The 70,183-nt window shown below is 51.5% G+C and overlaps 1 protein-coding gene across 4 annotated transcripts; it reads right to left on the bottom strand.

The window, feature by feature from the left end:
* Window positions 1-36,051: 36,051 nt before the first annotated feature.
* Window positions 36,052-65,818, bottom strand: FGD2 (FYVE, RhoGEF and PH domain containing 2). Of its 4 annotated transcripts, XM_030315402.1 has the most exons (17): window positions 65,598-65,818; window positions 62,137-62,368; window positions 60,297-60,377; window positions 58,997-59,145; window positions 57,603-57,759; window positions 57,249-57,387; window positions 56,414-56,472; window positions 56,003-56,149; window positions 55,232-55,324; window positions 48,780-48,859; window positions 48,665-48,695; window positions 47,887-47,979; window positions 47,004-47,135; window positions 43,893-44,039; window positions 42,606-42,752; window positions 38,195-38,277; window positions 36,052-36,293 (listed from the first exon to the last, which is right to left on the bottom strand). In XM_030315402.1, the coding sequence occupies exons 1-17, from the start codon at window positions 65,663-65,665 to the stop codon at window positions 36,203-36,205; spliced, it is 1,929 nt and encodes a 642-aa protein (XP_030171262.1). In that variant the 5' UTR covers window positions 65,666-65,818; the 3' UTR covers window positions 36,052-36,202. The 4 variants fall into 4 exon arrangements, with proteins under 4 accessions (XP_030171262.1, XP_030171261.1, XP_030171263.1 ...); XM_030315401.1 differs by lacking the exons at window positions 36,052-36,293; window positions 38,195-38,277 and adding an exon at window positions 41,814-42,268 and having other exon boundaries at window positions 65,598-65,817; XM_030315403.1 differs by lacking the exons at window positions 36,052-36,293; window positions 38,195-38,277; window positions 60,297-60,377 and adding an exon at window positions 41,814-42,268 and having other exon boundaries at window positions 65,598-65,817.
* Between the last annotated feature and the right edge of the window lie 4,365 nt (window positions 65,819-70,183).

The following is a 70,183-nucleotide window of genomic DNA, read 5'->3' as shown; positions in this document are numbered from 1 at the left end:
AATCCGCTCGTTTGAAATGAGAAAGGAAGAAGGTGCAATGTGCCGTGTTGGAAGCAGAGCGTCCCCACTTCCTTTTTCTTACACTGGGACATGACCAGGTCTGTGGCTGTCCCCGTGTGGTGCCATTATTTGTCCCCTTTGGGGCCTGTTAATCTAAGGCTTTACCAGCCCTGCCGATTCTTTCCTTGAGACAGCAGCAGCCGCTCCTAAGATCCTTTGCAAAGTAAGGCAGAGATAGAACAGCCGGTCAATGAAACGGAAAGCCATCAGCTCAGCCCTTGTCCCTCCCTTTTGTCCTGTGGCCTTGGACCTTGCGTGGCTCCCACCTGGATGGTCCCTGTGATCACAGGAGCCCCAGTTTCCCCTGCCTCTTCTCTCCATCTCCCCACCTCCTCTCCACCCGCCGGCCCTGCCCATCACAGTGAGTGGCTCACTCATGGGCCCACCCACACTAGGGTCCTTGGAAAAACTCTCAGGAAGATGTAATGGGATGGGTGCCAGTTGTGAACCTAGAAGCCAAGGGCTTCTAACCAAACACATAGGCTCCCAAATCCCACCACTTATCCCTCTGAGCACCAGTTTCCTCTTCTCTGAGAACAAGATCTCTTAGAGAACTTTTTTTTTTAAATGTAAACAATTTTTTTTATTATTTATTTATTTATTTTAATTTTAATTTTTTAAATGTTTATTTGTTCTTGAGAGAGAGAGACAGAGAGACAGAGACAGAGCACGAGCAGGGGAGGGGCAGAGAGAGAGAGACACAGAATCCGAAGCAGGCTCCAGGCTCTGAGCTGTCCGCACAGAGCCCAGTGAGGGGCTCAAACTCACGAGCCACGAGATGATGACCTGAGCCAAAGTCGGATGCTTAACCGAGTCACCCAGGCGCCCCAATTTTTTAAAAATTTTAAATGTTTATTTATTTTTGAGAGAGACAGAGAGAGCGCCAGCAGGGGAGGGGCAGAGAGAGGTAGACACAGAATCTGAAGCAGGCTCCAGCCTCTGCGATGTCACCACAGAGCCCAATGCAGGGCTCGAATCCAAGAACTGTGACCTGAGCCGAAGTCGGACACTTAACCGACTGAGCCACCCAGGCGCCCCTCTTAGAGAACTGTTTTAAGCTCTGCATCAGGCTCTGTGGTGACAGCTCAGAGCCTGGGGCCTGCTTCAGATTCTGTGTCTCCCTCTCTCTCTGTGCCACTCCCTCCTACCACCACCCCTCCCCCGCTCATGCTCTGTCTCTCTCAAAAATAAATAAAAACGCTGGGGCGCCTGGGTGGCTCAGTCGGTTAAGCGTCCGACTTCAGCTCAGGTCACAATCTCGCGGTCCGTGAGTTCGAGCCCCGCGTCGGGCTCTGGGCTGATGGCTCAGAGCCTGGAGCCTGCTTCCGATTCTGTGTCTCCCTCTCTCTCTGCCCCTCCCCTGTTCATGCTCTGTCTCTCTCTGTCTCAAAAATAAAATAAAATAAACGTTAAAAAAAAATTAAAAAAATAAATAAATAAAAACGCTAAAAAAAAAAGATTAAAAAAAGAAGTATTTGATCTGTAGTTAGATTTCCACAAAATTTACAGTTGAAAAGGTAGATTCACGTATCCAGGTTGTTCCAAACATTCTTAAAAGTTTTCTGAAAACTGAATTATCAATTTTTTAATTTAAAATCATATTAAGTTAAATTAAAAATGTAGCTCCTGGGTTGCCCCAGCCACTTTTTGCTTTTAATTTTTTTGGTGTTTATTTATTTTTGAGAGAGAGAGAATGTACATGCCCCAGCGGGGTAGGGGCAGAGAGAGAGGGAGACAGAGGATCCGAAGCGGGCTCCATGCTGACAGCACAGAGCCTGATGTGGGGTTCGAACTCAGGGAACTGTGAGATCATGACCTGAGCCGAAGTTGGACGCTCAACCAACCCAGCCACCCAGGTGCCCCCTTTAATCATTTTATCAAGACTTTTGTGCCCATCGACTGCCAGGTGTAATAGAAGGAAGCAGGGAAAGACATTGGTCTGGAAGGAAAAAATTAGGAGGAGGGACCAGATAAGGGGACCCTAGGTCCTTTAGTCCCTCCATGTGCTAGGCTGCCACAACACGGGCCCCTTCGCCCTCTCTTGCATTCAGTGCCCTGACAGTCTTCAGAGCAGGAACTGGTACCTTTGTTCACAAGTGAGGCAGCCAAGACCCTGAGAGCTGAAGCAAGGGGGAGGCAGGAACCCTGGGTTACCACTCAGCCACCGTTCGCCATATTGTGAGATCGAGGTGCTTCCCCCCGACCCCCAGCCTCAATTTCCCCAAATGGGTTACGTAAATGAGAAGGGGGTTGGTTTGGGTTACTGGGCCCATCGGAACATTTTAGAATTATTCAAATAGGGGACATGTGGCCGGCCCTCACTTCTCGAAATTTCCACAATGCTGCTCTGTAAATGAACAGATAGGAGAGAGAAAGAGAACTTATCTTTCAGTTCACATGTAGTTTGTAATATTTGTGTCCACAGGTTAGGACACCCTCTCCCAGTCTCAGGGTGCCTAGGAAACCTAATTAATTATGGAATTATGGAGCGCTGCTTGTGCTAATATAGAATCAGGGCCGAGGGAGTTAGGTGTCTCAGGGGATATTTATAACGAGCTGTGGCAGTCTGGTGAGTCACTGCTCTGCTCTCCAAGAGGACGCACCTGCCTCCCAGGAGGGGAGGCTGTCGCTCACTGGTCAGGCCCCCTTTCCTGGCCGGGCTGGGGACACATGCCATATTTGGGGAATCCGCCCCCCCTTCCCCAGGCTCCCCTGGGACACTGATCAATACAACCCACTCCCCTTCCGCCTTTTAGCAGGATTTCCCAACAGCCTCCCACTTCCCAGACTGAGGCGGTGCTGTCCGTCACCGTCATCGATGATGCTACGGCCTGGCTGCAACCTGGGAACAGCTCACGGCAGAGGGACTCCTTCTGGGAAGGGTTTCTACGGTCAGGCCCAGCTGTGCAGCCAGGCTCTTGAGCTGCTTCCATCCAGGGCTCATTCTTCCGAGATGCAGAAAAGCAAAGGCTGGAGAGGAGAGGGGAACTTCGAGCCTCTTCTCTGTGCCAAGCCCTGGCCGGCGCCCTTGGCATCGCTTAGCTCACTGAAGTTTCACAATAAGCTGTGTGACATTTTACACACTGGACAGCCGGAGAAACTGAGACTTGGGGAAAAGCAGCTAGGAAGGAGCACACAGCTAGAAAGTGCTAGAGCCGGGAGATGGAACCAATAGAAAGGAGAGTAGATTTAATCCCAAATATATTTATAATTACATTAAATGTAAATGGACTAAATGCTCCCAACCAAAGGTACAAATTGTCAGAATGGAGACAGGACAAACTCTCTGGGGTTTACAAGAGATACATCCAAAACATAAAAGATTCAGAAAGTTCGAGGGACCCGGAGGCTGAAGCAGGGGTCTCTGAGGCTGCAGGAGATGATCCTTTTCCCAAACCCGAGCCCTCCAATTTGTCCCTTTCTTTGTCTTGGCTGCAGTGGTCCCATGAGCGTGTGGTTTAACGGGAGACATTCAGGCACTAGCATTAAATGAACAAACCATGTGACCCCGGACTTTCTTAGGTGATCTGAGATTCAGCGTCCTCCCCTGTAAAATGGAACAATAATCCATACCTAATAAGGCTGCTGTAAGAGCTAGAGAGAACTTGTTCATGGCACCTGGCACCAGAACTCTTACTATGCTTATTTTTTGTTTATGTTTTGATAATTTAAATGTACCTATGTAATTGAAAAGACTCTACGGACGGTCCCTGACAGTCTGATAAAATATTAAAATCTTTTCCCTGTGCGTTTTTGCTGGGGCTGGAGCATGGAGGGCTCTTCCTTCGAGGTTGGGAAATTTAAGGGGAGCCAAGAGGTAACTCCAGGATGCCTTCTTCCTGTTTGTTTGCAAGTCTGACTAATCTGTTGCTCTGTCTTTGATTAGGTCACACTCTTGCTCAGACCCTAACCTTGACAGTTTCCTACAGTCTGTGTGTCAGGGTCCCTCCTGTCTCCAAAGCATCTAATCGCTTGCTTTCTGCCCTCTCCTCCTGACTATGGACTCACCCCTGCAGGCAGGCAACTGCTCAGTCCTTCCCTGCACCCTCCTTCAAGACTGGCAACGTGTCCCCACGGTCCCCACCACGGCTGCCTCTCCCCCTTTGTCGTCGCTCTCCCTTTTCTGCAATTCTGAATTCTGAAAGCTCTAAAAACCAGACTTTAAAAAATAAGCCTGATATAAACTGATTTGGCCGCAAATCTGGTCTGCCTGCCGTGAGGTTATTTAAAGGCTTTATTCTGTCTCTTACTGCTCGTACATTTCACCACAGAAACTTCGCTGTGTTTAATTGAGGGTGCTGCCCCAGACCCTGCCGGGATGTTATGTAGTGTCAGCATGTGCATCACGTGACCCTTCTGAAATCTGGAAAGCTCTGAAAACCCACACGTGTTCTGACCCCAGGCTGCAGTAATGACAGCCTGAGGGCCCACCCTCTGCTTTATGTACTCACCACTCATCCTGGTTACAACCTGGAAGCGGGCATGAGCCCCTCCCTTTCACAGATGAGGATACGTAGAGTTGAATAAGACTCAGTCCCTGCTCTCCTCACGCGCACGGGCGAGAGCTCTGTACCTGACTGGGACATCAGGTGGGTGGGTACCATTATTATCCTCATTTGACTGTTAAGGAAATGAGCACAGAGAGGTTAAGTAACTTGCCCGAGGTTACACAGCTTAGAAGTGGCAGAGCCTGGATTCGAACACTGTGAATCTGGCTCCAGAGTTCATGCTGTTAACTAGCACACAGCACACACCTTGGAGAGACGGACCCTCTCGGTGCAACGCAATGAGACCATCATTGCCGGCAGGACGGGCAATACCAGAGCACTGAGGGGAGGACTGGGTACCTTTTTAGCCCATGGTGAATCTTCAGGGTAGCTGGAACTCTTCCCTTTAAAAAAATATTTTTTTAAGGTTTTATTTTTAAGTCATCTCTGTACCCAACGTGAGGCTCGAATTTACAACCTCAAGATCAAGAGTCTTATGCTCCACCAGCTGAGCCAGTTAGGCACCCCTGGAACCCTTCCCTTTAAACACCCAAACCGGGGCACCTGGGTGGCTCAGTCGGTTAAGCATCCTACTCTTGGTTTCGTCTCAGGTCGTGATCTCACAGTTCATGGCATCGAGCCCCAGGTTGGCTCTGCACTGACAACACGGAGCCTGCTTGGGATTCTCTCTCTCCCTCTCTCTCTGCCCCTCCTCCACTTGTGTATGCACACATGGCCGCACAGCCTCTCTCTCTCTCTTTCTCAAAATAAATAAAAAACATTTTTAAAAAATCTTAAAACCCCACCCAAACCATTATCTTCGTTAGGAGCTCTTTCTGCACAGCTTAGAAGTGGCACAGCAACGAATTGTATCTTACTGCTACATAATTTAACCTTGTCTTGATAACTCAAGGCCATGATTATGATTACTGATGTTTGTTACTATTCTGAGACCTCAGTTCTCAAACTATCAGCCAGTTTCTCATAGCTGTTCTTATGCTTGCTTCCAAGAAACGGTGGGCTGGGAATTCAAGTGACCAGCCTTGTTAGAATTACGTATAAAGCAAGGGTACATAGGTGTGCAGTGAGGCGAAAGCTTTTTTTTTTTTTTTTTAAGACAAGCGTGCTTTAGCTTTTGTGCATGGAATTTATGAGATTCAGTTTGGTTACTTATTCACATATCTTTCCTTATTTCCTGGTTCCTAGATGTGTTTTTGAGAGCTGAGGGGCCTGGATAAGCCTCCCGTATATCTGATTTCAAACTGGAATGTGATCAGATTCCCAGGGAAATTTTTTCAAAGCTGCCTAGAGGCCCATTCTGGACCCTGAAGTGGGACGTGGGCTCTGCGTTTTGAAAAACTGCATTGGGAGCCACGTGTATGTACTTATTGAGCACCTCCTGTATCCTCCGCGCACTGGGCACTATGGGCAAGGAAACCCGTGAGCCCAGTCCTCATGCATTACAACATCCAGTTGAGTAGACGGATTGAAACCTATGATGTCAACTAAGGCTAGCTCACTTTCAGAGGGGACTGGTGACAGTGGTACGGCGGTATACGAGGACATCGCCACTTGGTGTGGTGCGAACAGTTTGGATGTGGAGTCGGCAAACTTGGCCCTGAGTATCTGCCCCCTGACCTGTCAGCAGACTCGTATCCTCTGTGAATGTCAGTTTCCTCGTCTGTAAAGTGGGGATAAGCCACTCTCCCTCCCAGGGTTGTCATGACAAGGGACTGCCTGGGAAAGCACCATGCAAACTGTAAAGTGCGGTCCAGGCATGCTCAGTGACACTCCTGCAGGCCACAGGGAACACTGACCCACTCTGGTTGCTCCCCGTCATGAGGCTTCATTGTGAAGCCGTGCAGGGAAGGTAGGAAGCCCGGGAGGCGGTCCCAGCAGACAGAGAACAGCTCTCTGGAACAACTGGGCCCTCGTTCTGGAGTCCTTGGATGCTGACACCGAACCTAATGACGGACTCTCTCCGCTAATGTCTTCTGCTGCCTCCTGGCTTCCGCCACTTGGCTCCAGTCCACTGCCTTCTCCTCGAGTAGCCCTCCCCTTCTGCCCACTCGATGGTTCTCTAGTGTTTAAGCATCCCTGCGAGAGGGAGCTGGCTGGGTAAGCCACTGTCCGATACAGAAGGGCCCCACTGGGCAGGGCGTGAGTGCTGGGCTGCCCCTCCCCCAGGCCCCTGCTGCGTATCCAGCCTGTAAATGGCTGCTTTGTGTCAGGCCAAACCTTGGCTGGGACAGTTGTGGCCAGGGTGTGGGCTCCTATGGCCCGGCAGCGTGAGGTTGTGCCTGTGGGGGCTGTGGCTGCAGCTTGCCCTCAGAGGGAACCGTGCAGACTGTCCATCGGAGAATGTGAGCTATTTTTATAGAAGGAGGACAGCACTGAGGCATTTAAGCTGGCCAGCAGACAGCACCTGCCTGTCATGTCTCACGTGCCACGCAGTGAAGGCCAGCCACAGCCCACGGTGTGCGATCTGGGGAGGCTGCGGTGCCCTCTGTCTCCGTGTTCTTCAGGCTTCCCTGGTGGATGACCCCCTCTTCTCGGTGGCCCCTGCCCCCACACACTGGCCGGTGTGGCTACGCGTGTTCCCCGATCCTGTGAGTGGAACCTGCTTGTGGTACTTCTCCACGAAGTTGTTCACCGCAACACTAGATGTGGCAGAGAAAAGTTAGAACCAGCTCGTATGTTCAGCGGAAAGGGGACTAGTTACCTGCACTGTGTTGGGGTATATTTATATGAGAGTGTGCATGCATGCATTAAGAGTGATGTGATCAAAGAATATTTAATGATGTGGTAAAATGTTTTTTAAAAATGACAATTTTAGGGGTGCCCGGGTGGCTTGGTCAGTTAAGCATCTGACATTGGCTCAGGTCAGCGATCTCACGGTCTGTGAGTTCGAGCCCTGCGTCCAGCTCTGTGCTGACAGCTCGGAGCCTCGAGTCTGCTTTGGATGCTGTGTCTCCCTCTCTCTCTCTGCCCCTCCCTTGCTAGGTAGCTTGCTCGTGCTCTCTCTCTCTCTCTGTCTCAAAAATAAATAAACCTTAAAAAAATTTTTGAAGAATGACAATTTCGGGGCAGCTGGGTGGCTCAGTTGAGCATCTGACTTCAGCTCAGGTCATGATTTCATGGTTCGTGGGTTCAAGACCCACGTTGGGTTCTGCGCTGACAGTGTGGAACCTGCTTCAGATTCTCTGTCTCCATCTCTCTCTGCCCCTCCCCCACTCGTGCTCTCTTTCTCTCAAAAATAAACATTAAAAAAGTTGTTTTTATGCCAATTTGGCATTCTTTATATGTGCGTATGCAAATGTGTTTGTGTGCATTTATCTAGACATATATAATTTACATAGAAGCAGATTTTTATTTTATTTTTTTTCATGTTTATTTATTTTGAGAGAGAGAGAGAGAGAGCATGTGAGCAGGGGAGGGGCAGAGAGAGAGAGAGGGAGAGAGAGAATCCCAAGCAGGCTCCACGTTCAGTGCAGAGACCAACGTGGGGCTCGATCCCACGAAGGTGAGATCATGACCTGAGCCAAAACCAAGAGTCAGACATTCAACTGACTGAGCCACTCATGTGCCCCCAGAAGAATTTTATATAAAAAATGTTGGTAGGGATAGGAGCAAATTTTATTTTGTTTTCTTATTTATGCTCTTTTTCTACATTTTCTTTTTTTTTCAAAAAAATTTTTTTTACATTTTATTTATTTTTGAGAGAGAGAGACAGAGCACAACTGGGGGAGGGGCAGAGAGAGAGGGAGACACAGAATCCGAAGCAGGCTCCAGGCTCCTAGCTGTCAGCACAGAGCCCGACGCGGGGCTCGAACCCACGAACCGTGAGATCATGACCTGAGCCGAAGTCAGTTGCTTAACTGACTGACCAGGCGCCCCTCTTTTTCTACATTTTCTACAACAGATGTGTTATTTTATAATCAGGAAAAAAAACCTAATTATCATTAAACAAAAACAACATGCAAAGGCATTTGGTGGCTCAGTCAGTTGAGTGTCTGACTCTTGCTCTCACTCTGTCGGCTCAGGTCGTGATCCCAAGGGTCGTGGTGGGATGGAACCCCGCATGGGTCTCTGGGATGAGTGTGGGTCCTGCTTAAGATCTCTCTCTCTCTCTCTCTCTCTCTCTTTCTGCCCCTACCCACCCCCCATCCCACTCACATGCAGGCACAGGCTTCCTCTCTCTCTTTCTCTCTCTCTCTCTCTCTCAAAAAACAAAACAACAACCCCCCTCCTCCCCAAACTCCATCCTCAGGAAAAAAGCTTACAACACATTGTCTATTCCACACTTTTAAAAGATTCATAGTTCCCATGAGGGAGTTGTATTTTCAGGGAAAATGAAGTTTTCCGTTAACATGATGACCCTCAAACGGTGGGATTTCCGGTGTCAGTGCTCTAAGAGGTGTTTGGAGGACAGCAAAGCCTCCTGGTTGCCTTGAAGTCAAAGCCCAGGGGGCCCCTCCTCTGGTTTCCTGCACGGGGACGTTGTGAGGGTGGCTGGAGGTAGGAGAGGCGGAAGTGATCCGAGTGGACAGAGCCAGGACGCTTCCTAGACAGAGCGCGTGTTCCCAACATTAGAGTGACACAAACATTTATGTTGTCATTGAAAACGGTGACTGAGTTCTTGCTTCCCTTCCTGGGAAAATCCATCCCTCCCAGGGGGAGAGAAGAGGAGGGAAGGAGCCTTAACAAGCACTACGAAGCCACTGATGACCTCGGGTGTGTGGGGGAGGGGAGAGTTAGGGGAGGGAAGCAGAGGGCATTTGCTTTTTAACTTTTGTCCTTTATAACAGTTCAAAAAGAGAGCATTACAGGTGATTTTTATTGTGCGCATATGTGGTTTTTTGGGTAGTCTTCAATACATTTTTTTATTTTTTAAAGATTTTTAAAAACGTTTATGTATTAGGGGCGCCTGGGTGGCTCAGTCGGTTGAGCGTCCGACTTCGGCTCAGGTCATGATCTCACGGTCTGTGAGTTCGAGCCCCACGTCGGGCTCTGTGCTGACGGCTCGGAGCCTGGAGCCCGCTTCAGGTTCTGTGTCTCCCCCTCTCTCTGATCCTCCCCCGTTCATGCTCTGTCTCTCTCTGTCTCAAAAATAAATAAACATTAAAAAAAAAGTTTATGTATTTATGAGAGAGAGACGGAGCATGAACAGGGGAGGGGCAGAGAGGGGGGAGACACAGAACCTGAAGCAGGCTCCAGGCTCCGAGCTGTCAGCACAGAGCCCGACGTGGGGCTCAAACTCATGAACCATGCGATCGTGACCTGTGCTGAAGTCAGACGCTTAACTGACTGAGCCACCCAGGTGCCCCCCAATATATTTTTTAAAATGTTCATGTATTTTTGAGAGAGAGCGTGTGCACATGTGGGGGAGGGGCAGAGAGAGGGGGACAGAGGATCCTAAGTGAGCCCTGCACTGACAGCACAGAGCCCGATGTGGGACTCGAACTCAAGAACCACAACATCATGACCCGAGCTTAACCAACCGAGCCACCCAGGCACCCCTGGTCCTCAATATTTTTTATCGTGAACACAAGATACTTTTGTCAGGGGAAAGAATGTCATAACGAAAGGACCAAACAGATTGGGTGGCCATCCTGCTACCCCCCCACCCCACAGGCTACCGACTGCCCTCAACGGAGGGTCAGAATCCTCGGGCTCGCAGCTTCGCACACTTGGCAAGGGGGTGAGAAATAGGGCAGAGAACAGGCAGCGTTGGTCTTCTGCTCTGCCCACTGCAGCCCCTCTGGACACATCTCTGACCCCTGGGTGGCAGACCCAGTTGGCTCTTATCGGTGCGATGGCCTTAGCTAGCTCCCCAAGCTTGACCTCTTTCGTGCCTCCCTGTCCTGAGCCAACTGCCCGGCCTCCGTGCTTAGCTGGACTCCGGCCCGACCCCTGTCTGACCAGCGCTTTCCTGGGGCTGGGAATGCCCAGCCTTTCACTCACTGGCACATGGCTGAGCGTTGATATTACAACTACAATCTCAAGAAAGGCGCATCCAGCCTTCACACAGACTACCCAGAGTTTATTTGGCCTCGAAGGTCAAGGCCCAATCTTTCAGTCAACAGGTGAGCGTAGCACGAGATCAACAGACACCCCTGAGTGAGATAGTGTGCCTGGCCCTAACTTTACGAGGCCGCCTGCAAAAGCGTCACAGACTTCGAGGTCCTAAGACACCTGTCGAGCCTCCAGAAATGGCAGTCCCAGCTGTGGGACCTTGAACATGCCCCTCTGAACCGTGCGTCCCTCCTCTGTAAAATGGAGACCGTAAGGATCTCTTTTACCCAGGGATTCCATCAGGAGCAAAGAGGTTAACGTATGTGAAAATGCTTCGTGAGCCGAAAGTGCTTATGTGGTATTTTCCGTAAAAACCCATTTTGGTGCTGTGAGAAGTTTTAAAAAATCAACTAGTTCTCAAATGTTTGTTACCTACTAACTACGTGCCCCCAGGACTTGCCTTAATTCCCCTAACAGGTCAAGAAATAGAAGACACATGTAACTTGTCACCAAGGAACTTCTGCTCAATTTGGGGAAATGGAACAGTCATATTAAAAGTCTGTCTTCTTTCTGGGGCGCCTGGGTGGCTCAGTCAGTTGAGCGTCCTACTCTTGATTTCGGCTCAGGTCATGATCCCAGGGTTGTGGGACTGAGCCCCGCATGGGGCTCAGTGCTCAGTGTGGAGCCTGCTTGGAATTCTCGCCATCCACCTCTCTCTCTCTCCTTCTGTCTCGGGGCACCTGGGTGGCTCAGTGGGTTAAGCATCCGACTTCAGCTCAGGTCACGATCTTGGGGTTCTTGAGTTTGAGCCCCGAACTGGGCTCTCTGATGTCAGTGCAAAGCCCACTTAGGACCCTCTGTCCTCCTCTCTGTGCCCTTCCCCTGATCATGCTTTCTCCCTCTTTCCCTTATACATAAATTAAAAAATATAATAACAGGGGCACCTGGGTGACTCAGTCGGTTAAGCGTCCGACTTTGGCTCAGGTCATGGTCTCGCGGTTCGTGGGTTCGAGCCCTGCGTCGGGCTGGAGCCTGTTTCAGATTCTGTGTCTCCCTCTCTCTCTCTCCCCCTCCCCTGTTCACATTCTGTCTCTGTCCCTCAAAAATAAATAAACATAAAAAAAATTAAAAATATATAGTAATAAAAGTAAAAAGAAACTGTTAAAAAAAAAGACCCCCCCCCCCCACTCAGCGTCTCGAAAGAAAGAAAGAAAGAAAGAAAGAAAGAAAGTCTGTCTTCTTTCTGCCAATGACTGCAGCTAGAATCTGGAGACACTCCTCTGGCAGTGAATGGGAGGTGGCAAGAACCCCAGTTTGGAGGTAGACAAAGCTGAGTACAAACCGGGCTCTTCCCCACAGTAAATTCCAAGAGACTGTGTATAAGTCCACTTCTTTGTCTGAGCTGCAGTTTCCCAGGCCGTGAAAAAGAAATAGTGATGCCTGCTACCTTACGTCGTGGTGAGGATTGAAACCATGCATATAAAGTGCCTAGCTCAGTCGATATTAGAAATCTCCAAAGCGAAGAAAGGGACGAGTTTCCCCGGCTTTTAATTTATTTTTAATTATGGTAAAAAAAAAAAAACACATAAAATTTACTATCTTAACCATTTGTAAGTATACAGGTCAGTGGTGTTCAGTATATTCACATTATTATTGTGCAATGAATCTCTAGAACTTTTTTATCTTGCAAAACTGAAACTCTATACCCATTAAACACCAATTCCCCATTTTCCCTCCCTCCCCCATCAAGCCCCTGGTAACCACCATTCTACTTTCTGTTTCTGTGAACTTGACCACTTTAGATACCTTCTACAAGTGGAATCATTCAGTATTTGTCTCTCAGGTCTGGTTTATTTCTCTTAGCCTAATGTCCTCAAGGTTACTCTGTGTTGTAGCTTGTAACAGAATTTCCTTCCTTTTTAAGGCTAAGTCATATTCCATTGTATGGATAGACCAACATTCATCCTTTGTTGTTGTTTTTTTTTTAAATGTTCATTTATTTATTTTTGAGAGAGAGAGAGAGAGCACAATCAGGAGCAGGGGAGGGGCAGAGAGAGAGGGAGACAGAATTCCAAGCAGACTCTGCTCTCAGCACAGGGCCTGATGTGGGGCTCGAACCCACAAATCTCAAGATCGTGACCTGAGCCAAAACCAAGAGTCAGACGCTTAACCAACTGAGCCACCCAGGTGCCCCTATCCATTCATCTTTGGTGGACATTTAGATGACCTCAAACTCTGGGTGGAATTGTGGATAACACTGCAAAGAACATGGGTATGCAAATATCTCTTTGAGACCCTGCTTTCAATTCCTTTAAATATATATCCCAGAAGTAGGATTGCTGGATCATATGGTAGTTCTGTTTCTTATTGTTTGAGGACCCTCCAGACTGTTTTCCCTAGGGGGTGCACCATTTCACAATCCCACCAACAGTGGACATGGTTCCAGTTTCTCCATGTCCTTGCCAATGCTTGTTACCTTCTTTTTTTTTTTTTAAGAGTAGCCATCCTAATGGATGTGAGTAAACAGGATGTCTTTTTGTAAAACTATTATAATCTCTTCTCACTGCTCCCACAATGCTTCTATGGAGTCTGATTACGCGACTGACCCGGTATTTGGTCAAAGGAGGTTGTTTTCTCTGCGATCCTTGGAGACCCAGGCAAAGTTGGGCAGAGACCCCAGTGCTTTTGCCCTGCCGAGAGCTGTGCCCGGTGGCCTGTGGCTGGAGAGGTGCACACATGAGCTGCAAAGGCAGGCCAGATCTGCCACTATTTTTGCTTTGGCCCGAAAGATGCCACCCAGGAATAAAGGTACTCTCCGGGGGGGGGGGGGGGGGCACATCCCCTTATATGGCCCCTGTCACCCTTCTTTTTTTTTTTTTTTTTTTTAATTTTTTTTAACATTTATTTATTTTTGAGACAGAGAGAGACAGAGCATGAACGGGGGAGGGTCAGAGAGAGATGGAGACACAGAATCTGAAACAGGCTCCAGGCTCTGAGCGGTCAGCACACAGCCCGACGCGGGGCTCGAACTCACGGACTGTGAGATCGTGACCTGAGCCGAAGTCGGCCACTTAACCGACTGAGCCACCCAGGCGCCCCTCCTTAATGGCCACTCCCTGCTGTTATCTTCCTCCTGACATCTCTCTCAAGGTTACCCTGGGGGAAGAAATTGTTGACGAGTTCAAGGCCAGGGCTGTTTGGCTCTGTTGAACGAGCTTTGCGGGGTCTGGAGGCATGATTGAGGCCCAGACAAAGAGGCGGCCGGCACCGGGGTACAGCACAGCTTGAGGAGGACCCCACACTCGGGAAGCTGGATGGAAAGCTCCGGTGCTGGCCGGAAGAGAGAAACAAGAGAAAATTCCAGATGTGGGGCTTGCAGAAAGAACATAAGCCGACTGTTCGGTTGAGTGGGGCCAGTGGTGTTTCCAAAAGGGAGGCGATGTGTGCAGTGGTCAGCGCTTGACTTGTAAAGTGAGGTAAGGTTTGGGTTCAAACCCGACCGGCTCCACCGCTTACTAAATGTGTGGTCTTGGGCAAGTTGTGGAACTTCTTTGAGTCTCAGTTTCCTTATCCTTAAAATAGGATTCCTTAAACAACGGGGGGGCGGGGCGGGGGGCACCTGGCTGGCTCCATCAGTAGAGTATGCGGCTCTTGATCTCGGGGTTGGGAGTTTGAGCCCATGTTGGGTGTACAGATTACTTAAAAAGATAAAATAAAATGGGAAGGAAAATGCTACCTCAGTGAGTTGTTGTGAGATCAATGTCGTTTATCAAATAGCACCCTCTGTATGCCAGGGGCTTCGTCAAACACCCTCTAGCACACAACATATAATACAGGGCTCAAGAATGAAGGCTCTGGGGGTTGACGTTGGTTAAAAGCCCAAATCTACTACCCGTTAACTGTGGGAAGGCATTTTACCTCCCTGGGCCTCAGTCTACTCATCTTTAAAATGGGGATGAGGGGCGCCTGGGTGGCTCAGTCGGTTAAGCGTCCAATTTTGGCTCAGGTCATGATCTCGCAGTTCGTGGGTTCAAGCCCCACATCGGGCTCTGTGCTGACAGCTCAGAGCCTGGAGCCTGTTTCAGATTCTGTGTCTCCCTCTGTCTCTCTGACCCACCCCTGTTCATGCTCTGTCTCTCTCTGTCTCAAAAATCAATAAACGTTAAAAAATAAAATAAAATAAAATAAAATAAAATAAAATAAAATGGGGATGATAGGAGCGCCTGGGTGGCTCAGTCAGTTGAGCATCCAACTTTTGATTTTGGCTCAGGTCGTGATCTCACCATTCGTGAATTCAAGGCCCACGTCAAGCCCCTCGTGGGGCTCTGTGCCGACAGGGTGGAGCCTGCTTGGGATTCTCTTCTTCTCTCTGCGCCCCTCCCCTGCTCTCTCTCTCTCTCTCTCTCTCAAAATAAATAAAAAAACATTTTTTTTTTTTTTTTAATGGGGATGATAAGGGGAAATGAGAATGCCTGTCTCCCCAGGCTGACATAGGCGTGGGGGAGTGCTGGCCACTGAGGACAAGTGCTTTCATTTAACGTGCTCACAACATGCCTACTGTGTGCCGGCACTGCGCTGGGGACAGGCGATCAAGGATGAACTAGACACAACCCTGCCTTCCGGAACTTGGAAACTTTAAAGGACAAGACAGACAAGGAAACAGCTCATTTCAGTACAGACCCGGGGTGGGGAGTGTTGGCAGCCATGTTCTCCACAGAGGCAGAGTCTCGAAGCTGAACTTGCACAGCGCCCTTACGTAAAATCAAGAATTTCTGATCAAAGCGCAGTGGAGCTGATGGAGAGGGGGCATTGCTTCCAGCCCCCTTCTGATGCCACCAGTTTCTCTGGACTCCTGTCGGAGGCTTGGGCGTGGGAGGAGGCCTGCGTTTCTCTCTGTCCTTTCCGTCTTCCCCATATAAATCGGAGGGCTGTGATGGAGCATCTCAAGGCTCTGAAACCATCCTGGTGTCTCTCCCGCCCCGGAGAAGAGGTTCAATAGAACCCACGAATGGACAGATGTGTGGAGGATCGACATTCTGGAATGAAGACGCCATCAGACCATTGGACGGGTGTCTGGGGATCAGGAGACACGGCAGTTGTCTGTCCTGTCCAAAGGACCTCCCAAGAGACCCACCACTGATTGCGTGGTCCCTCGTTTTCCCTGGAATACTGTCCTGCCTCCCAACTGGTGGAGAGTGGGCAGGAGCAGGCATGTCGTCTGGGGACTACAGAGCGCCTTTCACCCACCCCCTTGGGGTCCAGCACGTGCCCGTTCCCTGCGGGTCACCGGGTCCCTGTGTTTTCAGGGTGACAGGCTCCTGACCACAGGAACAAACCAGAGAACTTTGTGTAAGCCTGACGCAGTGTCGGCGGCCGAGAGGGACTCTTGTTAACGCAGACAGAGGAGAAGAGAATAAGAACCGGGACGGGGGTCCTGGCTGAGCCTTAAGGGACGGGAGACTGTCCTGGGAGTGTCACTAACCCCAGTGGCTGAGCCAACCCTTCCCCCCCTCATTGAGAGGGAGGCTCCAGGACTCAGCCGCCTGGTTTCTCCTCCTCCACCAGGCCTGTCACCGTTTCCACACACAGCAGTGTCTGTGGGGGTGGAGGCTTTTTCCAGACATGTATTTAAGTGAGGAGAGAAAACAAGGCGAGTCGCCCAGGATTTGCCAAGTCAGTAGGCAGGAACACAACCCGGGAAGCCAAAAATAAGACACCGGTGAGGGTCACCCTGCTCTCCTGTGCTGCAGAACGTTTACGGCCCGTGAGGAACACTCTATAATCACACTTTTGTTTAAGGATAGCCCTTGATCCCAGGGCATCGGTCTCCTGGCTGGAAGGTAGCAGAGCCCTGATTGTGGGCAGTGAGTAATGGTGACTCAGGAAAATTCACAAGGACACAGGGAACACCCCCGAAGTCATCTGGGGACATGCCCTGGTTCCCCCTGCCGGTCAGGGAGCCAGGAGTTCTGGTCCCCATTGTAAAGGAGGAATTTCTAAAGTTTTCTCTGGAACTTTGGCAGAATTCTATGGGATCTTTCAGAGGAAGTATTAGACTTTGGGTGTTTTTCTGGGGGAAATTACTAAAAAATCTTCACCTTTACATCTGTGTATGAATTCTCTTTATTCTGATGGAGCATTTATTTCTGCGATGAACAGAACTCCGGAAAGCAAATTATGACAGTAGTAACGATCACCAACATTTATGTAGCTCTTAGGACATGCCAGGTACTGGTCTCTCTATGTATTTTTGTGTTTCATCATATCTGAGGCTCCATCGGTCTTCAGATGTACAATTATTTAATGTACCACTAAGGAATGCTGACAATTAGGGCGCCTGGTTGGCTCAGCCTGTGGAGCGTGCGACTCTTGATCTTGGGGTTGTGCGTCTGAGTGCTGAGGTTACTTAAAAATAAAATCTTAAAAAAAAAAAAAAAAGAATGCTGCCAATTAACCCATGGCATGTCATCGATTTTAAGACTCACGCTGATTCCAGAAATATTAAAAGAGGAATGTTAGAATCAACAAAATGTAGTAATTAATGCTCAGTTGTCATCCTTGCTTTATAGATGGGTAAACTGAGGAAGAGAGAGGTTGAGTAAGCCAATGTCAACTAGGAAGAATGTGGTAGAAATAGGATTTGAACCGAGTCAGGCTCATGACCGCTGTGCTATATTGTATCTGAGAAAGTAATATCTGTCTGTGGGCCGGATACAGGGAAGGACACACAAAGAGGGAAAGTTGGACCCCGCCCTCTGCTCCCTCTTCCACATCACCCCCCAGGGCCAGTGTTGATGTCCGTCTTAAAAACTTCTCCTAGATCTTGCTCCTCCTCTCACACCCAGCAGCTGACATCCTGGTTCTGTCCTTCCTCACCTCTCTCTTGCCCCTCCTTGGACTATTGCAGTAGCCCGTAAGCTGTCACCCTCCTCCAGTTCCCCCCACCCCCAGCACACACTGAGTCAGAGTCATCTTCCTAAAATGTGAATCAGATCTCGTCACTCTGTTCCCAAACCTCTGAGGGATCCAAATCCTGGTGAGCGTTTGTTCATTCACTCCTCTGTTTCAGCACCTACTCTGTTGGGCTGACCTTTAGTGAGCAAAGCCCGGTGTGGTCTGTGGCCATGATCTCACAGAGAAGCAAGATCCCTCAGTGGGCAGATACAGCCCACTGTGAAAATGCTTCATCGGGGATGTGCTGGGCCCTTAGCGGGGAGGCGGGGGGGGGTGCATCTGCTCTGGGGACTCAGGGGCCACTTCATAGAGGATGAGTGAGCATTCACCAGGCAAAGGATGTCAAGGATTCCCAGGGAGACAGAACAGCATGTGCAAAGGTCCAGAAGTCAGAGAGAAGTTGTCGCAGAGTATCAGATGAGGTATGTTCCCGATGAGCCTAGAAAGACAGGCTTCCGGGGGGGGGGGGCAGGCAGCTGGGCAACTTTGGCCCCCCTTTCTTTTTTTGGCCTCTACTCCCTTCTCTTCATTTCCCTACAACATCCCTCTGTAGTAGGTATCTGTTTCCCAAACAGACATCGTCCTCTTCACACATCCTCCACAGGTAGCAACCCTCCTCTCAGCAAACTCATCCTTCCGGCCCCTCCCCAGTGGAAACACCCCTGACCCTTCACCTAGCTCCCTGGGTTCTGAGCCGGGCAGGAGAAGCCTGACGAGCTGGTCTTGGGTTCAACTGGCAGGGGAGTGGGGGGTGGGGCTGGGGAGTTGGAGCATTTTTACAGAATTCGGTTGAGTACAAGCCTGTAAAGGCCTATAAAACCCTGCACAGGCTGAACTAGCCCCTACCTCTTTGACCCTCTCTTCCACTGGTCTCCCCTTGGCCGACAGCTTCAGCTACCCTGGTCTCCTGCCGTTCCTTCAATGTGCCCCCCACCCCCACATTCCTATCCCAGGCTCCTTGCACTGGTATACCTTTTGGCCTTCCTTATCTTCATTTCCATCAGATTTTGCTTGAATGCCATCTTCTCAGAGAGGTCCTCCAGAATACCCCGTTTAGAACTGCGACCTCGGGCCGCCTGGGCGGCTCAGTCGGTAGAATACGCAACTCTTGATCTCGGGGCTGTAAGTTTGAGCCCCATATTGAGTGTAGAGGTTACTTTAAAATCAAATCTTGGAGCACCTGGGTGGCTCAGTCGGCCAAAGCGTCCGTCCAACTTCGGCTCCGGTCATGTTCTCAGCGTTCATGAGTTCGAGTCCTGACTCGGGCTCTGTGCTCTCAGCGCACAGCCCGCTTTGGGTCCTCTGCGCCCCTCTCTCCCTGCCTCTCCCCTGCTTGCTCTCTCTCTCTCAAAAATAAATACACATTTTAAAAAAATGGTTAAAAATTTTTTTTAGATTGGGGCACCTGGGCGGCTCAGTCAGTTAAGCGTCCAGCTTCAGCTCGGGTCATGATCTCATGGCTCGTGGGTTCGAGCCCCGCGTCAGGCTCTGTGCTGGCAGCTCAGAGCCTGGAGCCTGCTTCGGATTCTGTACCTCCCTCTCTCTCTGCCCCTCCCCCACTCACACTCTGTCTGTCTCTCTCTCTCTCAAAAATAAACATTCAAAAAAAATTTTTTTCATCTTAAAAAAATAAATAAATAAAAACTGCAAAACTGCAACCTCATCTCACAGGCTTCCCTGCCTTTCTCTGGAGCACTCACCATCTTCAAGAGCTTGGATGACTCACTTATTTATTTGTTTACCGTCTGTCTCTCCCCACAAGACTGTGGGTTCCAGGAGGGCAGAGATTTGGGTCTGCCTGGTTCGCTCCAGATCCCCAGCACCTAGCACTGCGTCTGGCACGCAGTAGGCGCTCAATCAATATCCGTTGGTAGAATGAATGAATTCTGAGCTCTGGGTGTGTGCCAGACAGGCTCTGCCTCGGGTGCCAGGGAGGACAGAGGGCTGAAGGAACAAGGTCTCTGCCCCTCCGAGGGTGCCGGCCAGGCTGGTTCTGGCGGGCAGTGGGACAGGTCCCTGACAGCCAGGTGAGTCCTGGGTGAATCACCACTAATGAGATGGTGCGGGCCACGCCAAGCTGCTTCCCACACGGGCATCCGACAGGTCACTGCCTGTCGCCAGGAAACTCCCCAATAAGGATTGAAGCAGGACCCTGGGCTGGGGCTGCAGGAAGTGCCCGCCTCCCCTTCAGACCCCACCCATTCCTGAGGACTGAGTCGGCTCACCTGGGCTCCTTCACCCCTAGGCCTGGGCCAGATGCTAGTTTCTCAACCTTGCCTCCAAGATTTCGTTCCTAAAAGGAGTTTCGCTCCTTGCGTCCCACACCCCTCCTGGGCAGGGCCTGTGTGTCACTAGCCGCGTCTGGGTCACTGAGCCCGCAGAGGGAAGGCAGCTGGGCCTGGCTGGACGCCCCCCCACCCCCACCCCCAGGCAGCTAGGAAGAGTCAATCAATCAACTGACCAGAGTTTATGGAGTGTGTGGACAGGACAATGGGGGTTTTTAAAACCTGACCGGACAGCGTGAAGTGGTCTTCATGACCACACCCCACCTGTCCCATTGGAGCCTTGGGCCCGCCGGAGCGCCTGCCCGAGCCCAGGAAGGATGACCCGTCCCAGGGCAGGGCATCGATTTTCGTGAACCTCCATTTCCTCATCTGCAAAGTGGGGCACGGCCTCCTGCCCTGTGGGCGGCTGCAGGGCCAGGATGAGATCATGGGCAGACAGAGCGAGGAATGCAGGTGGGTAGCCAGGCCTCCGCCCCGTAGCCCAGAAGATGTGGCTGGTGTGGCAGATGTCTGGGGCGAAAGCTGGCCAGGCACCGTCCCAGAGAGAAGGCGGCCGGCCTGTCTTCTTCCCTTCCTCTCAGGTCAAGGCCCTTGAGGCCCCAGCAGGCCCTCCTGCCCCAAACCCCAAAGAGCCCCTGGCTGGGTTGCCTCCCCCCCAGTCCTCTGTGAGGTCCGAAATCCCTACCCTTATTCATTCATATCCCAGTAATGCACGTAGAGCTTTCAACAAATGTGTCCGTTGGTCAGTTATCAGATGTCCAAGGGGCACTGCTCGGCTGGCGGGCACGGTGCCTGGCGGATGGGTGCAAAGATGGGGAGGCCTGGCCCCCGTCTTGAGGGCACACAGCGCGGGCAGACACCCGCAGGGCTCCCACGCACGCACGTATCTATGCCGGGGGCCGCGAGCGCTCAGAGAAGGGAGTGGCCGGTGGGGTGAGGGTAGGCATGGGGCAGAGCCTCACAGAGGAGGGGTGGCCTGAGCCGGGCTGCCTTTGGACTTTGCTGACCCACAGTTGTCAGTTAACCCTCACAGCAGCCGTGTGATGCCTGCAGCACAGGCATCATCCCGCCCGTCTTATGGATGACAAAACCGAAGTCCAAAGAGGTGAAGTGACTTGCCCAAGGCCTCAGTGATTTTGAGTGGCAAGGGCTCATCTGGAACTCCAGGTCCCCGGCCCCGGTGCAGGGGTCTCTCATGCCCTGCCTGGAGTATCTTCCTCTCCTCCTGCATTCGCTTGCACGGCCAACACGACACGGGTATTACTTTGTGCTGGGAGCCGCCCGCAAGCTGGCGATTGAGAGGCAGCAAGAAGCAGCCTAGAGGAGAAAACACACACGTACACGGATGGTGAAACCTTTCGTTCAATTTCCCATTCGACCTGTTCACTGAGTACCTGTCGTGCACCAGGCAGTCCAGCAGGTGCTGGGGATATAGCAGTGAACAAAATAGGCCGAGAGTGCTGCCCTCATGGGGGTTTTCTTCTAGGAGGCCAGCAGATGATAATCAAGGAAGTGAGAGGTACTCCTGAAGGAACGTGACACAGGGTAAGGGAACGGAGTGGCCAGGGTGCTATTTTAGACAGCGTGGTCAGGGAAGGCCTTTCCAAAATAGGTCATATTTGCTGATGGTTGTTTTTTGAGATGACATGTGGGCAAGGGAGGCCTGTGGATAGCTGAGGAAATATACCAGGCAGAGAGCACAGCAAGTGCAAAGGCCCTGAGGCAGGAGTGTGCGTGGGGTGTTCAGAGGAACATTAGGGAGCTGAGTAGGGAAGGGAGGGAGCGATATGAGGCAAGGTCAGGGAGGTCATGGGAGTGGGGGAGGCACAGATCCTTAAAGGCCTTATAGGTCATTTAAGGTCTTTGCTCTTATCCCCAGTGAGATAGGAACCACTGGAGGGTTTTGAGCTGAGGATTGACCTGGTTTGGGCTAGGTTTTAAAAAGATCTCTCCGGCTGCTGGGGAGAGGAGACTGTAATGAGGCAAGAAGTGGGGGGGTGGGCAGGGAGACCATGCCAGGCTATTGAGATCACCCAGGCAGAGTTGGGTCATGTTGTAGGGGTAGAGTGGGGAGAAGTGGGCACATTGAGGACGTTCTGAAAGTAGCCCCAACAGCCTTTGCAGGCCGACTGGACATTAGGTATGAAAGCGAGGGTTCAAGAGGGATTCTGGCTCCAAGAGCAGGAGGGCAGTCTTGCCCAGGCTGTGTCTGGACAGAGGTGCCACATCCTTCGTCCGGAGCATGGCACGGAGCATGGCGCCGCCTGGGCTGGTGTCAGCGTTGGACAGTGCCGGGCCCTTCTTCCCTCCCTGCCTTGATTCATTTCAGAGGTTGTGAATGGGGTCCAGCAGCTTCCATGACCTTCCCATCTTGGGACCAACAACCTGCACGATGGGGTTAGGAAGCGCTTTATCCATAGGTATCAAGGGTCTTAAAACTTTTCATGCTCAAAAAAGATATAAAAATCAATAAGATAAATAAACAAGAAATAAAACTCTTCATGCTCTTTGACCCAGCGAGTTCCTTTCTAGAAAGTTCCCTCGGGGATGTCACTTGAAATGTTGGCAGCATTTGATCAAGACCTCCACTTAGATTGTTGTGCTGTCCTTAAAATCACGTGCCCTAAGACTTTCAATGGCAAAGGACAACACACCGGCTGCGATGTTAAGTGGATACAATACTGTGCATGAGACACATACACAAGGAAAGAAATAGACTGACAGTGATGATCTCTGAGCCACTGGATCTTGGACTGATGATTTTTAAAATTTTTTTAATGTTCATTTATTTTAGAGAGAGAGAGTAGGAGAGGGGCAGAGAGAGAGAGGGAGACACAGAATCAGAAACAGGCTCCAGGTTCTGAGCTGTCAGCACAGAGCCCGACGCGGGGCTCGAACCCACGAACCATGAGATCACGACCTGAGCTGAAGTCAGACGCTTAACCGACTGAGCCACCCAGGCGCCCCTGGACTGCTCTTTTCATTTTCTTCTTTATAATTTTTTCATATCGTATTAATGTTCTAAGATGGACATGCGTTGCCTTTATGATAATTCGATTAAAAAGCAGTATTTTAAAAAAGACGGAGAAAGGAAATGTGGGTTCCCAGAAGCTGAGGAAGCACAGCAGAGGCCAAGCTGGGAAAAGAGAACTGATCGACCCATCCCTTCGGGGGACAGCCAGGCGGTCCTGCTGTCCGGCAGCTGGCCCCTGGGCTCACCGCCTCCAGTGTGACTGCTTGGGGCTGGAGGAGAGAACACAGCCAGGTCCAGAGACCCCCCTCCCCTTTACTGCCCAGTCACCCCTGCCCCCCGCCACACACACACACACACACACACTCCTCCCTTGGGCCCCTGCAGGCCTCAGAATTTGCTCCTCCTTCTCCTCTGTTTCTATTACATCTCACCAGAGGCCGGATGCTTTTGTCCTGTGTGTGTCTCCCCTGACTGCCTATGAGCATCATAGGATCGGGTCATGATCCAGGGGTTCTCAGAGCGTGGTCTCCAGATGGCAAGAACCCATTAGAAAGGCAAATTCACGTGTCCCACCTCAGACCTACTGAATCTGAACCTCTGGAAGGGGTGCCCAGCAATCTATTTTAACAAGCCTTCCGAGGTTACAGTTTGAGAGCCACTGCCTTATGGTACAGCCCCACGGTGGCCCATGTTTTACATTGATTATTTCATTGTACAGATTGCCGTGATTCCCACTTACCAGAGAAACGCGTTAAGAGAGGGTAGGGGACCCGTCCAAGGTCACACAGACAGCCAGAGCCAGAGCTGGGAGTGCGAGCCCATGCTTTTCTTTTAACCTTTATGCTTTTCCGTTGCCTGGACGTCAGGCTCTCCTGTGAGGTCCAGCTTGGCATTGGGCATACAGAGTGCCATGGACACGGGGGTTGAACCGTGGTATCAGAGCCCTGGCTGCTCAGTTGGAAGACCAGACTGATTCGGCATGAGACCCAGGCAGTCCTGGTCCCCCTATGGGATAAGGGAGGCTGCTGTGCCTGCTGAGGGCCCCTCTGGTGATGACAGCCAGAGCCGGTCAGGGCGGATGAACACTGCAGAGGAAGGGCGCAGCGCCACCTGCTGGCCAGAAGGACACAATCCATGATGCTGGTGCATAGAGGCAGGGACCCACAGACACACATCTCAGGGACACCATGACAGGCATGCACGTGTCTCCTCCCACTGCACGTGGGCGTCCACATCCACACGTGGATGTCTGGGCCTGTGGGCACGTGGGGGCTCTCAGCCACACAGCCTGGCAGATAGCATTAAATTCACTCATTTACTCCCTCACCAAATGTTCATTGAGATCCGCCAAGCCCACCGTCGCTGCCCCTCAGGATCCTACGGGCTGGGCGATGGTCAAGAGACTAGAAACCACAAGGTGATGTAGATAAAGTCTGGGAGTGGTGCACCCAGTGGGGTCACGGAGGCAGCCCCTAACCCGTCTGGCCTGGGGCTGGGAGCAGGGAGGGCCTCTCTAGGCCATCCGTGGCCCCCTGGGACTTGCGTGAGCAGGAGACAGCTGGGTGAAGGAGGCTGTAGCTCATCAGGTCCAAGCTCAGAGAAGCGGGAGAGGAGAGCCAGGGCCCTCAGCACGGGGTCGTATACACCGGCCACAGAGGCTGGGCTCTGTCCTCCAGGTAGCGGGAAAGCGTGCAAAGTTGTCGGCAAGGGCGCTATGGCCAGATTCTGGGGCTGTATCATACTGATGTGTTTGTACTAAAGCTTAGGACCTGAGGGTGTCTCGGCTTCTCCTGGGGCCTGGCCTAGGATGTGACCTGTGCCTACGTACTATTTCTTCTTACTGCAGCACTGCCCCCAGACATGTCCGGGGCGGGGCGGGGGGAAGAGACACCCCCGTTCCCCAGAGAGAAGCCTGTGTCCAGTCTAGAAACGAGTGAAGCAAACAGCAGCCACTGTTAAGTCAGGCATCCGTGCGTGCCTGGTAGATGTCCTTCTTTCACTCCCTAGGCTCTCTGACACAGCACAGAGGGTATGGCCTCTTCCAGAATGTCGCTCCCTATGCCCACTGGGTACCCCCAATGCCTCTACTAGAGAGTGCCTCTCTGAGGGGTAGAACTAGAGGGACGAGTTTTGACAGGTGGCGCGTAGAGTGGGGAATCTAGAACCCAGAGGCAGGGTGTTTTGGTGAAAAGGCCTGTGGCATGGGGGAGGGGGTGGCTTCCGTGGGGAGAGAGCCTGGGCAGCTGAGCGAAAGGGGAGCAGCGTGAGGACGCCAAGGAGAAGTTGGCAGGTGGTGCCCAAGAGAAAATATTCCAGCTCCCCAGGAGCCTATCTGATGGCTGTGACTTTGTCAATGGCTGGTTCTCCACCAGCCTGGCCCTTGGCCTGGCCCCCTGCTCCCCGCCCCCACCGGCCTGCGGTTTTCCTCAGTAGAGAAGCAGTGGCAGCTTCCGAGAAACCCCACCAAGACTTTCCTGTCAGGGCAACTCCAAGTTCCTCTTACTGAGGAAGGGGAAGTGGTGGAGTTTCTCCTAAGGGGTTTCAGTTTCTTTCTAAGAAGCCGGAGTGTCCCAACTCCAGGGCGCTCGGCGGAGGCAGATGTTAAAGGGACAGAGCTTTGGCTCCGGGGGCTTTCCCACCTGGGTTCCAACCAAAGTGCATTTGTTGGGGCCTGGTATCGGAAGTTCCAGAAGAGGAAACCGAGGACGTGTGTTTCGCAGGCCCTTTCCCACGGCCCCGCCTTTCTTCCTCTCCAGGGACACAACCCCAAGCCCCCTCGCCGCTCCCACCGTCAGGCACAAACTGTGGCCTGCCTTCCCTCAGGGACACCAGGGTAGGAAACTTATTTCTTCAACCCTCGAAGCCAACTTCTTCTGAGCCCTGCCTCCTCGGGGCCCGGCCGGGCAACTGAAAATCCGGCCCAGATGAAGAACTGACTCCAGCTTAAGGCTGATGCCTGTCCAGGGGATGTGCCCATTTTGGAGGCCCCCCTGTTTCATAAGGACAAACTGCGGGAGCCCAGAGAACTGACAGCAGCCTTCTTACGAAGACGCCCTGGCTTGGGGGTGAAGTAAAAGCCCTTCGCATTATTCGAACAATAGCCACCATTGATAGGGAGCGCTTACTGTGTGCCAAGCGTTTTGCATGAATTTCCTCCTGTATTACCCACAATGACCCCCTGACGAAGACACAATCATGATCCCTGAAGTCGAGCCACCTGCCCAGCTCACAGCCCAGGAGCCCATTCTTCCCAGTAGACCTCTTCTCAGAAGGGGGGGTAGTGGGGGAGGAAGAGTAACAGACCCCCAGAGGAGCTGGCTGGGAAGGTCTGACCTCTGGTATCGCAAAGCTTCTCACCACAGCCTGAGCCTCTCTGAGAGGTCGAGAGCAAGCCGTCCAGTTAAAACTGCCTTCCCAGAGCCAACATGGCCGGGGCTGTCCCCAAGGTGGGAGGAACTCCCGTGGCCTCTTTTATTTTCCTCTCACGGGCATCGCTCTTTGCCAATACGTACGTTACGGGGACAGTGGGGGGATTCCCCCGAACCGTGATGCTCTTCCGTTCAAAAACATTTGCCTGGAGGGCCGCTGCGGCGTGACAAGGAAACACACAGCTGCTGGTGGCGGAAGGGCCTGACTCAAACGAAAGAGGACCCTCAGCGGGTGGCCAGGTTTCGTCGATAAAGATACCGGAGGCCCACTTAAATTTGATTTTCAGATAAACAACAACATTCGGGATATCCTGACACTAAAAAAAAAAAAAAAAAAAAAAAAAAAAAAAAAAAAAAAAAAAAAAAAAAATTGTTGTTTCTCTGAAATTCAAATTTAACTGGGCATCCTGTTTTGTGTCTAGCAACCCCAGACTCTCAGCACCTGGGGCAAAGCCTTCCCCAAGGTCCCAGCGGGGTGCTGTTGAGAGAGAGAGACACACAGCACAGCTGGGAGAGAAACACTGACCTGGGCGGAAAGCAAACCTGGGATTGTCAATGGTCAGAGAAGGGTGGAAAACACGCTGCTTACAGTGTGAGCGATCTCAAAATCTCCCTCTCAACCTAGGGCCGAGTGCTGCGTTCGAGATCCACAAAAATGCACGGGTGCTCCGGAAGAAGACTCTCTTTCCTCTGGGCCCCGCTTTTCTCATCTCCGTAATGGGGGGAGGTTTGGATGCCATGATGGCTAAGGATTTCCTAGCCCTTGGCTTTTCCAGCCCAGGGGAAATCTGCTGGAAGCAAGGGGAGGTGCCAGCTCGCCAAGGAACAAGTTTAAAGAGGAGGAAGATGCTTGGAAAAGGGCGGCCCTCTTACCCTACAGCCCCGGAAGGAGATTGGGGCATTGTGACTGGACATTGGGTGCCTGGGGGCTCCTCCTGGGTCGGGCACACCCAGTACCCACTGGACCTCCTTAGAAGGGGCCCTAGGGACCCCCACAGCTGCATCAATCGCTACGGCGCCCAGGACCAGCCAGCTTTTCAAACACCCACGGAGACACTTGAGCCACAGTGGGGCCGGTTACTAGCTCCCAAGCAAGAAGAGCATATTATAAAGACGAAACGATTAAATGTCTACAAAAGGTTAACTAGACAATTGCGACTCAGCTTCTATAGTTTATGCAGATGATACGTGACGTGGCCAGTGGGTGGATCTGAGTACTTCTGAGGGACGTGGCCTTTGACAGGAAGAATGCCCAGAGGCCTTTAAAGCCCCACAAAGGGCAGTCTCTGGGATGTGGTGACCACGCATTGCCTCCAGACCAGCAACGGTATTCCAGGATCTGATGGCAGCGTGGGGTGAACTTCAGCAGCCAGAATCTCTGGGCCTACAGGTGGTGGGCAGGTCTGGGAAGGGCCCCTCCGAAAGGACTGTCAGGGTCCCAAGTGGTCCCTGGAGAGGGGACTGGTGAGACTGTGCTGTGGCCTCAGGGCCAGGCTGCCGCTCCACGCAGGGCTGCAGCCTTGACGGGGAACTGGAGGCCATCTCTCGAGCCAGGTCCCGGGTGCACCTCGGGCCGGCAGGGCACTGGGATTACTTCTGGGCCTGCTGGAAAGGGGGGGTGCTACCGTGCGGCCAACAGCGGTGGACCTGAGCGGCTGCAGGCGCCCCAGTAATCCCCGTCAGCTCCACACCTCACAGCTATCACCAGGAGATAAGGGTCTTCGCTGCGGACGACGGACATGTTCTCCGTCTTCCGTAAACGTGTATCTCTGGGGGACTTGGTGTGTTGGTTTGTTAGGGCTGCCGTAATAGAGTACCACCGCCGGGTGGTTTAAACACCAGAAATGAATTTTCTTGCCGTCCTGCGGCTAGAATTTTCTTACCATCCACCCCTTAGAATGAGGTGTTAGCGGGGTTGGTTGGCTTCCCTCCATGCCCATCCGTGTCCTCATCGCATCGTTTTCTAAGGACACCACCAGTCGTATTGGATTGGGGCCCACCCATCTGACCTCATTTTACCTTAATTGCCTCTTTATTTATTTATTTTAAATTTTATTTTTTTATTTTGAGAGAGAGAGAGAGAAAGAGAAAAAGAGCATACGTGGGGGAAGGATAGAGAGAGAAGGAGAGACAGAATCCCAAGCAGGCTCCGCGCTGTCAGCACGGAGCCCCGACGTGAGGCTCGAACCCGCAAACCGTGAGATCATGACCTGTGCGGAAACTAAGAGTCGGATGCTTCACCGACTGAGCCACCCGGGCGCCCCAACACTTGGCGATTTTTAACCTACGATGGACGTGAAAACAGTGTGCTCAATGTGCTGACTCTGGAAATGGAGTTTGGAGACTCGTCCCAAGATCACAGCTCAGTGATGACCACCTTCCTCTAGAGATCCTGGGACCTCCTCTGCCTACCGGTTTTGATCAGGAGTAGTTTGAGGACAGCTTCCGGACGCGGCCCCCACTGGCCAGCGGGCTGGGAAGGGGTCAACGTCGTGACCAGATTCGAGGACTTCTTAGCAGGGTGGGCTGCTTTCTCTACCCGATGAAGGTCCGGCGATCTTTGCCCTTGAAGAACTGTCCTCTTTAAAAAACAAAGTTGCAAATTCTCTACCCAGAGCTGCTATTTATAGGATCATCCATGAATCTTTACAAAAAAAAAAAAAAAACAATAGAGAGACAAACTTTTAGCCTTTGTATTTTTCCGAAAGTAGCACATGTTTGTTTTTGAAAACACAGATGAAAAAGGAGAAAACAAAATTAACGAGTCAGACCTCCCAGAGATTACCACTGTTAACATTTCTCAATCTGTATCTATCCATGTGTCTTGATCTACACCTCCCTCTATGTTTGTATGGTTACATTTACTTTAAAGATAAGATTAAGTGGTACCATTTCATAACTTCTTATCAATTACTATACCATGATCGCTTCACCGGGCACAGAATTGTTCTCTCCGGCACCATTTCCTTTTCTTTTCTCTTCTTTTCTTTTTTTTTTTCTTTTCTTCTCTTCTCTTCTCTTTCTTTTCTTTTTCCTTTTCTCTTCTCTTCTCTTTTCTTTTCTTTTTTTCTTTTCTTTTCTTTCCTTTCCTTTCCTTTCCTCTCCTTTTCTTCTCTTCTCTTTTCTTTTTCCTTTCCTTTCCTTTCCTTTCCTTTCCTTTCGTTTCCTTCTCTTGTCTTTTCTTTTCAGAGAGAGAGCATGCAAGCAGCAGAGGGGGCAGAGGGAAAGAGAGAGAGGATCCCAAGCAGGCTCTGAGCTAAGCAGGGAGGCTCCCACGACCCTGGGACTATGACCAACCGGAAATCAAGAGTTGGACACTCAACCGACTGAACTACCCAGGTGCCCCTCCACCACCATTTGTGATGGAGGCACAGTATGAGAGTGGCATAAGCTACTCAATAAACTTCCTATTGCTGAATACTTGGGTTGTTTACCATTTGCATGTATTAAAGTTTATTTTTTCAAGCAACCTCTACACCCGACATGGGGCTTGAACTCACTACCCCAAGACCAAGAATCACATGCTCCTCCAACTGAACCAGCCAGGAGCCCCACCATTTTCATGACAGTAAATGAAGTGACAGCACCCTCACAGCTAAATCTTTGCCATGATTATTTACTAAGGATAAATTCCTAGAAGTGAAACTTCTGTGTTGAAGAGAAAGCACTATTTAAACATTTTGAACTTTTCTGGGGGGATATATTCATAAGGTTCAAATTTCAAAGGCATTTCCCCACCTCTGTTCTCGAGATATTTTGCATGTATATAAATTATACATATGTATATAGTATATGTGTATGTATATATACACACATAAGTATAAAATACAGGTGTATTCTCTATACACCTATAGAGAATACATAGGTATTCTCTATGTATAGAGAATTTTTCACAAATGGTACCATCCTCTATATACTATTTCGCACTTTGCATTTTTCACCTAACATATTATCTTGGAGGACTTCCCATGTCAGTACCTAAAGAGCTTCTTCAGGGTGTCTGGGTGGCTCAGTCAGGTAAGGGTCTGACTTGGGCTTAGGTCATCATCTCGCGGTCCGTGAGTTCAAGCCACGCTTCTGGCTCTGTGCTGATAGCTCAGAGCAGCCTGGGGCCTGCTTTGGATTCTGTGCGTCCCTCTATCTCTGCCCCTCCCCCCACTCACGCTCTGTCTCTCTCTCCCTCTCAAAAATAAATAAACATTAAATTTTTTTTTTTAAAAAAGGGGGCTTCTTCATTTCTTTTTAACAACCGAGTAGTATTTCATTGTAGGCATGTGCTATAATCGACTTAAATAGTCCCCTCTTGATGGACATATAGGTTGTTGTATTAATTATATATGGCTGTATAACAAATCACCCCAAAACATAGCGACAAAAGACAATAAAAATTTATTTTCTCTTAGGTTTTCTGTCGATCAGAACTTTGAGAAGGACTGAGCCGGATGGTTCTCACTTGGGGTCTTTCAGGAGGCCACGGTCAGGTGTTGGCTGGGGCTGCAGTCCTCTGAAGGAAGGTCCATTTCTGAAGTTACTCATGTAACCGGCAAAGTAGTTCCAGCTGAGGTCTGGCTGCCTCAGTTCCTCTAAGGATGGACCTTTCTAAGGAGCCGCTTAGCGCATCCTGGTGACATGGCAGCTGACTTTCGCAACGTGAGTCTGGCCAAGGAGCCAAGGTGGAAGCTGCGATGCCTTTTACAACCTAGCCTTGTGAAGTCACACCCTTTCACTGTATTCTATTGTATTCTGTTGGTTATGGCAACTACATAGGTTTGTCCAGGTTCCAGAGGAAATGGGATCAGTGCTTCCATCTTCAGAAAATATAATCTGCCATACACCATTTCCAGTATTTTGCTATTACAAAAAAAGTGTTGGTGAATACATTTTAAGGACCTTTGATATGGATTATCATATTCCCTCTAGCAAGTTGCACTAATTTGGCCTCCCACTAGTGGCGTTTGGGAAAGCCCATTTCTTCACATCCTTACGACTACATAGCTTATCTTTTAAAAATCTTTGCCAATTTGAGGGGCGCCTGGGTGGCACAGTCGGTTAAGCGTCCGACTTCAGCCAGGTCACGATCTCGCGGTCCGTGAGTTCAAGCCCCGCGTCAGGCTCTGGGCTGATGGCTCAGAGCCTGGAGCCTGTTTCCGATTCTGTGCCTCCCTCTCTCTCTGCCCCTCCCCAATTCATGCTCTGTCTCTCTCTGTCCCAAAAATAAATAAAAACGTTGAAAAAAAAAATCTTTGCCAATTTGATATGTAAGAAATGGTACCTCATTGTTGCAAAATATTCTTATTAAGAAACTGAAAGACCTAATTTTGAGCATCGCTATCTGTTGGGGCTGCCATAACAGCCTACCATGAACTGGGTTGCTTAAACAACCTAAGTTTATTTTCTCATAGTTCTGGAGCCTGCGAGTCTGTGATTAAGGTGTCAGCAGGGCTTGGTTTCTCTTGAGGCCCCCCTCCTTGACTTGCAGTCAACTTCTCTCTATGTCCTCCCTTGACTTATTCCCTGTGTATATCACCCCTGATGTCTCTTCCTTTTTTTATAAGTTCTATTGGATTGGGGCTCACTTTTTTAATTTTTTATTTATTTTTTAGAGACAGAGAGAGAGAGTGCATGCACGAGTGGGAGAGAGGGGCAGACGGACAGAGGGAGGGAGGGAGAGAGGAGAGAGAGGAGAGAGAGAGAGAGGGAGAGAGGGAGAGAGAGAGAGAATCTCAAGCGGGCTCCACACTTAGTGTGGAGCCCGGTGTGGGGCTTGATCCCACAACCCTGGGATCATGACCTGAGCCATAATCAGGAGTTGGATGCTCAACAGACTGAACCACCCAGGTGCCCTCAGGGCTCACTCTTATGACCTCATTTAATTTTAATTAGCTCTTTAAAAGCCCTGTTTCCAAATGCAGTCACATGGGGGAATTAGGGTTTCAACAGACGAATTTGGCAGTGGGGGGGGACACAATTCAGTCCATAATAGTATCCCTACTGACTTGCTGAGTAATCCTGGGACAGTAATATATCTTTCTGTGCCTCAGTGTCCTCACACGTTTAATGAAGCTATGGCACATTCATTCTTCCTCTTCCTCACTAGATTGTCATGACATTAAATTAAATAGTACATGGGAAGATGAACATAATTATTAACACATAAGATACTTGTAATTCTGGGTCTCACAATTCTGAGTTTGCCTAACAGGAGAGACCCTTTGTAGACTCACATAGTAAATTCATAGGGTAAAGGGATGTATAAGCTATCTGATGCTGTGTAACAAACCGTCCCAAAACTGAATGACTTTCTTGCAGGTCTGTGAGTTGGCTGGGTGGTTCTTCTTCTGGTCTTATTCGTGTAGCTGCAGTCTGGTTACTGCTCAGCTCACTTGGGTGGTCTAGACCTGCTGGGCTGGGATGCCTAAACCTTTCTCTCCCTGGGGTCTTTCATGCTGGGCTTCTTCACATGATTCTAGAAACATTCCAAAAGACAGAGGTGGGGCTAATTCCGTTGGGGGCCGTTATTGTAACAATTCTCCACAAAGTCCATACGGTGGGTCAGCATGTCCCACACATGCACCTAGAGACCAATGAGTTATGGCCTCACTCTTGGCAACAATCTGGTGCCTGCCAACTTGTTTCTAACTCCGTGCTCAGCCAGTCCAGCTCCAAAGCTCTGCCCGTCGGCTGTGTCTTTGGTTTGGGGCCCTGTGTATGCTCTTTGGCCTTGCTGCTGCATCTGAAGACTTTGATTTGGATTATCTTTTAAACTTTTTTTTAACGTTTATTTATTTATTTTTGAGAGAGTGTGTGAGCAGGAGAGGGGCAGAGAAAGAAGGAGACAGAGAACCTCAAGCAGGCTCCGTGCTGTCAGCCCAGGGCCCAATGAAGGGCTTGAACCTCTGAACAGTGAGTTCATAACCTGAGCCAAAAACAAGAGTCAGATGGTTAACTGACTGGGCGACCTAGGCACCCCTGGATTATCTCCTAGCCTTCCTGCTCCTGACCGCACCCTACTCTGCTTCCTGGAACTCCCAGCCCAGCCCAGCACCCTCAGCTGCACCTTTAGCTGACCTGCTGTCTCCCCTGGGGAAGTTTATATACCACCAGAGGATTCTCTTGACCAATTCCAGAAAAACTGCTTAATGCATCTGAAAGTACAAAATATTTCTTTTCCCTTTTATTCACCCCAAACTAATAAGCTCCAATAATGCAGGCCTTTGAGAAATTCCACAATTTGTGTTCCACATTTTAGTCACTTTGTGTGTGTGTGTGTGTGTGTGTGTGTTTGTTTTTGTTTTGTTTGGTTTTGGTTTTTTGGTCTCTCACACATGTCCTTTAGAACTCATGAATTATTAACTCTTTTGCACTGTTGGTGGGAATGCAAACTGGTGCAGCTGCTCTGGAAAACAGTATCGAGGTTCCTCAAAAAACTAAAAATAGAATTACCCTATGACCCAGCAATAGCACTACTAGGAATTTATCCAAAGGATACAGGAGTGCTGATTCATAGGGGCACATGTACCCCAATGTTTATTAACAGCGCTATCAACAATAACCAAATTACGGAAAGAGCCCAAATGTCCATCCACTGATGAATGGATAAAGAAGATGTGGTTTATATACACAATGGAATACTACTTGGCAATGAGAAAGAATGAAATCCTGCCATTTGCAACAGCGTGGGTGGAACTGGAGGGTATTATGCTAAGTGAAATAAATCAGTCAGAGAAAGACAGATACATGTTTTCACGCACATGTGGAATTTGAGAAACTTAACAGAAGACCGTGGGGGAAGGGAAGGGGAAAAAATAGTTTCAAACAGAGAGGGAGGCAAACCATAAGAGACTCTTAAATACAGAGAACAAACTGAGGGTTGATAGGGGAGGGGCGGGGGAGAGGAGAAAATGGGTGATGGGCATTGAGGAGGGCACTTGTTGGGATGGGCACTGGGTGTTGTATGTAAGTGATGAATCATAGGGATCTACTCCCAAAGCCACGAGCACACTGTGCACACTGTAAGCTAACTTGACAATAAATTATATTAAAAAAAAAAAGGAATCTCAATCAAGTAAGAAGACACTGACTCCTATAACTAAACAGCAGTCCAGAGTCTAAGGGGAAAAAAAGTCAATAGAAAATTTTGTGCAGCCAATGGATTCTAAGAGACATATTCAGTTCTATGTTTCTGTTGTTCTTAAAAATCCCTGCATTGCATTCTATTTTGTGCTCTTTAACTTCTCAATAAAGTACAACTAGACTTTAAAAAAAAAAAGAACTCATGAATTATTGAGAATATAAACGTATGATATTGTCATTGATAAGGGCTACAAAAGGAAAAGATAATACCAATAAGACCAATATACAAACCCAGGATGGTTTGGGTAGGCTGTGAAAAGTTACATGAATCATATTTGCCTAATTGAATCATTTTTTTTAAAGAAATATCTTTTCAACTTTTTTTTTTAATTTTTTTTTTCAACGTTTATTTATTTTTGGGACAGAGAGAGACAGAGCATGAACGGGGGAGGGGCAGAGAGAGAGAGGGAGACACAGAATCGGAAACAGGCTCCAGGCTCTGAGCCGTCAGCCCAGAGCCTGACGCGGGGCTCGAACTCCCGGACCGCGACATCGTGACCTGGCTGAAGTCGGATGCTTAACCGACTGCGCCACCCAGGCGCCCCTCTTTTCAACTTTTTAAACATTAGTTTATTATTGAGGGACAGAGAGAGACAGAGAATGAGCAGGGGAGGGGCCAAGAGATGGGGAGACACAGAATCTGAAGCAGGCTCCAGGCTCCGAGCTGTCAGCACAGAGCCTGACGCGGGGCTCGAACTCACAAACCACAAGATCATGACCTGGGCTGAAGTTGGACACTCAACCGACAGAGCCACCCAGGAGCGCCCCGAATCGTATTTTTTGATGTAGTAGCAGGACTAGCTGCCTAAGGACCCTCAGAGAGCTGTAAGGCAGAGCATAGAATTATTTGATAATAGGGCACCTGGGCGGCTCAGTCGGTTAAGCGTCCGACTTCGGCTCAGGTCATGATCTTGCGGTTTAGTGAGTTCGAACCCCACCTCGGGTTCTGTGCTGACAGCCTGCAGCCTGCTTCTGATTCTGTCTCCCTCTCTGTCTCTCCCCCACTTGCACTCCGTCTCTCTCTCTCTCTCAAAAATAAACATTAAAAAACATTTTTAAGAATTATTTGGTAATAAAATTTGGATTTTATGTAAACCAAGTGTTTGTAAGGGGCAGCGTTTTGGTAAAGATACTGCCGATTGTTAAAATGATTCCAGTGCTTTAAGGTGTATTAAGTTAAAAAACATAAAGAACAGGACAATTGCATAGTCAAGTGCTTTTTTTGTATAAAGGAGAGAGAGAGAATATATATACTGTAACGTAACGTAACACAATATGACATAAGTGTGTGTGTTTCTGCATGGGTACACCTGTCTCCTTTCTTTGGAGATATCTGTAAGAAGCCAGTAATAGCGACTCTTAGGGTAAAAAATGGGTATCTGACTGCAGGATAGAAGGGAGATTTTTCAACTTATCCTTTGCCCCTTTTGAATTTTGTACCAAAAATAAATCAATACTGTGGGAGCAGGCATTGCCTGGGGGCGGGACATGAGGGAGCCCTCCCGGGTGCTAGAAGTGGGTCCTGGGCCTTGGTCTGAGTGGTGATTATGTGCGTGAACACATGTGGAAAGTCATCAGTCCATACACTTAAGATCCGTGCGCTTTACTGTAAGTTGTATTTCCAAGAAAGTGATGTATTTTCATGAAAAAAAAGTGAAATATATTAAAAATGATTTTTAAAAGACAAATAAATGATTTTTTTTCAAAGACCAGGATTTATTGCCTTGTTTCACAAAAGTAGATGTGTTTCTGGAAAGTTTCCTTATGCCAGTTTCTATAAAACAAATTATAATTTCCAACTGGTTTCTACCATAATGTCTAAGATGTGCTCGTGGACTTCATTCCAGGGCTGGTCTTGATGTGAGGTTAAGTGCCTGCTGGAGTGAACCCTCCGCCCTCCGAGACTGTGCTCGATGGTCGTGGGAGAGAGGACAGGTGATGAGTCTCCCTGAAAAGCCTGGGAAATAGGGGCCCAGCAGAGAATAAAGGAGGAGAAGTCACTCCCCGAGCACCTCCGCCTCCCAGAAGGAGCTTACTGGGCGCCACACGCACTGGGCCCACTGAGGCACAGAACCCTTCCGAGAAGCCAGAGAGAACATGAAAATGGGAAAAGAGAACCATATGCTAATCGTCCACTCATGTCCTCAGCCCTTTACGGCCTTTGAAGCCCTTTTACACCCATGATATCTTTTGACCCTGAAACAAGCCCATTAATGTGCAGTGCACGTGTTGGTCATCCTGTTTTATGAATGAGGAAGGAAGCTGGGGCCTGCAGAGTGAAGTCACAAGGGGGTGACGGAACCAGGACTCAACATCATGTTTTTAAAATTCGAAATCCGATGTGCCTCTTGCTGCTTCCCAGAGAGGTCACAGAGCCTCTACGACCAGTTCTGCTTCCCCACCGTGTGATGTGGGGCAAGTGGCCGAATCTCTCTGCGCCTCCTTATTCTCGTCTGTACAATGGACCTGTGTAAGGATTAAATGAGCTGATGCGTGGAAAGCACACAGTAAGTGCTCTTTAAACGTTAGCTCTTGGGAGGGCGCCTGGGTGGCTCAGTCGGTTAAGCGTCCGACTTCAGCTCAGGTCATGATCTCACGGTCCAGGAGTTCGAGCCCCGCGTCGGGCTCTGGGCTGACGGCTCGGAGCCTGGAGCCTGCTTCGGATTCTGTGTCTCCCGCTCTCTCCGCCCCTCCCCCACTCACACTCTGTCTCTGTGTCTCAAAAAATGAATAATGATCGGGCATCTGGGCCACCCTTGAGGGCTGTAAGCTCAAGACACGGGCAGGTGGGCTCAGGGTGCCAGGCTGGGTGTCCCATGGCGAAAATGAACAGCCAGCTCTTTTTTCAGGGGGCGGAGGGGTGAGAGGGGCCGATTTGCCGATTTCCATGGTGAGTTCTCCCACTGTGACCAGTTTCAGAGAGGAGCGGGGTCCTGGGGTCCAGCCATGGGAGAGAGGCAGGCAGCAGTGAGGAAAAGGCCAAGGGATGAGGCCACAGTCAGAGTTAGGAGCATCTCGTCCTGGGCCCTGAGAGAGTCCACAGGAGTGCCACGTGGCCTTGCACATGTCATTTCACGTCTTTGACCTCCAGGCGCCTCAGTGGAAGAAAAAGAGCACGTGGCCTGACAGAGCTAGTGTGAATCCAGGCCAGAGGATAGGTTTTGAGCACTCGCTCAAAACATAAGAGAGTCCTAGAACTCTTTTATGAGAGTCTATAGAGCTCCCTCTGCCAAGTTCTGGGGTGCAGGGATGAATAAAAGAGGGTCAGTGCTGGGGAAGGGCAGGCGTGAAGGTTCTAGAACTGCATCAGTGTGGCCATAGCAACGATTAGTAAGTACGGTGACCGCCTTGCCGTATCTGAGCCACACAATTCATCCCAACGGTCCCAGGACGGACTGTGGGCCAGAGGCTGGGAAACATGGTGAACAAGAGACAAAGTCCCTGCCCTCCAGGAACTTACATTTTCAGCGGTGGAGATAGATACCAGTCTTAATGCAAACTGGATAGAGCAGTATAGCTTTGGTGTGATGGAAGGAGCGAAGCAGTGTCGACAGATGACCGGCTCAGGAACCGGTCCTGCCCTTTCGGAGTGAGCTGTCTATCAGAATCACCACCAAGCTTTAAAAGTCTGATGCCACAGCCCCAGCCAAACTCAGGGCTTCTTATTTGAGCTTGCCCACTCCCAGCCTGGGCATTGGGAGTGTTTCAAAAGATTCCCAAGTGATTTTAATGACCTAGACACTGAGCTCCCTTAGAGCCAGGACTTTGATTTTTTTCAACTTTTTATCCCCGGATCCTCCATAAATATGGGCATCACAGCATAAGGAGGCAGACAGAGCAGGAGGAAAGAGCTGATACCTGTGAATGCCTGTAATAATCACGGGTGGCCCGTCACTGTTCTGAATGCCGGACACGTATCCATTCAGTTGACATGTCAGTCCCTAGAGAGGTAGGACCATGGTTATCCCTCCTTTGACAGGTGAGGAAACCCCCACACGGAGTGGCGAAGCCTCGCCCAAGACAACGCAGCCCGTAAGTGGCAGAGCTGTGTGGTGGCCCGGACCCATTAATCCCTGGGAGATACTGCCCCCTAGTGCTAGCTGGGGTCAGACTTTGGAATCCTGTGGGCCTGGGTCTGAATTTGAATACATTCGTTACTCCCCGGCTGGGTGACCACGGACAGGTTATTCAGTCTTGCTCATCCGTAAAACGTGGTCGCTTGAAACAATGCCAAAAGGCCGTTACGGAATGAAGTGAGATGATGCGGGCCGAGTGCTCACCACATCATAAAATAATAACGCCAGCAATGACGAACACAGGCAGAAATGAATGAGTGAATGAATGAATGCCATTCCTGGAGCCCCAGCGTGCTGGCAGCAACGTCACCTCCTTGTGCCTGCGGAAGGGAGATTTCCCAGAAGGGGAGGCCTTCCAGGTGACTCGGGGTCCACCAGGCCTTCCAGAGATGCCCTCACCCTGACACCCGTCAGCCTTCTCTCTTCCCTCTGAGTTTTCCCACCAGGGTGGGCGTGCATGGGCACCAGAGCTCCCAGACTGCTGGGGAACCTCCAGCTTTTTAGAGGTAGGGACCTTTCGCAGAAGAAATTCAAAGCCCTCGGAGGCTCTGCCGCCCGACAGCCAGAGCCTGGGATGCACAGTGTCAGCGAGTGAGGAATCCAGGGTGAGGAGATGCTGGGAGAGGTCAAGGGCTGCCTGGGTCACAGGGGGCCATTTGGGTTCCCAGGGGACAACCCTCTCAGTGTCCGTGGCTCTCCGGTGGGACCCCCGAGTTCTGCCAAGTCCAGGCCCTCCCCTACCCTCTGGTCCTTCCACTTTTCCATGACCCCACACTCGTTCGTGGCCTAACAAGTGATCCCCTTCTCACTGGGTGCTCCCAGGTAGTGCTTCCCTGAGGCCACTCAGCCCCTGGGCTCTGGCACTGATGTCTTAGCAACCCTGCGTAGCAGGTTGGGCCCCTGGAGAAGAACAGGTGAGTCTTCCTTTGTTCCTTCCTTTATGTTCCTCTTAACATGGGAAACCACTTTTGTCCTTGGGATTATAGAAGTGATATGCGATAGTGAAAAAAATCCAAATCCACAGAAGCACCTAAAGAAGAAAGCAAATCAACCACTCCTGCAGTATATTGGGTAGCCCTTAAGATGTTGCAGATATAAAACATCTCCATCCAAGCAGGACTGGAATGTTCCACTGCACAATGGTTGGGAATGCTGCCTCCGCTACCCCATGTTATGTGCCCACAAACAAATTATTCAACCAATGAAGCCGTGGTTTTCTCATCTGTAAAATGAGGATCCAAATTAGCACCTACTTCTAATATTATTCAGAATCAGGGGCGCCTGGGTGGCTCAGTCAGTTGTGCATCCGATTTCAGCTCAGGTCGTGATCTCAAGGTTGGTGGATTCGAGCCCCACATGGGTCTTTGGGCTGATGGGTGCGGAGCCTGCTTGGGATTCTCTGTCTGCCTCTCTCTCTGCCTCTCCCCCGCTCACACACTCTCTTTCTTTCTCAAAAACAAACATTAAAAAAAAAAAAAAAAAAGGAGAAAACAGAAGAATCGAACGAAATAATCGCCTCCAAGGCCTTAGCACAGTGCTTGACACACAGTGAGCGTTTAAAAGTGTTCGATCCTTCTGTGGTTGTTCCTTGCTTAACGCATCCCGGCGGTCTTCCCAAGGCAGCACATCAACATTTAAGCCTTCCCTTCCAGCAGCCGCATGGTTCGCTGCATGGATACAGCAGTTTGTCTGAGTCCCTCTGGATGGGCATAAGTTTATGGGCAAAGGTCTCCCCATTTGGATGGGTTATTTCTGTAGTCCTCAGTTTGGGAGAACTATTGTAAATCATGTCCATGAATCTTGTCGCACTGGCCTGTCTCCTTGCGGTAGATTCTCAGAATTGTAAACCTAGGTCAAAAGGTTAAAATGTTGGGATGTGCAGGGCTCAGGACTTGGACCTCTTCCTTCCGTTTCATGCATGCTTTGATAGTCTTTTTTTTTTTTTTTAAGTTTATTTACTTATTTTGAGAGAGAGAGAGAGAGGGGGGATGTGTGCACAAGCAGGGGGGCAGAAAGTAAGAGAGAGAATCCCAAGCATGTTCCGCGATGTCAGCGCAGATCCCAACTTGGGGCTCGAACTCACCAACTGTGAGATCATGACCTGAGCTGAAATCAAGAGTCGGACGCTCAACCGCCTGAGTGGCTCACGTTTGATGTACACTTTGACCCCCATCTCTGGGTTGACAGCTCCCACGTTTACATCCCCAGTCCAGACCTGGTACCCGGGCTCAGGCACGCCACCACTGGACGTGGCCAGGAGTGGGTGCCTCAGCTATGACTTGTCCACGTCAGAGATCTGATGTGCTGCTGTTCCCTGACCCGCCGCTTCCACGGTTTTCTGATCTCAGTCAACAGGAGCTCCGTCCTCCATGCTGTCAGGTCAGAGGTCTCACTCAGTGTCACCTTTGGCTCCTTCCGCCTCTCTTACCACGTTCACCCTGGGAGGGAATCTCTGCTCTACCTTCAGAATAAATCCAGAATCCAGTCCCTCCTCATCGCCTCTCTCACCGGGGGGGGGGGGGGGGGGGGTTGGTGTCACAGCCTCTAAACTGTTTCCACCCTCCCCACATTCAGTCTGTCACAACAAGCAGCAGGGGGGAGTCTGTTAAATCAGATGCCCCGCCCTCTAACGACTCTCCATCTCACTCAGCCCTTGGAGGGCCCCCACATCTGCCTCCCCTGACCTCACCTTTAGTTTAGGGATGATCTGACTATGATCTGATGTCTTCTCTTAGTTCCTTCCTGCCCACTCTGCTCCAGACATCCTGGCCTCCTCACTGTTCTTCACATGTGCCAGGCAGGCTCCCACCTCAGGACCTTGGCACTTGCTGTTCCTTCCACCCGGAATGCTCTTCCCTCTGATACCTGTGTGGCTCCCTCCCTTATTTCTTTCCTTAAGGATTTTTTTTTTAATGTATTCTTAATGTTTATTTATTTTTGAGACAGAGAGAGAGAGAGAGAGAGAGAGAAAGAACACGATCAGGGGAGGGGCAGAGAGAGAGGGAGACACAGAATCTGAAGCAGCCTCCAGGCCTGAGCCGTCAGCACAGAGCCTGATGTGGGACTCAGACTCACAAACCACGAGATCATGACCTGAGCCGAAGTCAGATGCTTAACCGACTGAACCATCCAGGCATCCCTTCTTTGGTATTTTTTAAAGGTCCCCAAGTGATGCTAATGTACAGCCCAGGCTGAGAACCATACTGGTGACCAACAGTCCTGGGTTATCTGGGACTTTCCAGGTCTTAGCACTGTTAAGTCCTATGTCCCCAGCACCACCTCAGCCCTTGAGCAAACAGGGATGCTCAGTTACCCCCTCCCCAAAGGAACAAATCCACGTTTTCTGAATTCCAAGTCAAGACACACGGTCTGGGCACTGACGACTGCAAATCAGTCGTTTGTTTGTTTGTTAAAGTTTATTTATATTTTTAAGTAATCCTCACACCCAACATGGGGCTCAAATTTACGCCCCCGAGATCGAGGGTCGCATGCTCTACAGACTGAGCCAGCCAGGCGCCCCTGGAAATCAGCTATTTGAAAGATCAGCTTGGAACCGTGGATGACAGAGGCCGCAGGGTCAGCCGGGAGCTGGGCCAGACTCTGAAGGGGAGAGTCTTCACCCACAGTGGCCAGCTGTGGGTCAGTCAGACAGGTCCCCATCATCGGGCCTCCCGGGGCTCCAGCCGCTGGCCGCCCGCTCCATGGCCTTCACCCAGCGGTCCCTCAGCTCCTCGGTTTCAGCCTTGAAAGTGTAGAGCTGGCCTGACTGTTGCAGCTGGAAGAGCCGGGGGTCTGCCTGGGTCCCAGCAGTCACCTGGTAGCCCAGCAGCGGGATGGAGGTGTGAGCCCGCATGTCCTGGGAGGGGAGGAGAGAGCCATGGGCCGCCGTCTTTCTGTTCAGCCCCAGTGCCTCAGACAGCCGATTTGAAGGCGATAGCCACATCCCCACCTCTCACTTCCGAAACACCCACGAAGCAGGTGGACTGCCGGGAGGGCATCCAGGAAGAAGAGGACTGGCTGCTCGCTGGACAGAGTCTGGCCCCAGCTCTGAAAGCCACTAACCCTGACGGGAGGGAAGCATGTCCTCACTGGGGCTCAGTTTCCTCCTCGGGCACATGGGGCCAACAATACCCACCCCATACACACATGAACTGCGAGAAGGCCAAGGTCTGGGAGGCGGGCGGTGGCATTACCTGAGGGGCAGCGTAGATGTAGAGGACGAGGGGGTCATCCTGGGGGATCACGCACCAACCCCGGGGGCCGCTCTTGCCCCACTTGTCCCCGACCAGCTGCAGGAAGCTGCACATTAGGCTCTGCTCCGACCCTGCCGCAGACCCTTTCTACAACCAGAGACGGAGGCTGTCAGGGAACAGAGCGCCCACTCTGTGACAGACGCTGGTTTGGGGGCTTTGACAATCACTATTTCGCAGCCTTGCGGCAACGCTGTAAGGAGGGGTTGCTCGTCCCTGAGCCTCAGAGAGGTCCCGTCGCGGGCCTGTGGTCACACAGCTGGCCGGTGGCAGGGCTGCGGTCCAAACCCGGCCAGCCGGAGTTTGGGGCAGGTGCCAGGAGGGGCTTCTCACCTGCGAGTTGCCCCAGGGAACAGAACGGGGGCCTGAGAAGGGAGTGGGCCTGTGGCCTAGCGGGCAGGGAAGGCACGAGCAGGGAGTGGGGAAAACTGGAAAGCGGGCAGAGGTCCACGGAAGGGAACCACCTTGAAACCTGGGAGCTGTGTTCAGCTGGAATGGGGGGAAGGGGTCTTCTCCCACTTCCCTGGGACGGTGGGATGTCAACCTGGCCTTCAACCAGGCAGAGGGGCAGTGGTGGCTAGTGTCTGGGCTGGGGAACATTGTGGCAGGAAGTGAACGCGGCTCGTGCCCCACAGGTGTCGACTGGCAGGGAGGGAGCAGCTTGGGGAGCACCTGTGGGTGTGGAGAGTGGCTCCACCAGCCCCAAGGCAGCAGAGAGAACATACGTGGCAGAGGCCAGACAGCTGGCTCCTAACTTGCTGGGTGACCTCGGATAAGCTGCCTCTCTGGGCCTGGGTCTCCATGGGACAGGTCCCTAAAGTCCCCTCCACTTAGAATGGAGTTTCCACTCTGCCTCTTTCCAGAAGTGGGACCCTGACCTGCAGCCTCAGTCTTCCCATCTGTGAAATGGGATCAGAGACACCGGCTCTCTTCACCTCCGGAGACTTCCGGGGCAGGGCATGGGCATACAGACAGGAACTGTGCGGAGAGGTCGTTGTGATTATTGGATGGGGCCAGAGGTCAGGTGGAGAGTCCGGATGACAGCCTAGAGCCAAAGGTTGCTTCCGTTTGGTGACAGCTCTGTTTGCGGGGGAAGGGGAGGGGTGCCCAGGGGCAGAGAGGAGGATGGGAAATGTGACCGCAGCTGGCTTGTTCCTTTGCACCGAGGACGGTGCCAGCACGTGGCGGGCGCCTGCACACGGCTGCTGGGTGGAGATCCTTGGCCCTCACCTCCAGGATGCCCCGCCTCCTGTCCTCCTTGTCCTCGGGGAGCACGCTGCCGGTGAGGAAGGTGTAGCAGTGGAAGCAGACTCTGTTGGGCCTGTTGTCGTCGTATTTGAGCTCAGCCCGGTAGTCGGAGCACTTGGCACACACCACCTGGGGGGTGAGGCAGGGGAGGACCGCGTCTGTACCCCGGCCTGGGGGGCGGGGGCATGAGAGCAACCAGGGACAGGAGGAAGACAGAGCAAGCTTCGGGAGAGGGATGGAGGCAGAGACAGGTGGTCCCCTGTGCTGGCAGAAGCCCCGGGGCCTGGAGGCCACGGCATGGGGGAGGGGAGAGCTCAGGCTCTGGGCTCCCCCAGCCGGGGGCTCGAAGGCAGGTCCCCCACTGCAGGTGCCTCTTGATTCCCCCTTCGTAAGGGCGGCTGTGAATCCCAGGGGCTTCCCTGCACACACGGCTGCACCTAATCGCTTCTCCAAGCTCTCTCTCCCCTCAGCATCTCACCTGGTTCTCCCACCGCCCCACCAGGTGGAAGCGCTGGGGCTGTCATCCCCTCCCGACAGCAAGGGACTTGCCGAGGGCCACTTGGCTGGCCCTCCATATACGGGACAGGTATTTAAAGCCCCATGGTTTAGCTTTAGGATTCGTGCACATTTTGCATTCCACTCAATCCTAGAGTCAAGCATGTTTTCATAGAAAAATAATGGGCTGAGGGGCACCTGCGTGGCTCAGTTAAGCATCCGACTTCAGCTCAGGTCACATGATCTCACGGTTTGTGGGTTCGAGCCCCGCGTCGGGCTCTGTGCTGACAGCTCAGAGCCTGGAGCTTGCCTCGGATTCTGTGTCTCCCTCTCTCTCTGCCCCCCCACCCCGCCTGCTCACACTCCGTCTCTCTCTCTCAAAAATAAATGAACATTAAAAAACTTAAAAATAAAAAAAAAAAAAAGATGAGCTGGTCGTTCTTGCCAGGAAGACCCAGCATGTGTACTCTGTGGAGCGGGGCCCGCCCCGAGCCCAGCCCAGAGAAAGCCCCCAGACAGGCCAATGTGGGTCATGCTGGGGAGGCCAGGAGAAAGAGGCTTGACAAGACTCAGAGAGAAACATGGGTGCTGCGGGATGTAACTTCCAGGAAGACTGGAGTGTCACGCTGAGCCCGGGATGTGGGATTGGAAGCGGGGGCCAAAACACAGAGATGAGGGGGCTCGTCTGGGTGCCCAGCACAGCACGTGGCCCGGGAGGGACCCACAGAAAGCCTGGTCCGCCCCACCCTCACCAGGATTCCCGTCTGGCAGGTGGGGAGACAGAAACTGGGCGCCCAAACCACTGAAAGAATGACTCACAGAATACAAAGGTAGGTGCGGGCAAGGGAAACGCTGAAATTGGGCCAAGGGGCTCTCACGTAGTCCCACACGGGGGGGCTTCAACGACCTTGGGAGTATTTTAATTTATTGAGATTTAAAGTGTTTACACAGTTAGTGTGTATTTATTGTCTCCTCCACCGGCTTTTTATTTTGAAAAACTTCAAACCTACAGACAAATTGAAAGAATAGCATAGGATACTGCCCCCATCACACTCACCAACTGCTAACATTTTTGCCACATTTGCTTTATCTCTCCCTCTCTATCCATGTATTTTTTCCCTGAATCGTCTGAGTGCAAATTACAGTCCTCATGACACCGCACCCTCAAATATGTAGCTGGCATCTCCTAAAAACAAGGGCATTTTCCTGCCTATTCATAACGTCATGATCATACTTGGGAAATTTAGCATCGATACAATATTACTATCTATAGATGGCTCGTGACCAAATTTCCCTGACGTTCCCCAGAACGACCTCTGTGGCTAGTTTTGTTTTTCCCATCCACAATCCAATTAAGGATTATACATTTCATTTTTTTTTTTTTTTTTGGTCAGAATGTTGTCTTTCTTCCATATACCTTGAAGGTATTGTTATGTCTTCCATGTGCCACATAGGTATTGTTATTCTTTGTGCCTCTTTGCATTTCTTAACTATTTTTAATAATTTTTGAGGAAGTACTTACAAAGTCGCAAGTGTGAATTGACCCGACCCTTCTTTACAGACGTGAGTCACCAAGAACAGTAGCTAATCCCCAGATCCTGTCCATTAGGTTCTGATACAACTTGTCACTTACATCTGAACACAGGTGTGTTCCCAGTCCTAGAGATTTCCTTTGTGTCCCAATTGCCATTTAAATACATTTTGGGGACACCTCCCTGACTGGCCCCAACCTGCCAGGCTGGTCTCCTGTCCCCTGGAGGTCATTAAAGACTGAGGTTGTAAAGGGCTTCTCTGTTTGCAGAGTAAATGGAGGGGGTTGTGATGTCAACAGAGAACAGCTCAAGTACAGCAGGTGCTTAAAAAGCCAAGCAAAATTTGTCTCTGATAACCCTGCCGGAGCTGGTAAGAGAGTGGACACGTTCCTCCCTCAATCAGCTGGTGGTTGCTCCTCTGAGTGAGCCCCTCCTGAACTGCTGAGGAAGGAAAGGAGGAGAAGGAGAGGGAAGGCACTGAACCTTCTTTGTTGAGTCCTCACCACCCTGGAGGTAGGTGTTACAATCCGCACGGTACGAGTGAGGAAACTGAGGCACGGTGAGGAACAGAACTGACCAGGGGCTGGAGCACCGAGGGCTTGCCAGGAGAGGAGGGGACAGTTAGCCAGGGTCGGTTAAGAAGACAGGAAAGACAGGCATGGGGCTGATGAGGTGGTGGGCGCAAGGCCCGCGAGGGGCTGAGGGGTGTGGACCCCCCACCTGGAACGGGAACCCATTTCCCGGTGCTGGGTCTGGGTTCTCGGGAAATGGTGGTACAAACAGGAGCTGGCAGGGCCAGCTTTGGGGAGTGTCTTGAGCACATCGTCTGGCCTCTCTGAGCCTCGTTTCCCCATCTGCAGAACGGGGATGACGAGCCCCTGGTCCACGGGTGGGCACCGGGAGGTCCAAACACTCACATCCCTGGCTCAGAGTCGGCACCTGATGCCTCTGGGCTGCGTGGGTGGGAGCCCGCAGAGTTGGCAGGGAGGGGAGAGGGGCCCTGGGCCAGGGAGGGGAAGGCAGAGGAGGGACGGGTGGAGGCAGGGGTGATGGCGGGACGACTCACGTAGCCGCAGGCTCGGCAGTGGTGGCGGCGGCGCGTCAGGGCGTTGAAGGGCTCCTTGCAGCGCATGCACATGGTCACCATCTTGTCCCGGACCCACTGTGGCGCCCGGAGGCCCAGCTCCTCAGACTGCAGCTGTTGGGCAGTAGGGTGGGCACTCCGTGACCCCCTTCTGGCCTCTCCCTGGGACCCTCTGGCCACCTGCTCGTGACCCCCTTCTGGCCTCTCCCTGGGGCCCTCTGGCCACCTGCTCGTGACCCCCTTCTGGCCTCGCCCTGGGGCCCTCTGGCCACCTGCTCGTGACCCCCTTCTGGCCTCGCCCTGGGGCCCTCTGGCCACCTGCTCGTGGCAGGGGTCGCGTGTGCTGTGCTTCCCAGCAGCTTCCACATGAAGCTGACCGAACTGACAGACTATATGCTAGGTCAGTCACTATTACTCCCCTTTGACAGGTGAGGAAACTGAGGCCCAGAGAGGTCAAGGGACTCAGCAAAGACACCCAGGAAGCCAGAGTTCAGAACTCAGATTAGAAATCAAGTCACAGACACTCTCCCTCTCCCCCCACCCCCCACCTTCCCTTGGTCTTACATTCCTCAGGCACGTTCAACCCAGACCTGTACCACCCGACAGCCCGAGCTGCGTAGATGTGAAATCCTTCCTAGGGATAGTGGCATATAGAGGCTCCCAAAGGAATTTTTTGCTAATGGGAGAACCTTTGGCACTGAGTCTCTGATGTTTGGGGTGGGTGGGCTTTCCCTGGTCCCTTTGAATCACTCCTGGTGCGTGACACTCCCCTGCCCTCCGAGCCGGGCTGGGCAGAGCAAAGTGAGGGAATAAGCGTGTGTGAGGCTGGTGGCTCCAGTGAGGGATATGCAAAGGCTTCACTTACCTCCTGCTCCTGGGTGTCTCCCTCCGGGCCCTGGACCGCAGCCTTGAAGGTTTCGTTCCGCTTCTCAACTTGGTCAATGGCTGCTTGGCAGGCCTGAGGGGGCACGGGAGGTGGTTGGGTGGGGGGGGGGGGGCAGGGAGGGCTTGCTCATCTGTCCATCCATCCACACCGCCAACAGACATTGCTGAAAGGCACTGGATTCTCAGCACACACTGGCTGACTCAAGGGAGGAGAGACTGTTAGCCCCAGGTGACAGATGTGAAAACTGAGGACATTAAGTGACTTACCCAAGGCCACCCAGGTAGGCAGGGAAAGGGAAGATTTGAACCCAGATCTGATTTCTTTTTTTTTTTTAATTTTTTTTTAACGTTTTATTTATTTTTGAGACAGAGAGAGACAGAGCATGAACGGGGCAGGAGCAGAGAGAGAGGGAGACACAGAATCGGAAGCAGGCTCCAGGCTCCGAGCCATCAGCCCAGAGCCCGACGCGGGGCTCGAACTCACGGACCGCGAGATCGTGACCTGAGCTGAAGTCGGACGCTTAACCGACTGAGCCACCCAGGCGCCCCCCAGATCTGATTTCAAACTACCACAGACCGACTCCTGAAGAAGCACAGGGAGCAGCTGGGCATGCGCGCGCGCACACACACACACACACACACACACACACACACCTGCCCCCCCACCATGAACGTGTACACGCACACCCCACCCTCCCCCTCAGCCTGGGTGGGTAGTGTGGGGTCAGAATCCTAGGGGCCCTGGATCGTTCCGATACCTGCATCCAGGAAATCATTTCCTCCTGGGACCTGCTCGGAAAGTGAACACGGTGTTGAGAGGAGCCCCTCCCAGTTTTCCCGCCGGGCCCATCCCCCCACCCCCTCCCCGCCTACCGCGCTTGTAGCTCCAAGGTGCGCTGCTTCCCGGACACCAGGAAGGAGTGGGGGAACTCCGCATCGGTCAGCTCCCGCACCTGCTCGGCATTGGGAGGGAGAGGATTCGCTCAGGTTTGTCAGCCCCTGCCCCCCAGACACCGCGGCGTGGATGGAGGCGGATTGTGCCCAAGGGACGGTTCAAAATCGAGGGTCGGGCATCGCAACCTTGTCCAAAGCCTCCCTACACCCGCGGAACCAAGCAAAGGCACCCGCAGCCAGGCTGCACTCTGAGAACACGGGGTGTCAAGGCTCCTGGAATTTTAGCCGCGGCTAAGTTGGCCCAGTGTGAGGTGGGAGTGACAGTTCCTCACAAGGGACTCACCAGAAACGCAAATTGGGTCATAAATTGGGTTTGGGGACACAGCTTTTTCAAGAGCAAACCTAAAGCCTAGAACAAGACCCTCTACCCCACACAGTGAAGGAAGACATTGGTTGCCCAATTCATAGAACCCAACAGACCCCCCACTTCTACTGCCTTTCACTGTCCCCTTGTCCCAGAACCCCACAGGTCCAAGTCATTGTGAAGGCTGCCAGTCAGACAGCGCTGACTATGTCCCGGCCACTGAGCTCAGGGCTTCTCCACACCTGTTCCCTTTTTATTCGCACAACTGCTGAACCCACTGATCCACCCTAGCACTTAGCCTCTACACGCCTCTCCAGGACAGCGACAGGCAGCGAGAGTCTTGCATAGCTGAATCTGGTCAGGCCTCTAGGCTCTCTGCCAGTTTACAGGAAATATGGGGGACCGCGGGACACGTTGATGACACCACAGGGGTGCAGTCGGCAAAATCCAGACTACCCAAAACGCTCCCAGGGAATGAGCTGGTTTCTTCAATTAACAAAGGAGAAAAAAGAGGAAAGGGATGTGTGATGGATTAGAAGGGATGTCAGAAACATATCACAAACGATTCAAACAGATCAGCAGTGAGAATACATTTATGAGACAGTCAAGGAAAACCAAAGGATCTTAATATTATTAAATAATTATTATTCATTTGCCAGATGTGATAACAGTACCGTTGTCACCTTTTATGGCAAAAAAAAAAGACAGTCCTTTCTCTTGCAGACACGTACTGTGCTTATAGGTGAAATGATTATGCATCTGAGATTTGCTCTTAAATAATCCAGTGGAAAGCGGATTAGGAAGGAGACTCCTGAGGAAACAAGGCTGGTTTGGGGTTGACAACTGTTGAAACCGGGTGATGAGCGTACAGGGGTTCATTGTACTACTTTCTTGGCTCAAAAATGCCTGTAATAGGAACTTAAAGAAAATCTTCACAGCAATCTTGGGAGAGAGAGAGATGTTATCACCCTCCTTTAGGAGATATGGAGATGGAGACTCAGAGAGGGCAGGAGACCTGCCTGAGCTCACACGGCATCTACAGGGTAGAATGAGGATTCACATTCAGGTTTTTGGCCCCCAAGGGGCAAGAACATCTATTTCCACGCCACTCCCAGAGTCTTACAAGCACAGACCTCTTCCAGGCAGTGTGGAGAGAGAGAGTCACAAAGGGAAACTAAGACATAGACAAGAGCCCTAGTGTGGCAGAACTTTGTTGTTCCACTGACACTCGAGACTCTCTGCTGGCTCCCAGCCATGTGGTGACCAGGCTTTTGCCCACTTTCAGGGTGGCCCGCCGCATCCTGGAGAACAGTGACCCTGGGTACATCCTGCCCCACGTTAGGTCTCCTTCACCTTCAGGCCCACAGAATCAGTCTGTTCCCTCTAGGAGGGGCCTGATGTGGTTTGGACTCAAACTCTTGGCAATGGGGAGGCTCCGAGGGTTTATACCTAGAGCAGCTGTTGGAGAGGTGTCGGAGAAAGCCCCTCCCGCAGCTGTGTGCAAGGGGACGAGGGGCCTGCCTGCACCTGGGAAGAGAGAACGTTCCTCCCTGGGGGACAATATCGGGAAATCTGGCAAGACTCCATGACTAATGGAGAGAGAGGGGAGAGGGGGAAAAAAAGAGAAATCTAAGGTTTGGGATCCAGAGCTAAAAAGAAATATGATGCTTTTAGTAGGAAAAGGGGAACCGAGGGGAGCTCCTGGCCTGAGCCTCCAGGATCCCCTCTGCAGAGGGGCAGGATGGAAGCTTCTGGAGGCCAGTTCCCAGGCTCTGCTGTGTCCAGTGTCAACCACTCCCCAGGTCTGGGCCGGTTCAGGCCCCTGCTAGCCCCTACGGTGCCTTTGTGCTAATTAGAAAAAGACACCCCTTCTTCAAAACGCTTTACTGACATCTGTTGGCAAACTGGCATAATGTTGAGGTTTTGTTGGAACAAGTCGCTTGACTGCCATCTGCCGGACAATAAGAATTGTAACTAAAGGAGCACCTGAGTGGCTCGGTCAGTTGAGCCCCAGACTCTCGATTTCGGCTCAGGTTATGATCTTGAGGTTTGTGAGATCGAGCTCTGTGCCGGCAGCGTTTGGCCTGCTTAGGATTTTCTCTCTCTCTCCCTCTATCTCTGTCACCCCCTCCCCCATCTCTCTCTCAAAAATAAATAAATAAAAACTTAGAAGTAAGAACTGTAAATAGACAATCCAGATGAGATTTGCTCATCTTAGGGGAGGTATGCTGGTGCGGTGCCCAACCTGCACAGTTGTACATGGAGACTCTGGGTATGTGTGTGCCTTTATCCCTTCCTTCTCCCCAGGCTGGCCTCGTGCAGGACAGCACAACATTAGGACCAACTCAGACCTTGGGGAGAATCAGCTGGTGAGAACTAGGCCTCCCCAATATCCAGAAGGGAGGAGGCGAGGGGGTCATAGACCGGTGGGAACCATCATGGTGATCAAAGGCCAGAACTGCCTTTAGACTTCAGACTCAGAAAATGGTTCCTGCACAGAAGTGGACAGGCGGATAGCTCTGTGCCTGCCCTGCCTGAACCATTCAAGAGAAAGTGCTGTGTGGCCAATGGAACATCAGACACACTGTGCAGGGAACGTACTCGGTGGGACTGGTAGGCACCAGGAACCCGGCACATACTGACCCCTCAACACATTCTCTAAGGGTCTGACGCTCTCAGTCCTCTCTCCGTGTATATTCTCTTTATGACTCTGTTTCGGCCTCTCTATTTCTTGGCTTTTCTCTCTGTCAATCTCTGCCTCTCTTTTTCTATGCCTGGGTCTCTGCCAGCCCTGAGACAAGGCCGCCTGTCTCCACTTCTGTCTGTCTGTTATTCTCCTTAAACATGCCTTTCTCAGTCTCCCTCACCAAGGCTCCCAGACATACAAGCCTGCACACACACCCCGGCCTCTGGGACATTCTGAAGACTGAGGAAGGGAAGCTGGATGTCCCAGGGTGAGGGGCTGCATTCATAAAAGACCTCAGTCAACTCAGGCACAGGGAGTGGGCTGGAATCCCCACAGGCTGCCCAGGTCCCTCTACTGGCTTTCATTACCCTCTCAGGCTGCACTCATTTCCAGGCCCCTTGACTGGGCCCCAAATGCCAGGCAAGCCTAGTCGGGAGCAAGGGCAAGGCCCTCCTGCTGAGGGCTCTCTGAGGCCCAGGGGTTCTCCAGAGGACGGACGGTCCTGGCTCAACTGCTACCTGAACCTCCCTCCTAGGACAGGTCCTGGGAGAGGACAGGGAGGTGGTGATAGGGGTAAGAGATGGAGAAATGGAAGGGTACCAGGACAGGCCGGACCTGACCTCTGCTTCTCCCAGCCCCAGCCCTCAGGACGCTCCGGGACTCAGGAGTGATCAGAGAGGAGTTGTCAAGAAGGTTCCCCCACCACTTACTCCACTACGCCTGCGATTCAGCATAAGTTTGCCCCTCCGAGTTGAAGCCTTAACAGGAGGCAGTCCAGTATGGTGATTAGGTACAGGGGCTCTGGCCGCGGCTATACCTGGTTTGATCGCTCAGACCAGGATTTGCTGTGTGACCCCCAAGCAAAATATAACCTTTCTGGGCCTTGGTTTTCTTTTCAAAGACTTTTAATTTTTTTTAGAGCAGTTGGAGCTTCACAGCAAAATTGAGAGAAAGATACAGAGATTTCCCATATACCCCCTGCGCCCCCACACACAGAGCCTCTCCATTATCAACACCCCCACCAGAGCGGCACATGTGTTAGAACTGATGAACCTACGTTGACACAGCACTGTCACCCAAAGCCCATAGTTTCCATTAGGATTTACTCTTGGTGTAGTACCTTCTGTGGGTTTGGACAAATATGTAATGGCATGTATCATATTGTATCATACAAAGTAGTTTTTCACTGCCCTTAAAATCCTCTGTGCTCCACCTGCTTATCCTTTCCTTTCCACCCCTGGAAACCACTGATCTTTTGTCTTTTCCAGAATGTCACGTAGCCTTTTCAAACTGGCTTCTTTCACTTGGCAAAATGCATTTAAGTTTCTTGCACGTCTTTTCATGGCCTGAGAGCTTATTTCTTTTTATCACTGAATAATATTCCATTGTCTAGATGGACCATGGTTTATTCCTTAATTTTTTTTAAATGGGATTAACTACAGATATATTCACACGCAGTCTCGTACGTAGTTAATTCATTGGTTAATTCACTGAAAACGATCTAAAGGTCCCTCAGCGGTGGGTTGGCTGAACCAACAAATTCCAGTACTTTCCACACACTGGGATACTCTGTGGCTACACGGAGGGTGAGGAAGCTGGTATCTTACTCACGTGCATCAATCACCAGAGTTAGCAGTTAGTTAAAAAAGCAAAGTGCAGGGGACGCCTGGGTGGCTCAGTCGGTTGAGCGTCCGACTTCGGCTCAGGTCATGATCTCTCGGTCAGTGAGTTCGAGCCCCGCGTCGGGCTCTGTGCCGACAGCTCAGAGCCCGGAGTCTGCTTTGGATTCTGTCTCCCTCTCTCTCTGCCCCTGCCCCTCCCCTGCTCATGCTCCGTTCTCTCTCTTAAAAATGAATAAATGTTAAAAAAAAAAAAAGCAAAGTGCAGGACGGTGTCTATGAAAAACAGTTTCACTGGTTATGCGAAACAAAAGTGAAAAAGCAGTAATAAACATGTTATTAGTTTGTGTAGGTAACAACTGCCTCTGGGAGGCCTCATAAGAAGCAAAGGCTATCTAGGGGCGCCTGGGCGGCTCAGTCGGTTAAGCGTCCCACTCTTGATTTCGGCTCGGGTCATGATCTCACGGTTCCAGAGATAGAGCCCCGTGTCAGGCTGTGTGCTGACAGCATAGAGCCTGCTTAGGATTCTCTCTCCCTCTCTCTCCCCCTCCCCCGCTCATGCCCACACACACTCTCCCTCTCCCAATAAATAAACATTAAAACATTTTTATATAAAATTTTTAGATTAAAAAAAAGAAGGAAAGACTGTCTCTAGGAAGGGGTACTAGAGGATGGAGTGGGGAGGAGACTTTTCACTGTATATATTTTTTATATTTGATTTTGGAATATGTATTATCTTTTAAAAAAAATTTTTTTTAATGTTTATTTTATTGTTGAGAGAAAGAGACAGCATGAGTAGGGGAGGGGCAGAGAGAGGGAGGCACAGAATCTGAAACAGGCTCCAGGCTCCGACCTGTCAGCACAGAGCCCGACACGGGGCTCGAACTCACGAGCTGTGAGATCACGACCTGAGCTGAAATCGGACACTCAACTGAGTGAGCCACCCAGATACCCCTGTATTATCTTTTTTAAAAAAAAAATTTTAACAATCTTTTTTTTTTTGAGATGGGGGGAGGAGCAGAGGGAAAAGGAGAGAGAAAAGCTCAAGCAGGCTCCATGCCCAGCGCTGAGCCCGACACGGAGTCCGGCACTTAACCAACTGAGCCACCCGGGGGCCCCTGGAATGTGTGTTATCTATATTTTTAAGTAACAAAAGTGTGATTTTTAAAAGGAAAAATCAAAATTGCAAGGGAAAATAACAGTCCCTACACTGCAGGGATCCCGGGAGAATCTGATGGGATGATGCAGCGCCCAATCCATGGGGCAATGTTATGGGCTGCCCTCCTCGCTCATTTGTGGCCACCTCTGGATGGGGACATGACACGATCCAGCAGCTGAGCTGACAGTGTAGACCCTTACAACTCCAAATCCGGCCTGCGGACGTGCAGCAGAAGCATCACCCGGGGGTGATGCCGAATCTTGGGCCCCGCCCCGGACCTACTAAATCCGGACCTGCATTTTAACAACACTCCCAGGGGACTCTTGCATGTGTTAAAGTTTTCAAAGCACTGTTGTAGAGGGTAGGGAAAGCAGAGCGAGGCCAGGACGGGGTGGGGGGGCACTGCCCCAAAGAGTGGGCCAGGCCTACGGGAGCCCACAGGGGAGACCTCCAACCCCAAACTTTTCCACCTCCACGGTGGCCCAGGACCTACCAGATTAGGGTTCCTGGGTTGAGAACGCAGCGTGGTCCCTCCCGCTACTCCCCATACTCAATCCACCTCTGGGATGAAGCCTGACGGTGGTTGGGGTGCCTCTCACTCACCTTCATCCCGGCCACGTCGATGCGGGTCCTCACCTGGAAGTGGGCGCCCACCTGGATGACCTTGGGCACACAGTACAGCAGCATGTTGTTGAACTGCAGGAGACACAAACGGTGAGCGCGTGCGCAGTGGTGGGGCAGGAAGGGTGGTAGGGCGGGGCTTCCCTGGGGGTAGGCGGGGCACCACTGTGTCTCCCTCTCCTCTCGCCACACTCTGGGCTACTCACGGGAGTCACAGGTGTGATGATGAAGGGGTGGTCTGGCCCCTAATCCACCTAGGACTGTCACTGAAGGGCCGCCATATCTGTGGGCATCAAACTCACAAGGACTTTCTAATGGGGGCTCAGGGTGGCGAGGGCTCCCTCCTCCAGACCTCTGGGCAGGACCAGTTTCCAGATTTCCAGGAGACCCCCTGGCTTCTTCAGTGCAAATCTGGGCAGTTCTTAACAGTAACCTAATTCCTTCCTGCTACGCATTCCCTAGAGCACAAATTAACACCTCAGAGTTGGGAGCCAAACAGTCTGGGTTCAAAATCTGACTCTGTTGCTTCCCAGGGCCTGTCTGGGAAACCCCTCAGTCGGAAATCCCTGAGGCCTAGAGGCAGCAAGGGACCTGTCCCAAATCACCTGGATGCCAAATCAGGGAAGGACAGAGAGGCGGGCTCTTCCCTGTTTCTCCTGAGGTGCCAGGTAGACACCAGGCAGGCAGGACCTGGGGCAGTGTGGCCCCCGGACTTCCCTCCCCATGCGGGATGGGTCCCCCAGCATCCCCTACCAAGAAAAGGTAGCGCTCCATGGGGTCGCTGCGGCGAAAGGAGATCTTGAGGACAGGGCCTTCACGGAGCAACGTGTTGGAGGGGTCTACTATGTCGTCCTCGAGGCCCAGGCGCTGGTACACTTCCCACAGGTCCTGTAGCCGCTCCTGGGACAGGGGGTGCACCCTCAGCCAAAGCCGGGCAGGGCCCACCTGCTTCTGGAAGGTTTGCCTTGTGTGGACAGGGACAGGATGTGAAGGGGAGGACAGCAGCGGGCCAGGTGTCATGGGGTAGGATCAGGGGATGAGCAGATAGAGACCTGGGTGGGCTGGGGGAGGCTGAGAGCTGCAGGGAGGAGGTACAGGGCCCCCGCGGAGGCCTGCAGTACAGGGCCCCACGCCCACCCCCACCCACGAGGGCCGGCAGCTCACCATCTCAGTGATGGCTGAGTTGGAGTGCTGAGCGGCTGAGAAGATCATGTCGAGCGCTTCTGAAGGGGGACGCAGGGCCAGCGTTATCTCCTGAAAATTTGGGGCTGGGGGCTGAGGCAGGAAGTCCTTGAGGCTTAACAAAGTGGCCTAGGGGGACTGCCATGAGTAACCATAGGAGCAGCCTTGACTGTTTAGCCTGGCACATGAGATGTTTGGATCATGGGGGCCATTTCCCACCCAGAGTGGAGAGACTGGACGCCACTGAAGACAGGGCTTAGGCGTCTGTGACTCTCATTGCTGGCCAAACCAAGCCAGACCCAGAGGGTGCTTTGGAAAGACCATGGGTTTTGGCATAATACAGGCATAGCTTCAGATGCCACCCCTGGGGGCGCCTGGGTGGCTCAGTCGGTTGAGCGTCCAACTTTGGCTCAGGTCATGATCTCACGGTTTGTGGGTTTGGGCCCCGCGTTGGGCTCTGTGCTGACAGCTCAGAGCCTGGAGCCTGCTTTGGATTCTGTGTCTTGCTCTCTCTCTCTCTGCCCCACCCCTGCTTGTGCTCTTTCTCTCTCTGTCTCAAAAATAAATAAAAAACGTTAAAAAAATTAAAAAAAAAATGCCACCCCTGCCCCTTTCTGGCTGTGTGACCTTGGGCAAGTCACTTGATCTCTCTTGGCCTGATGTCTACCAAAAAAAGGTTAATGGTAGAGATAATGTCTAAGAAGTGCCTGATAGCTGATAGTCATTCCAAGCATGTTAGCAGGTGTTCAATAAATAAATGGGAGTCGCTCAGGCCTCCCCAGCTCCCTGGATTTCTGGGGGGGAGGGGTGTCCTCACTCTGAGCATCTGCCCGGTCTGGGGCCTGGGCTGGCAGCTTCTGGATGTATTCCTTGAGCAGCAGCTCGTAGCGTGGGATTCTCTGCACAGGTTCCAGCATGTGGTGTTGCAGAGTCAGGCTGCCGGAGGCCTCGCTGCTCTTGGGGAAGAGATGGGGAGAGGAAGAGTGGAGGCGAGAACAGAGGAGGTGGGGGCAGGCTGCCCCAAGGGCCGCGGGCGTGGGCAGGGCAGGCTAATGCCGGAGCGTGTGCAAACAGCTGAGCCTGGAGGTGGCCAGAGTCACTCAGGGAGACTGAGCCCGTGCACACTGGGGGTGGCAATGCAGGCTCTGTCCCGCCCCTCACCGAACCTCACCTGGATGCGGGTGATCACCTCCTGGAAGGGTGCAGACTTGTCAGTCCAGGTGGCCAGAAGCTCGGCGGCTCTCTCAAAGTTCTTGACATACTCACTGTACATCTTCAGGAACGGGGCCAGTTTCTGGATCACGTCGCCGATGCGGGGGGTGGCTGTCCTGCAAGAGGGCCACCTAGGTACTGCCTTCAGCCTGAGGACCTCCTCTCTTGACTTCAGGCAGGGTCAGGTTAGGCCAGGCTCTCTGAACTCCCCGTAACAGTCTTTCCACTGCACCTCTGGGTGTAGGCATTCGCCCAAACGTGTACGGTCCAACCTCCCTTAGACCTTGAGCCCTGGAGGGCAGATGCTATTCTCTTCCACCCCAAAGACCTAGCATAGTGTTGGGCCCACAACACGTATCCAGTAACCACTCAAGGCCTCCGACGTGACAGCAGCGAGGGCCACATGCTAAGCACTGCTCAAAACATGCCACATGTCTCATCTCATTTAACTCTGCAAGAGATGGTCACTGGTCCATCTTAGAGATGAGGAAATTGAGGCTCAGGAGATAAGAACGGATCCAGGGTCATCCTGTGGTAAGGCCCGAAGGTCAGCCCAGGGACTGTTAGAGCAGAGCGGTGAGGGGCCGAGATCTGGAGCTGGCCTCCCTGAGTTTGATTCCTAACTGTTCCATTTACTCTAGCTGTGTGTTCTTGGACAGGCCACCTACCCTCACTGTCCCTTCCTTTTCCCACCGTTTTATTTATTTTTGAGACAGAGAGAGACACAGCATGAATGGGGCAGGGGCAGAGAGAGAGGGAGACACAGAATCGGAAGCAGGCTCCAGGCTCTGAGCCATCAGCCCAGAGCCCAACGCGGGGCTCGAACTCACGGACCGCGAGATAGTGACCTGAGCTGAAGTCGGACGCTTAACCAACTGAGCCACCCAGGTGCCCCTCTGCTGAAGAATTTTAAAAGACATGCCGGACGTCATGGCATTGCTTCGGCAAAATGTATACAGCGAGTAATTTCATCACCAAACGCTACAGTGGTCACCTCTGAAAACGAAGACAGTTTCTTGCGTAACCATGATCACGTAGCGGGCTGATTTGCAAATTAGAGGAGTAATAGTAACATTAATAGGTGTGAAGCCCAAGGCCGGGCATGTAGGAAGCCCTCAGTCAGCGAGGGCTATTTCCACTGCCTCCTAAGTCACTCAGCCTAGCAAGGACCTGATCTATCCCCTTCCCCAGAACACACACACACACACACACACAGCCCCTCAGCACTCATCTGTCCAAGCCCCTTACTCTGAGGACAGACACAGACCGAGCCCAGAGGAGGAGACTGCCATGGCCACGCAGCATGGCTGCGGCAGCGGTCAGGGGGCCTCAGGGCTCCGTGGGGGACCTCACCAGTCGTCCAGCCGCCACTGCAGCTCCGGGAGGAAGAACTGCGCGTGGAACTGGTAGATGGAGGAGATGTTGGAGAAGATGAGCCTCACCACGTCCTCGGGGAAGGCCTTGCTGCTGCGGGCCTCCCTCAGCAGCTCCTGGAAGAACACCTGGAACGGCCACTGCGGTCACTGGGCCTGTGGCAGAGAAGAGCCACCCACACAGCAGCCCAGGGGGAGACAAGCACAGCCCAGGGGATTTAGGGCCCCCCCCACCTAGGTTACTGAATGCTTTCACCTCTTCCGTCTCCCATCATCCTCGAAACAACCTCAGGAAGAGATAGGGAGGGTTGTATTCTGGCCATTTTACAGATGGGCAAATGAAGGCCTCCAGACTCAGACACACTTGGTCAGAGAGGCTGGCAGCTGGTGAGTGTCAGAGATGGGTCCATCTTGCATCTGTCAAGGTCTTGAACTTCACCACGCTAAAGATCCTGCTCCTGGGGCGCCTGGGTGGCTCAGTCAGTCGAGCGTCTGACTCTTGACTTCAGCTGAGGTCACGGTCTCACGGTTCGTGAGCTTGAGCCCCACATCCGGCTCTGCGCTGATAGCACGGAGCCTGCCTGGGATCCTTTCTCCCCCCCCCCCTCTTTCTACCCCTCCCCCCCCCTTGCGCTCTATCTCTCTCAAAATAAGTTTTAAAAAAGTAAAAAAAAAAAAAAAAGATCCTCCTCCTGATTTCCAAATATTTAACCCTCTTAAGAAAGGGTGAAGGGGGGCGCCTGGGTGGCTCAGTCGGTTGAGCGTCCAACTTCGGCTCAGGTCACGATCTCACAGCTCGTGAGTTCGAGCCCCACATTGGGCTGTGTGCTGACAGCTCAGAGCCCAGAGCCTGCTTCACATTCCGTGTCTCCCTCTCTCTCTGCCCCTTCCCTGCTCATGCTGTGTCTCTCTCTGTCTCAAAAATAAATAAACATTAAAAAAAAAATTAAAAAAAAAAAAGAAAGAAAGGGTGAAGGGATAATAATGGTGAGGGTGTCGAGCATTGGGGTGACAGATGAGGCATGGGGACTGGAAGGATGTGTGCACTCTGCTACACGTGAGGCCAGCCCCAGCGCTGGGGGTGAAATGGCAAGTGGCATTAATGCTACTTCCTGATTTCTGCCCTAACTTCGGCCAACGGGGACTGAACGCCCTAGAATCAAATCCCAGGCCCTACCTCTCAGCTCTGGTGAGGTGTACAGGAGGCAGAGCAGGGGCGGGGTGAGGAGACCTGGGTGCTGGGGCTCAGGGCAGGATGAGGTGGTATTCTGGCCACTGACCTGGTCTAGCAGATGGAGGCGTGCCACATAGGCCTTCTCTGTCTCCAGTAGTTCCTGGACGATTCTCTTTTCCTCTGGCATCTGTGGGGGAGGGGGGCCGGGGGGGGTTTGAACAGGAGGAGAAGGAGAGACACAGTTTTTGGTCTCCTCTGTTGGGGACCCCAATGTAGTCTCCAAAGATGCCCCAGTGAGCGCCCACCTCCTGACACTCATGCCCTCCCACAATGCATCTGGGCCGGCGCTGGGGTCGCTTTAACAAAGGATGGGGCAGGAGTGAGGTTGTGCCAGTTCTGGGTCTAAGGCTTAAGAGGCCTGGAAGCTTCTTGGGAGCCATGAACCACCACTTCTGGAGGTCTGGCTGATAGAGAGGCCACGTTGAGGCCCAGAGACTACATAGAGAGAGCCAAAGGCCCAGCAATGCCAGCACCGCAGCTGAATCCAGCCTTCCACTGTCCCTGCCCAGGCACCAGGCTTGAGAGTTGAGCTATCTTGGGCATTCCAGCCCCGGCCACCATCAGACCGCAGCCATGTGAGAGACCCTCTTATGGACTGAATTGTGCTCCCCTCCCTAAATCCATATGTTGAAGCCATAACTGCTAATATGACTGTATTTGGAGATAAGGCCTTTGAGGAGATAATCATGGTTAAATAAAGTCATAAGGGTAAGGTCCTAATCCAATTGGATTAGGTGTCCTTATAAGAGGAGGGACAGACACTAGGAGACTATGTGCATGAGGACACAGTGAGAAGATGGCCATCTATAAGCCAAGGCGAGAGGCTTTGCCAGAAACCAACCCTGCCAGCACCTTGGTTTGGGACTTCTGGTCTCCAGAATCGCAAGGAAATATATTTCTGTTAAGTCACCCAGTCTGTGGTATTTTGTCGGCCCAACCTGACTAAGACAAACCCCAAGTGAGACCAATAGAAAAACCATCCATACGTTCTGGTCAATCCACAAAACTGTGAGAAATAATAAATCGTATTCGGCCACCACATTTTGGGGTGCTTGTTACGCAGCAACTGGTAACCGCAACATACTACTGTGATCGCCATTCCCATTTTATAAAGGAGGAAACAGGCACAAAGAAGCTACAGTGCTTTGCCCAAGGTCACACAGGAAGCAGAAGAGCTGGGGTGTGATCACTGGCAGTCTGGCTCCCGGGGGACACAGTACCACGCAGCCTAGCCCTTGAACTCCACAGACAAGGAAGCTGAAATGCAGAAAAGGGAGGTGACCTGTCCAGGATCAGTCTAAGGGTAGGATCAGCACTAATCTCTATCTCTAGTTGGGGATTATTGCCTCTTGCGGTGGGTAAACTGAGGCCGCTCCAGGGAAGGATGCCAGGTTCACACAAGCTGTGTGGCCTTGGACAAGTTTTTAAGCCGTCTGAGTTTTATGGGGCTATTTGTTTTTTTCTTTTAGAGACAGAGAGTTGGGAGGGGGGGTAGAGAGAGAGAGAATCTTAAGCAGGCTCTACTATGCTCAGCTTGGAGCCCGGTGCAGGGCTCGATCCCACGACGCTGGAACATGACCTGAGCCAAAGTCAAGAATTGGATGCTCATCTGACTGAGCCACCCAGGCACCCCTAAGCCATCTGAGTTTCAATGTCTTTGCCTAAAAAACTCCTACGGTGAAGGGAATGTGAAACAATGGAACAATGGGGTGAACTGTAGGCATGTAATCAAAGGCTGTTAAGGGAGTAGAATCTAGCTTTCAACTGATTTCTGGTGACATAAGACGCCTGCTTGGAGAAGTGCTGGTTTGGGCTGGGAGAGAATTTGCAGGGAGGTCCGTGGAGGGGTCCCCCAGCTCCCCACATCCGCTCCAGCCCTCAGGCACCTGCGTCCCTGGCCCAGGGTGGATCTCTGGCTGGCAAGATTTCCTCCAGGCTCCACTGGACAGCTTGTTCTTCAGGGAGTTCAGGTACCTCCTGCTGACTGTCCTGGGCTCAGACCCCAGGCTCTCCCCAACGTGGGACTCCTTCCATGGTTCTGCAGACGGGGTAAGGCTGTACCCGGGGAGGTGACGTTCAGCCTCCAGTTTGGAGACTTTGATTGCTGCTCCTGGAGTCCTGAAATGAACAGAACAGATCTGAGAGTTTCCTGTCTGCAAAGTAGGAAGAAGACTAGCACTTCCCTGGTCAGGGATTTAGGAGTGATCAATGCACATCACAGGTGTGAAGAGGCCCCTGAGTGCCTGGCACTCAGGAGGAGTTTGCTAAGTAAAACATCCACTTCCTTTCCAACATCTTCTTGGAGGGAACTCCAGTTTTCAAAATGAGTCAGCGTAGACTTGTTTTGTTTTCTGGGAAACTACGTACTTCCCTGTTTAAAATGCCAGGAGGAACCCCTCTTTCTGCATATAGTGTTTTTTAGGTGGCCACAGGTCACCCTCACTTGTACACCTCGTGTCTGTTTTAATGTTAAGTCTCTGCAGCAGGAAAGGCCCTAAAATCTTAGGAGAGAAGGAGGGAGCCATGGAACACTCTAAAGGGAGGGCAGGACTGCTAAAGCTGGGACTTTGCAATGGGAGCCGTGCCTTCCACACCTCTAGTGGGTGGGTGGAGGGTGGGGGGAAGCCAGTCTGGCAGCAATTCCCTGTTCCTCCCGGGATGGGCCTTTGAAGGGTATCTTTGAGTGCAGGGTCTACAGGCCAGCTAAAGTATTTAGTAACCTTCACTGAGTTATAGCCCACGGTTTGGGTTGTGCTCATTCCCTTTAGTATGGAAAGGCTTGCGATGAGACAGCTAGTCTGGGCAATGGAGGACCAGACAGGTACAAAATCTCCAAAACTCTGAGACAGGTTTTCATTACCCCAGCTTTGCAGCTAAGGAAACTGAGGTACAGAGAGTAACTTGCAGCGTAAGTAACTTGCAGCGAGGGGGTGGCAAAGGTGGAGTTCAGATCAGGCATCTGATCCCTAAACTGCCCCTCCCCATCTGGGTGGAGAAGAAACAGGTCCAGCGGGTCAACATGTCTGCCCCAAGTCACTCAGCTAGCTGGTGGCAGAGAGGATTGGAACCCGGTCCCCAGTGGCTCCTCATGGGCTCCTCCACCCTTCTCTGGCACCTCAGTGCCTGGTTCCTCAACCCGCAGAAACAGCTGGGCCTCAGGCTTTCTGTTCTACATTTGGTTTCAGCTTTTGCATTTCCCTTGCATTTCAGCACTTGCATTTCCCTCCAAGTGCGCCAGGCCACCTTCTGTTTCCTCTTCCCCCCTCAGTTTCAGATCAGCTAAGGGGCTGGAAGACCTCACAAGAAAGCCAAAGCCAAGGCTGCTGGCACAGGGCCTCTCACATGATAAGAGGTGACTCTCACCCTGCAGACAAGACCTCCTCTGACCCCACTCTGGTCTGAGGGCTGCCTCCTCTTGCCCGGTGTGGCCTGGGCACCACACACCTGCTGAGGATCTCCACTGAGCATGCCTGGCATGTTGAGTGAGGTGGTGCTCTCTCCCCACACAGAAGGGAGCAGGGGGTGGGGGTGGGGGTCCAGGAAGGCAGTGCCTGGAGCTGTCCTTGGTGCTGAACAGAACGTGCTTGGCAGAGGACTCTGGGAGAGTCAGGGTAAGGTCCCTGGCTCAGGAAGCTGAATTGCCCTTCTAGGTCCACATCTGTGCCACATCCACCTAGAAGGCCACAGAAGTCTTCGTCTGCTCTGAGTGCCCTCAGCACTCAGAATCTAGGCTTCACTCAGGATATCTATTGTCTATGACTTGGCATCATAGTAATTTCATGAGCTTGGCATCCAAAGACGAAAATCATCCCAGCAGGGATCAGTCTTTCGGCTCCTGTGTCTGCTACAGTTCCTGTGTGATGCTGTGTTGTACCAACCACGCCCCCTTCAGGACTGAGGAGCTCTTCTCCCCAGTTGTTGGTGGTATGGTGGCCGACTGGGAATTGCCCTCCCTGGAAGACAACTGCCTCATCTCAGGTCAAGTCCACATCCAATGACTAGCCCATGTGGAGGTATAAAGACCCATCCCTTTGCCTCAGTTAGAACGACTTGAGGGACATCTCAGCTTCAGAGCGACTTGGGACAGCCTGAGGCTTCTATTTCAAGTGCACACAGTTCAACTTCTCCCTATGCTGTATCCCTCGCCCCAACAGGTGTTATTCCCAAAACTATCCCCGGAAGCAAATTTCTATCTTAGAGTCTATTTCCAGAGGGACCTACAACCCTCCCTCGCACAGTCTGGGCTTAAGGAATGCCGGCAGAGTAGACTAATGTCACACACAGACACACTCACAGACACACACACCATCACCACCACCGCTGCCAGGGCCTCCAATGACCTCCACACATCTGGCCCAGTTTTTTTTTTCCTTCAAATGGAAGCCCCTACCCATGAACTTAAAGCTTTTTAAGCCCCCTTGCCTCTCTGTGCACCCATTGTCTCATCTATAAGATGGGAATAGAAACAGAACTACTCTCAGGAGGCTGTTAGATAATTAAATGAATTAAGTAACAAAAATCACATAGAAAAATGCCCCAAAGGTAGGCTGATGATACATCCTGGTTTGCCTGATACAGGCTCAGCTTTTCCTATTGCCCTCTCCCTTCTGCCAAAAAAATTGAATGGCATCCACTTTCAGTTTTAATTGTACCCTGAGTTGAATGATAAATTATATGGTTGTCCTACTTATAAGGAGTAAGTGCTTGATAAGTATTAGCTATTCTTTCCAATGGGTGGAGTCCTGCAGCCCAAACACTGTTTGGTCCGCCCACGCTCGCTCATAACTACACACATCTGGACTCTCCCCAACGTATCAATATACGCACTCTTGGGGCGCCTGGGTGGTTCAGTTGGATAAGCATTCGACTCTTGGTTTCGGCTCAGATCATGATCTCACAGTTCGTGAGATCAAGCCCTGGGTCAGTCTTGATGCTCACAGCACAGAGCCTGCTTGGGATTCTCTCTGTCTATTTCTGCCCCTACCCCATTTGCATGCACGTGTGCTCTCTCTCTCTCTCTGTCTCAAAATAAGTAAATAAACATTAAAAAATATACACACACACTCTCACTGCTGCCCAGTTCCTGGTGCCCAATGACACTGCCTGCTGCTGTGACGAACCCAGGCACTGCCCAGACAGGAGGAGGTGTCCAGGAAGGGCCCAGAGAGAGAACTGCTTGCTGTGAGGCCCCAGGGCAGTCCTGGCCTTGATCCTCAGCCTGAAGACTGGCAGAACATGTGCTCCAGGGCCTGGCAGTGGGCAGAGGGGGGCCCAGGGTGGGCAGAGGAGCTAAAAGGAGGCCACCAGTCCGCCCTGGCGACCCTTCCCACCCCCCTCCACCCCATACCTGCTGTTCTCAAACACAGTCACCAGACTGGACACAGATGCCAGCTTCTCCTTACTCTCTTGCTCCATTCTGCAGACCTCCAGGGTGGTCCTCAACTACCCCTGAAGCAGAGAAGGTGGCCTCCAACGGCACCCTCAGCCACCCCCACCCGGGGTCACAGATGGGCTAAGGCATCCTGGAATGTGCTCCAGAGGGCTCAAGAGGCCTGCTCCCAGCTTCAGAGTAAGAAGGAGGAAGTGGTCCCAGAGCCACAGCCCCAAAGGGGAAAGGCCCTTGCTTCCTCTAGAGGGAGGAGCCCACTCAGGCCCTGCCTACCCACCCAGGGTCTGACCTTTCACTCCTGTAGACCCCATTCCAGAGGCCACCCCCAGGGGGCAGTGGGGTCCAGAGGTAGTTTCTGGAGCCAGCCCTTGGCTGAGCTTGGCCAACCACACTTTCTCATAAGGCCCAATGGATTTACTTGGGGCTTTCTCAGCAGCTTCTTTTCTGCATCTGACCTGCTCACTGCTGTGAGGAAAGAGCTTTTTTTTTTTTTTAATTAAAAATAGATCACAAACCTGTTAAGGGCTAGCAGGGAGGGGTACAGTGCTGTTCTCACCTCTCTACTGGGTCTCAGTCTTTTAATGACTGCTGTCTCCACCTCCTTGCCCCAGGGGAGCGAGGCTTCCTCCCTGAAACTCAGATAATAACAGCTAACTCAGGCACTCTTTTTAGTGCTGTACAAGTATTTTCTCATTTAATCCCACAATAGCCTTATGAGGTAGGTCCTATTACTATCCCTATTTTACAGAAAACAAAAACAAAAACAAAAAACAAACCCTGAGGATCAGAGAGATTAAGTAACTTGCCCAAAGTCACCCAGTAAGAACGCAAAAGTAGTCAGATTTCCAAAGCAAAGATGAGTGGCCTACAATTCCAGCAAAGATTTGGTTGAGAACCCGGATGATCACGTTCTTGCCGTGTCCTCCTCAGACTTCCCTGTCTTAGCATGCTGGGTCGTTTCTGCCTGATGCCTCGTCTACCATCTGGGCTCCCAGCCCTTCCACAACAAATGCCCATCACCTGCATTCCCCTTCTTCAAGCCTTACTGGCCCTCCAAGCCTCTCCCACCGGGTTCTAGTCTCGCTGGTCCCGAACCAGGGCTCTCCATCAAGACTTGTCTTTGTCCTGGAGTGTGGGGACAGAGCCTCAGTCATCTTGATATCTGAAGTGACTGGCACACCTTCACGCTCCAGCACCAGTAAACCCCTGGGGCCTCACACACCCAACTGCTTCACTAGCTCAGAGCAATTTCTTCTAGCAATTTCTTTGGCTCCTCCCTAACTTCGATAACCCTCTTCACTTTTTGTGTTTACTTTTTATTATGGAGAATTTAGAACACATACAAAAGTAGACAAATATAATGCATTCCCAAAACCCATAACCCAGACCCAACAAGCATCAACTCATGGCTAATACTGCTTCATCTATGGCCACATTCACTACCCCTTATCATTTTGAAACAAATCCCAGAGGTCAGATGATTGTACCCATAAATATTTTGGTGTGCATCTAAAAGATAAGGAGATTTTGTATACGTATATGTGTGTATGTGTGTGTGTGAGTGTGTATATATTTTATATATATAAATATATATAAAACATTTACATATATAAATTATATACTCACATATGGTAATATTATTCTACATATGCATACATACATATATATGTTATATACATGTACATGTATATATATATATATATATACATATAAAATAATATTACTTTTATCATACCCCGAGAGATATTTACTAATAATTCTCCAATATAACCAAATACCTAGTCAACATTCAAAGTGCCAATTCTTCATAAATGTCATCTGCTACAGACTGAATTGTGTCCCCCCCTAAAATTCATCTATTAAGCCTTAGCCCAGCATGTGTCTGTATAGGGGATATAGGGCTTTTAGGAAGTAATTAAGCTTAAATGAGGTCAGAAAAGTAAGGTCCTTATAAGGATTGGTCGCCTGGGGCTCCAGGATGGCTCAGTCCGTTGAGCCTGCAGCTCTTGATTTCAGCTCAGGTCACGATCCCAGGATTGTGGGATTGAGTCCGGAGTCGGGTTCCATGCTGAGAATGGATCCTGCTTGGGATTTTCTATCTCTCTCTCTCTCTCTCTCCCTCTGCCCCTCTCCCCAGCTCACTTTCTCTCTCTAAAATAAATTTTAAAAATTTTTAAAAAATAAGGGGTGCCTGGGTGGCTCAGTTGGTTAAGCGTCCGACTTCAGCTCAGGTCATGATCTCACGGTCCGTGAGTTCGAGCCCCGCATCGGACTCTGTGCTGACAGCTCGGAGCCTGGAGCCTGCTTCAGATTCTGTGTCTCCCTCTCTCTCTGTCCCTCCCCCATTCATGCTCTGTCTCTCTGTCAAAAATAAACATTAAAAGGGGCGCCTGGGTGGCTCAGTTGGTTGGGTGTCCGACTTTAGCTCAGGTCATGATCTCACGGTCTGTGAGTTCGAGCCCCACGTGGGGCTCTGTGCTGACAGCTCAGAGCCTGGAGCCTGCTTGGGATTCTGTCTCTCTCTCTCTCTCTGCCCCTTCCTTGATCGCGTGCGCTCTCTCTCTCTTGTTCTCAAAAATAAATAAACATTAAAAAAAAAAGATAAAAAAAATAAACATTAAAAAAAAAACTTGGCTTTAAAAAAAAAAAAAGGATGGGTGGCCTTAGAAGAAGAATAGGAACAATCTCTTCATACCCACCTCTCCCCCCACCCCACATTCCCTCTGAGGGGAGGCCACGTGGAGATAAGTGGCCACCTGCAAACCAGGAAAAGAGACCTCACCGGAAAAGGAAACCTGCCAGTGCCTTGATCTGGGATTTCCAACCTCCAGAACTGTGAGAAATAAATTTGTATTGTTTTTAAGCCTCTCTGGCTGGGGTATCTTGTAACGGCAGCCTGCGTAGACTGATCCATCAGCAATTTTTTAAAATTAGAATCCAGGGGGCTCCTGGGTGGCTCAGTCGGTTAAGCGTCCGACTTCGGCTCAGGTCACGATCTCGCGGTCCGTGAGTTCGAGCCCCGCGTCGGGCTCTGTGCTGACTGCTCAGAGCCTGGAGCCTGTTTCAGATTCTGTGTCTCCCTCTCTCTCTGACCCTCCCTCATTCATGCTCTGTCTCTCTCTGTCTCAAAAATAACTAAACGTTAAAAAAAAATTTTTAAATTAGAATCCAGGGGCACCTGGCTGGCTCAGTCGGTAGAGCATGTGACTTTTGATGTCAGGGGGCATGAGTTTGAGCCCCGTGTTGGGGGTAGAGATTACTTAAAAAAATAAAAAGAAAAATCAGGATCCAAATAACGTCCACATGTTACAATTATTAACTCTCCACCCACAGGTTTGTTCCGTTCTTTTCATGTTCCCGCACAATACAGTTAAGAGGACACTGAGTTGCTGGCCCAACAGGTCCCATGGTCAGGACTTTGCCAATTGTAGGGCTGATTTCCTGGATTTCCTGTCCATGGTTGTTAGAGCTGGGGACTTGATCAGATTCATCCTTGAATGCCACTTTTCCTGGATGTCTTCCCAGGTCTGGGGAGGCTTCTCTCCTTGATGCTCCTCTCCCCTCAACTGCCCAGTGCCCAGCTTCCTCCCCTGCCTCCCACCAGACTATACACTGGCTCCCTGCAGGCAGGGCCCGGGGACACGCACTGCCTGTCTGGTCCCCAGCCCAGCCGGGTGTCCAGAACATAGTGGGGCCTCAGAAGCCATATGGAATGGACAAATGTTACACCCTGAGCCCAGAAGCTTATCTCCGCCCTCAGCTGCCAGTGCCTTGGGCTTCTAGAGCAGAGTCTAGACCCAAACAGCAAGATGTGCCCCTCACACGGGCCAGGAGAGGGCACAGGGGCACCTGCAGGAGGCCACCTAGTAGCTCAACTCTGAACATGGCACAGGTACCCTCAGAGCTGCATCAGCCCAGGAAGGAGAGCCAAGACGCCCACGCCCAAAATAATCTTCCGGGGCCCTGCCTCCTCGGTCCCCCCACTTCAGCCCCTCACTGTGCTGCCAGCCTTTCTGCCTGACTTGCTTCTCGCCTGCAGGCATCCCCCGAGGCTCAGCACACACCCCCTCCACCAGTTCAGTGGGTTCGCCACAGACCACCAGCTCGTCTAGCTCCTGGGACAGGTGTGTGGTTGGCTCCAGGACAAAGGGGGCCTGCTGCTTCTGCAGGTCACCTGTGTCATGGAGGTTGGTGGCTTGGAGGTGGCTGCCTGTTCATCCTGCTGAGCCCCAGCCCTTCTTTGCGGATTCAGTCCATTTTTGCTCCCCCCATTTTACACCCATCTTCCCTTCCCCACTGCCTGCTTTGATGATCTTGGACTCAGAAGCATCGATATTTTAAGTAGCTTCTGCATCATAAAAGGTCAAACCCCACATCCTCCGCCACTCCTGGGGGCTCTGCTTCTTCTTCTTCTTCTTTTTTTTTTTTTAATGTTTTTATGTTTTTGAGAGAGACAGAGCACAACTGGGGGAGGGGCAGAGAGAGAGAGACACACAGAATCCGAAGCAGGTTCCAGGCTCCGAGCCATCAGCACAGAGCCATCA

Source organism: Lynx canadensis, chromosome B2 (assembly GCF_007474595.2).
Source record: "Lynx canadensis isolate LIC74 chromosome B2, mLynCan4.pri.v2, whole genome shotgun sequence".
Classification (NCBI taxonomy): Eukaryota; Metazoa; Chordata; class Mammalia; order Carnivora; family Felidae; genus Lynx; species Lynx canadensis.
This window is presented reverse-complemented; position numbering and strand designations above follow the sequence as displayed.

Excerpts from the sequence above, each read along its gene's own strand:
- FGD2 (XM_030315401.1), bottom strand. The coding sequence starts at position 65,665 with ATGGAGCAAGAGAGTAAGGAGAAGCTGGCATCTGTGTCCAGTCTGGTG. Across the intron at positions 62,369-65,597 it reads ACTGTGTTTGAGAACAGCAG|GACTCCAGGAGCAGCAATCA; the intron begins GTATGGGGTGGA and ends TGTTCATTTCAG. Across the intron at positions 47,136-47,886 it reads GAGACACCCAGGAGCAGGAG|CTGCAGTCTGAGGAGCTGGG; the intron begins GTAAGTGAAGCC and ends ACTGCCCAACAG.